Genomic DNA, 72,089 nt, shown 5'->3' with positions numbered 1-72,089 from the left:
AGGTAACTCAGTATACACTGGATCACTCCCAGAACATGGAAGGTCATTTATGCATTGTTAAATTCTTTTTGCATTTCTAGCAAAGATTTAGGGGAAAGAAAACAGGTTTTACCCTTAATCCAAAGCTTTAAAACTGAAGATTGTTTAGCCGGAAATCTATATCTTTTCTTTGTCCGGGGTTGTCCGGTAGATAATCATAAGCCTATTTAGAAATATGTTGTTAATGTCAGGCTCAAATGGGTATACGCTACGCTTGCTGTTTACCATAACTTTCAACTTCACGTTTCATATGGAGAGATATTCAATGCATTATTATTCTTGATAAAATATTACCCAGAATTTAGATTAAAGCGCTTCAAAAATCTACACGTGGTTTTGCCTTTTTAAGGGCTAGTCTCTTGGGGACTGTCCAAAGTTTCCAATAATATCGTTTCCGGGACAGTGTCCTGAATCTAATGAAACACCTCTGTGGAATGTAAAAAAACGAACGGAAAACAGGCTTTATCGGCTTAAATAGAAATAGTTCCCTAATTTAATTTTCAACTCTTAATTTGATCCTTCGTGACTCAGGACACAGGCACCTCATAATGAGACCTCTCCAAGGAATAGTTAAGTTAGACAGGTCGTTATGGAAGGACGATTCCCGGTTCAGGAACAGCAAGCAATAACATGGTACTTATCACATGCTGGTCAGCTGGCTTCATTGCCGAAACAGGAGCACTTGAAACCGCAGTGCATTTTTTCGAACGTGTCTCAGTTTGGCTTTGTTGCCGACAGAGTAGAATTACAGGAAAAATGACAACATAGGCAGAGAAACAGAATCGAACGATATGTAACTACTTGTCGGTTACCGGTTTATTAATAAGTACAACAACATTAAAGCACTGTTTTTGCATACGAACGTGTTCATTTTTGGTCACCAGAAAAATCACTGGTTTATAAAGAAACCAGGAGGCATTCAGCTTATCAAATTAATTTAGGAGTGCATTTAAGCTGCATGTGTGTCGTCTCACAGTTGCCAATCCTTCAAAGAAGTACCGCCTTTGTGGGAAAATATTCAGGTGCTTGATGTCTCCATGCCAGAATAGTGTTGTACTTCTGTTTTGAGCGAATTTGTGGAGAAGAACAAAATGCATCGCATGAGAGTTTGCTAAGGAGATGAATATTGTTGCACTTCACATATTCGTACGTTGTATATTGTGTTTTTATCCCCTCATCAAGAGAGTTAATAAAGTGGAGTTCGACATTTGATGAATTACGTTGACTGACAAACTGTTCTTTGCTCCTTCAAAACTGCGGCATACTGTGTGTAAGTCACGGAGGCTTTCCAAATTCTAATTGAGGTGGCCTACCACTGATCGCAATTATTTACTTCTCTGGGCTTGTTAAACAAGTTACCAGTATGATGCCCTATATTATTCTCAAAGGTCCGACTTCAGTTGAGGATTTGTAAACAAAACAAAGTGGATAATAACTCTGGACTCCGTAACTCATATCAGTTGTTCCGCCAGGAGCATCCGTTGAGGACTGGCGGACTTGACTTCACCGAATACAACACTACTGTCCACAAGAATGGCTTGTCGGGGAGGCATTACTGCAGCGCGATTGTTTAACGACATTCTCGGTCCCGGGAAATACAAAATGAGTAGACATATTACACTATTTTTAAAATGGCATGTTTACCCTATAACGATGGAAATACTCCGTGTAAATGGTCAGCACTTACTAATTAACTACCAATTTTTACTGGTGGAACTGATTTGCACCGTCGGTAACCTACCCGGCGACATCAGTTTGCCATTCTGTACTTTCGAAAATAGAGTCGAGAAAACACGCACAAGTCAGGCTGCAGTAAAAACAAAGTAGCTGAATGAAAGGATGCAGCAAAACTGAGTAACTTGTTGCGTCAAACCCAATCGTTTTTACTCTCATAGAAACTTATCATCATGATTATTTTATTTCTCTGCGACGGCTCCTTGGCATGAGTGACACTAGTGAGGGGCCATTACCGCCTGTCGGACTTATGCTTTTGCGATTGCGTCACTTGTGACGCCAGAAGGTCTCAAGTGTTGCAGATACCAAGGACGTTGTTTTCCATGCGGGCATGTGATCTAAGGCGTCGTTGGTCCCAGAAGCGTTGCTGGTATTCGATAACTTCTACGAGATAAGTGCCTGTTTGTGCCGCATGCGTACTGGCCGTGGAAGACCTCTATCAAGACCAACTCTAGTGGCTTGGCCATTTGTGGCGTAGCCGATTAGGACGAATGTTTTATTCCGCGCATCTTTCAGAATGGCACAGTCTGCATGGTTGACAATGTGCTGCTTGCCGGAAGGAAAGTAAAAAGTTAGATGCATTTGGTACACTCCAAATTCCCGGACGACATATCGATTGTGCTCTCTGTGCTTGACTAGAAACGGTAAAAGCAATAGTAGGTAACAAGTGTACATAATCCTCGTGTTATTGGTTTCTTTTTGGAATGTTCGATTGCGTTTTTCAAGGTGTGGGCAGCTGAGGATACTTGCTTTGGGCTAACACCAAGTCCGTCCTCCATTCATTAGTCTCTTTTTTCACTTCAAGGTTTGAAGTATACGTAAACAACCTTTACAGCTGTATATCCTTCGGATCAATGTTATTTTTGTTCTCTCCGATGGAGCTGATTATCCTCGTGCATCGTCCTGGAAAATTCCACACGAAATATTTCGCATCTTCTGCGGAGTGGGAGTTGATTACAACAAACCTGCCCAAAAAACAGAAAAATTTTCTAAAAACACTTCGAAAGCAACGGCAATTTAGAGCTACTATTAACTGTCCGTTCAGTGTTAGTAATTAGGTCCATACTCTTTGAATGTACTCCGTTGCTGCATCTGTTATCTAATGACCTGAAAACCCAGATCTTTTCTTTAAACAACCGTGTGAATGAGGGTCACCGAATGCTTCCAATCACACACTCCTCTGAAAGTGTGAACAAAACAATGGCGAACAACTTTCTACCCAAAAAAATCAGTCTTGTTGTTAGAAAAATGATCAGGCAGAACGGTATCAAATTGCATTCATCAGATTTACCAGAACTGATGATTGCATTCTCAGCTTGTGTTTGCAGTTCTTGTTCAAATAGAGGATCCATCTGTGTCTAGATGGAAAACAAGCTTTCGTTCAGTCGGTGCTGGGTTTACCAGAAGAATGTTTGATGTGATTATTCCGAATCACCAATGATTTAGGAAGAAGCAGATATCTACAACAAAGGCATCGATTGCAGTGAGAATAAGGTCCATAAAATCAACAAATAATCAAGCTCCCTTTTTTCGTACGCAATTTTATCCATCTATGTAGCATTTCTCTACGTTTCAGCACAGATGAGCTCCACTCACAAGATGATATCTTTATCGAAAGCCGGATTTTATCCACGTAATCCGTCGGAAGAAGGCACTGTCGTGCGACCGATATGCATTGCCTGACACGAGCTTGCGAATGAGCATATACAGAAACGGGTGGTAAAGTTTAACAGTTTGTTCTGAAGATGTCGGGGCTGAACACAAAGTGGTGGTTGTGTAGGTCAAGACAATGCTTTAGCTAGTGCTTGTTACCAGGCTTTTTCGTCTACTATTGATCAGTCTCCTTGTAAGTTGGGTATAGAGAATTACCTATTTATTTGGTTACCATGAAAACACCAGGACAAGGGTATCTACGAAGGTAACGGACTTGAGACCCTTTGGTGCATTGGAAGGCACTAAAATTCTATCCTAATCTGTTAGCAGTCAAACGAAAGCTGTTCATTACGTAGAGCATCACCTTGAGAAAAAACATTTTTCAATGTCCAAACAAAAGGCAGCTTGAAAATGCAGTTAATTTTTCAGGTAATTCTGGCTCAGAAAGGCCGCCCCCTGTGCATAAATGAGTTCTGTATGATGCGAAAGAGTCACAGTTACAGTGTACCACATACATAGTGTGGATGATGGGACACCCTCTATGATGTCCGGATGAGTGCCAACACACAAGCATATATGAGAATTGTGTGCTTTTTCACGTATTGTTTCTGGTTTGGAGGGTCAAGCTGTTAGTATTTTTTCATTGTTAACCCACATCTATTTAGTACACATTGCACCATATTGTGTTTCATTTTATTAGATTCTGCCGTATCCTACTGTGATTTATTTGTTTGTGTTCTGTTCTACAAAATCGAATTTATTTTTATACACTGTAGGCGTGTGTGTACAAACGACCCAGCTGAACGCACCTGAGTGTCATGCTTACAGCGGTGCTCGAGGCTTTTCTTTGTAGCTCTCGTTGTTCGGACTATATCGAATAGTGGTTAACCTCATACACTTATCTAGGATGTCTTCCGAGTGATGCAGTCTACCGGACGCATCGAACGTTCGGATGTACCCACTTGAGTGGTCAGCTACGGGTCAACATCGGGTATGTCAATGACTTTAGAACTTCACCGTCTTGCAAGCCCTCTGAGCTTATTTATTCCGGTTTATACGAGGTATGCGGAGTTCATTTGGCTGCATGTGTCACGCAGAGGAAACCACTTTTGGCACAGCCCATTGTCCCATTTGGGTTCGTTTGACGAGACATGGCAATCCATAGACCGATATCGGCACATCATATATGGTATCGATTCGCCCATGATCCGATTAGTTAAACAACGCCCAATCACTGGGCTGTCAGTTCATCTGAAGTTGTTAAGCTAGAACAATGAATGTAGATTTTATCCAGTTACCCTTGTTAAAAGGTGTTTCCTCAGCATCTTGATGTTTTGTTTCCTAGACCTCTCCGTCCACGCTACAGTGACATATAAGATTGAAGAATTCTTGGAACTTGTTAACTTGGTCTTAGAAGCAAGATAGTCCGTAGGTCAGAGTGGTTTAAATTTTAAGTTTCCAGCGTTGTAAAAAGTCCTTTGCGGTAGGGTACCTTCGAACTGGTATGATCTCACTGAATTCCAATTTCTGTGACCGGAACCTATTATAAAGAGATGTGCATTGCTCTGGTATTCGTTCTGACTAAGCAACAAATGTCCTATTGACTGTTTGTATGGAATTAGATAAATTCTGGTCTATCGACCAGTTAAACATTGGAATCGCCTACCCCCTGAATTATCACATGGTTGTGTTCACGTGTTAAAAAGATTCACGCGCATAAGTGTGAGCTGCTGGTCAACGCAGCCCCAGTTTCACAAATGAAAAGTTCTAGTGGATACCTTACACGTTCGAACAGCCCGATTCAACTGAGAGGCAAAACACCAAGTTTGATGTCAGCCGCACAATTAAATTTTTAACGGAAACACAATTGTGGCTAGCTTCCGAAGCCTATGGCGCGCGTCGGATTTCGCAATCAACACCAACAGTAAACATCCAAAAGGGTGACTTGTTTGATGAAAACACTTTACTATCCATTTTAATGAAACTTCTTGCGTTCTCGCCCATATATAATCAACTGAACACTTGTTAATATGTAGATACGATAACCTCAAAGGCAGCAGAGAACATAGCAATAACGTATGGTTGGAAGAAATGAATCCCGTCAGTCTTTCGACAGCGATGCCCAGCATCGAGAAAGTCATTGCACATTCAAAGCTTGATTGCATCTTGTCTGTTTCAACATAGGTCACGTCCCAAACTTTCGCTGAATGATATTTGAATGAATATGACAGGGAATCCTAGTTGACGAACTGCATGACTCGCGAGTCAATGCACACGAACAAATGGTACCTCGCAAGTGGAAGCACCCTTTCGATTAGCTGTGTTAGCTTGATGGAGACTGTTGCTCTCTGAAATTCTGCTGCCGATTACCAAACTTGACTGCGACTGTTTGATATTTTTTGCCCAAACGTCGACAAGCAAAGTGACAGATATACTTCAGGACAATATCAAAGTGCCCTCGCCGAGGGAACGTCCGTATATGCATATCTTTCAGTCATGTGAACCATATAAATTCCGGCCTATGTAGCTAGGGTTAAGTGGGTACTGAAGTAGCATTGCCATTTCACTTCATAGGACAGCTTTCAGCTAGATGGATAGGATCGAAGAGATGAAGTAGTGCGAGTTATTTTGCGCAGACAGCTCCAAATTTCATATATCTCAGGGTAGACACCGGAAAGGAAAAAAGTATAAAAAGTAAGGTCCAGTATAATATAAGTGGAGACGGCCACAAATAGTAAAACATCTTATTGTCTCAAGTCGAGTGCATTCAGCTCAACCAAGCATTTTTCAGCGTATAGCTTGAGGGATGTGGACGTGTGCCCTCGTTTAGAATAGTAAAATTTCGAGCGTTTGTCTACCGCAAGTTGCTCTGATCATCAGTTCAGGAGGATTCTGATGGTATTTCACACTTCAACAAATACATTTTTGTTAATAAATCGATTTCACTCACGATGAGCTCAGAACGAAGTAAATATGTATCAAATTATCTAAACCCACCGGTAATTGTGACTGCACATTTCATCATCCTATGCTTTAGGTTATTATAGAATCTGGAGTAGAGATGCTCTGCGTTCCCTACATTGTCATTTGACTGTAAGGATGGTTGACTTCAACCTGAGCTAAGGGTTTGACAAGCTTTCGACCCCGCGTCTCTATTGTTTTAATAATTCTGATCATCGCACTTCGGGTGAAAGCCATCTATGTTGAACAAACTGTAAGTCGATATAGCTTACAATGTAATGCTTGCAAGCATTCAGTCTTTGAATTTGGAGATCGGAATTCCGTCTACTTGGGGAGGGGTGAATTCAGTTTTACCGCAGTCGGAAACGCCACCCAACGAATAACTATGTTGTTATTGCGTTGAAAAGTGCTCCTGAGTACAGTAAGTAAACTTAGCAGCTACCTCGATTCTGAGTGTAAAAATCTTTCAAAAACTTGCCCCCGAGAAGCACTGCTGGATGACTTTTCATACGTGCATGCATTGTGCAAATTCTTGAAACCAGAATTTCGGCATTTATCATCGTTTTTACACCTCTCTAAGCTTTAGTTTTTGTTTGCTTGAAAGCATTAATTTACTGTCCATTTGAGAGCTATTCAATCTTGGCTCATTGAAATCTATCTCCATTTGTTTTGTCTGATCTGGATATGTGAAAGAGTAACTTAGGGACAGCGAACCCAGTCTGCTGCTTCATATCCATACACCAAATATTGTGTATCATGATCGCTATTTAAAATGGCTTCGACTAGATGGCTCTTTGGTCTGCTAGAATCTTAAGAGAAGAAACCGTAAGTATATGCTATAAGTTGCACAAGATTTGACGAATCTCTCAAAGAGCTTAAACATTTGGACACCATTTGTTTCCGCACCGTCCCCTCCAAAGTGCTCCCGATGGAGTCAGAAGACATTAAGCCCTGGGAGTTACTGATTTATAGTAAAAATGTTAGTGACCACATGGAAAATATGCCACACGAAACTACCCAACGTTTAGATCCATGCGGATGGGCTTTCTCGGGGAACACATGACGGATAGTAAAAACATTACCAAGGCAGTTAGCCGAAAGCAGACCATCCCCTGGACGAATAGGTCGCCATAGGTGAAGTCTAAACCGATAGGTTGTCCATAATATTGTCAAAGTGGCTTTTGAAGGAACAAAGTGAAGGGGGGATGCAGCTCCGTTCCAAGCCTATAGATATTTACTCAGCATTGTTTCCATCCATGTGCAAGAATGTTGAGTCCTCACTTTCATTCTTTTCTGTAGTAAAGTATGTACGAAGATGGACGCTACCAAAGCTGTCTAGCGACTAATCCAAGCCAACATTTTTGTGAACTGCATACATTACATCACCTAGGTAAAGCTAGTAGTTTTGCAAGCAACCGATACATCTTTGCAGTTTTTCTCTTCGTAGCGTTGGCTCGGACACACAAGAGATCAGGCGGAGAATCCACTACCGCACCGTCGGTTTGTCTACGTATCATCATCATCATCTTGATCATCATTATCCATCAACGTCATCATCATCATCGTCATCATTATCAATGACCTAACACCCGTGTTCAAAGCTGATGATCCGCCGCCGTACAAACACGATTTATTTGAAAGTCTTACTGTGAAGGAAAGAAGAAAAGTGGACAGGCAATGGAATTAATGCGGGCTTACTACAACCATTCCGAGGTATATACACCTCCAGACACCCCTACAGGTAATCTGGATAGAAACTGACAACAAGAACGCCATTGACGCCGATCAACAGCGATATCTTTCACCGAGGCGCAATGGGAACCACGCGTTCCCAATTCTAGAAAACGAGCAGCACAGACAGCACCCAAACGTCTCGTAATATCTTTTATAACACTCTGACAAGTAAAGGGATTGCCACCTCTGACCATCTTTCACTATAAACTAAGCGTGGAAAACAGTACTCTCCTTCAAAAAAGATGGTTTGGTACGTGCAAAATATGGCCCAATCAAAGCAGTTTCTGGTGTTGGGTACATTTTCCGATCGAAGAATTAATACTACCTCCAAGATAAGGAAAACGCTGCACAAGTTTGAGTACCTCTTCATGGATTGTAAGTGGGGTGTTCAGTAACTGCGCCTCTTCATGGATTGTAAGTGGAGTGTTCAGTAACTGCAGGTCCATGATCATGACCTTAGAATTTGTGGGTGGGAAGCGCTTGCCAGATGACGGTATGACTTTGATGAACTCACTTTAAAGCGCATTCATCTTCTTCTGGTCTTCGAAGGCAGGAATAACGTTTTCATATTCCAGATCGTCAACAGCTATTTGAACGTCATGGTTTTGTGACCTTCCAGCCTTCATCTCATTAGCTCGTCGCTCACAAAATTAAATAAGAATGGAGAGAGGTTGAGCGCCTTGACGGATATCATTTTATGTACGGAAGCCCTTGGAGAGCTCTCTGTATGCTCTCACATACCAGAGTGTGAGAATGCAAATAACTCATGATATTCGCAGACTTATAGGGCATTCATTGATAGGTAAGCCTGTTAAGGAGAACAAACAGGTCAAGTAGGTCGAACTGCCTTCTAGAGATACGTCTGTACTATAACACCTGACGGATTGTGAAGAGTTGGTGAACCCAACACCTAGCAGCCCAGATTTCCGCTTGATGCTTTCGAGGCACCATAAAGTGACGCCAAGAATCTCGTTACGTCCTGGTTCAAGCTAATTCTTCTGTGGTCATCCCAACCACAAGGAGCCTCTTTTTTGCAAATGGGCATTATCACCTATTCTCCCCAGTTGTCTAGGAGATTCAGTTCAGGTATCTCTGTTCTGGCGGGCACAATTGATGAGTGAACCGGACTGGAGCTCGCCTCATGTAGAAGAACCAACCAGTTCGTCAAGATATTGTACTATTTTGTATCTGCAGTCATCACACTCTAGTGGGTCGTTGTTTGTTTACGTTTTAGAGCAGGTGTGGAAGACAACTGCTTACGCATCTTTCACTATAAACTAAGCGTGGAAAACAGTACTCTCCTTCAAAAAAGATGGTTTGGTACGTGCAAAATATGGCCCAATCAAAGCAGTTTCTGGTGTTGGGTACATTTTCCGATCGAAGAATTAATACTACCTCCAAGATAAGGAAAACGCTGCACAAGTTTGAGTGCCTCTTCATGGATTGTAAGTGGAGTGTTCAGTAACTGCAGGTCCATGATCATGACCTTAGAATTTGTGGGTGGGAAGCGCTTGCCAGATGACGGTATGACTTTGATGAACTCACTTTAAAGCGCATTCATCTTCTTCTGGTCTTCGAAGGCAGGAATAACGTTTTCATATTCCAGATCGTCAACAGCTATTTGAACGTCATGGTTTTGTGACCTTCCAGCCTTCATCTCATTAGCTCGTCGCTCACAAAATTAAATAAGAATGGAGAGAGGTTGAGCGCCTTGACGGATATCATTTTATGTACGGAAGCCCTTGGAGAGCTCTCTGTATGCTCTCACATACCAGAGTGTGAGAATGCAAATAACTCATGATATTCGCAGACTTATAGGGCATTCATTGATAGGTAAGCCTGTTAAGGAGAACAAACAGGTCAAGTAGGTCGAACTGCCTTCTAGAGATACGTCTGTACTATAACACCTGACGGATTGTGAAGAGTTGGTGAACCCAACACCTAGCAGCCCAGATTTCCGCTTGATGCTTTCGAGGCACCATAAAGTGACGCCAAGAATCTCGTTACGTCCTGGTTCAAGCTAATTCTTCTGTGGTCATCCCAACCACAAGGAGCCTCTTTTTTGCAAATGGGCACTACCACCGATTCTCCCCAGTTGTCTAGGAGATTCAGTTCAGGTATCTCTGTTCTGGCGGGCACAATTGATGAGTGAACCGGACTGGAGCTCGCCTCATGTAGAAGAACCAACCAGTTCGTCAAGATATTGTACTATTTTGTATCTGCAGTCATCACACTCTAGTGGGTCGTTGTTTGTTTACGTTTTAGAGCAGGAATGGAAGACCACTGCTTACGCGAATGTGGTTTGAACAAATGTACACCTTATCACAGGATACCGACCAAGATTTGGATGGCAACTGAAAAGTGTAGACATATGGGTTCTGGAAAGTAAGTTATTGGTATTAAAACTTTCAAGGAAACATTTCAGTCAGATTTCCGGCCAGGTTTCACTTTAGAATAAGACTTTGATTATTTTCATAAAAGAAACTACTCACAAGGTTGCTGAAAACTCTTCGACAGCCCACAAACGGTTTCGCCCTTCTTGGGGCTCATCAGGTGATTAACTAGATGCTGCTCCCAGTCAACTGATGGGCAAAAAAAACACTTAAGATTCCACGATGGTAGCTGATCCACACATTATTTTGGATTGCACGTGAGACCAAACTGAATTTCAGCTAACAATCTCGCTTGTGATATTGTTCAATTAAATGTGCTGCACAAAGACCACCTCATTTTTCAGTTGGTATTACATGTGAGATATCAGAGCATATTCTCCTGAATGAATACTACTCATAAGACTGTTCAACAACCCATTACCCAATTTGCCCATGTTGGTGCTCATCAGGTAGGCACAGTCCGAGAGTTTCCGTCAACCTTATGATTTACTTAAATTTGGCCAACTTTTAGTTTTATTTCGAGGTATAGAAAGTTGGCAGTAAATGGAGTGTATCATACTTTTTTTCTTTTTTGTCGGCTTACTCTGATGCCTAATCCTTTCCAGTGTCATAAATATATATATATATATACATATATATACAAATCAAAATTTCCACATTTGCCTGGCATTTTCGTCGTAAGATTCGGCGGTTGAAATCGCAAACCAAACCTATGTAATGTACTACTCATAAGGTTGCTGAAAATCCATCGACAGCCCACGACCGGTTTCGCCCTTTTTGGGGCTCATTAGGTAGGCGCAGTCCCCCGGGTTTCCATCAACCTTATGTTCTACTCGAAACCTAATTGCACGAAATGAACGAATATACACTCTCGATTGTGATGTCGACGGATTTCCAGCAACCTTATGAGTAGTACGTTACAATACAAATATATACATGTATCGCGATATTTCAAATATCGTAGCGACTGAAACATGAGGCGGCCTGGTGCAGCACATTCACTTGCCTGAGAACATCATAATAAAAGAGAGATTCAGCTGGGTTCCAGGTGAGTCTCTCGAAAAACCAAATTCGTTAGTAGATGAGTGTAAATTCACCAAATCTATGTAACTTTTGAGCGATTGAAGATCTGCAGAAGATCACAGTGGAATTTTACTTGAGAAGGAGAACCCAAGATTTGAATAGCTTGCGCTTCTACAGACTTCTGGATTACACAATCAAACACTGCCATTCACGTAATTCTCATGTGCGTCAGACCAGAACCTTTCAAGTGACTTACAGGGAAACGTGAATGATCTCATCAGTGAATCACAATACTCAAGCACCAAATTACAATATTTTTTGAAGAAAAAAAACTGAAAAATGTAATAGGAATTGGGGAGGAGAATAATGGTATCATTTTCTGTGAGTCCGGGCTATGAATCTCGGTTCTGCCAACACAGTTGTCACTGATCTTCCTAGTTTATTCCTAGAGAAGAGGAACACTTGCGAATAGTTTAAGCTGCGGTGAACCAAATAGCTGAAGAGATCGTCTGTAGGATCCAAACTGAAGGGTTTGTCGCAGAGTCTGTAATGTGGATCTTACGTTAAATCGCTTTAGCAGATATCCCTGATGATTTATGGGTGGGTACTAGAAGGTACTTTGTCTTCTGTGAAAAGCCCGAGCCGAAACAACATTCAAACTAAAAAAACACTGTTTTTGATCGCGCCAATTTCATAATGAAAGAGGGAGGCCATAGCGAATTCGTACATTTTTGTCACTTAACTGCCAAATGCATGGGTCTATAGAAACGCGATGTGCATCGATTAGTTCTGGGCTACACTGGTGATCATCCAAACTGCCACAGAGGTTCACTGATACACTCCTCAAGCTAATTGAAGTAGTTTTCCACACACCAGAATCTCAGAAGCTGTTTGAATACCTGTGAGAGAATAGAGTCCTTATAAACTGGCAAACCAAAGACAAGTGAAAGGATTCCTGCGATTCTTGTAAGAGAGCTACGATTATATGATAAGTCAGTGGCCTAATGATATGCGAACGCACTTCAAAGGGCATAGTCAAAATCAAAGAGTAAAACCTAGGAAGAAAGAGAAGATTACTGTTATTCATAGATTTAAATTCAAGGATACTGACAATAACTACCCCGAAAAGACGGAGGAAACCTATCAGCAGGAGTCTCTGGAAATAGAATAGCCACTGGGATGCACTGCCAACTTTAGCCCGTCTGTATACATGAAAGCCGGGAAACTCAAAAAGCTAAACGAAACAATGTAAATTTATTTGATGAAGCAAGAAAAACGAAGGGACACAAAGTTATGGAGTAACTTATGAGTAAAACAATGAACAAGCGACCCTCTCTGTCAAGATATTCGATGGAACCAGCCCACTATTCATACAAGCAGTATACGAACAGACTAGTACAAAGGTTGAGACGTCTTAATTCAAGGTACGAGATAATTAAGCGAGAATGCACAACAGTTAACAAGTGAACGGAACAAAGATCGGCCGACGAAACAAGCTGAAAATGCGAACAAATTAGATAAGAGTTGTGCAAATCGACCAGCCAGGCGAAGTTAGACGAATAACATAGCAAAGGGTTACAATCCCACAAAGATTATTGAAAACCCAGTCAGAAGGGGGTAGGATGAACAAAACGGAAGTTATCTGATGTACCAGTTGAAAGCGAGACTAGCAGAACAAAACGGAATGTAGATAATGAACGGACCAATCAGTCTATGAATGGGATAGTCAAACACTTTACAGCTTAAATGTTTCTCAGAGAAATTATATAAGAGCTGGCGAGAACTGAGTAACTGCTCACCCGACAGCACACTGAAGAGTCCCTCCAAATGCTGTCGGAACATTTAAAAGCGAATTGCTGAGCTCAGGGAAAACGTCAAAAGCCGAAATATTCAACTAATACTCCCCCCACGTGACTGGTAAACCAACTTGCCGAAATTACCCCTTCTGCGTAATTGAAATGGTGATCTCCCTGGCCAACATTAATGTTACCATAGGTCTCTTTCTCCTCATATTCTCTTTGACAGAGTTTCTTAAGTATCCGTCGTTAATAACGGTTATGTCTCAGCTCAGGTCTCTGTCTGAACCTTCTAATCCGGCGTTCTCGTCAAAAAAATAAAACACAATTGAACACAAAAACCAGGTCAAAAACAGACTTGTAGCATGTCTTATATAAACTGTATGGGACAACAACATTCTGGAAATTCATACGCCTTCTGGACGCGACATTGGTAACTGGCATTCGGAAGATACAGCATTGATAGGCTGTTGGGTTCACCCCTCCAGCCAATCAAAGCTCACCTTGATGTTGGACCGGCAAGTCGCTTGCGGGATCGGATTCTTGGCCGTAGCAGTGACCAAGCGCGAGCAGTAAAGCGGTTTCGGTGCGATATTCCGCCTAACACCGCCATTCCGTGACAATCAATAAGACTGGTGTTCTCCGTGATCACTCAGTTCCGCTGTGCTGAGTTTTCCTTCTGCTCTCTAGAACAGACATGAAGCCCAGCACATTTCCGACCCGTGGAGGGGTTATCACAGTAGTCAAGTAATTGTTTCGTATGCATAAGTAAGTAGTAGTTAGGACATACGTTTCGGATGCTTTATTGTTTACATTTGTATTTATTTATTGATTACTTCTCATTCTTGTTAGTCCTGTGGACCCGTGAGTTCAAGAAAGGTCGTCTGCAGTGTTTCTTCATCCTAGGTGTAAAGTTGATGTTTATGAGCTTGGTTTCGACCTCTTTGCTCGTCTTTTCATTGAATTTTCTCTGAAAAAGATGGCTTTGTTATTCATCTATTGGATCGAAAGCCTTGAGTCCTAATGAAGTGCGCTGCATTTTCCGGTTTGCAGCTTCTACCATTGGTGATCCCTTTGATCTGTTGGTATATTCATCAACCAGACTCGAAGCATATGATCGTGAATATGTCCAAAAGTTTCCGTAGGCTTCCTGGTATCACGGTTCCTACTCTGTTGGGATTATTTTTCAGTAAAGTTACTCTAGATAGCTTGTGATTAATCGCAGTCCGCTAGATCCGATTCTCGTGGGCTTTTCTGGAAGTAAGTCAACGATAATGATGGCACTAATTTAACCTACCGAATGATCCACACTTTACTTCCTCTGCATGNATATATATATATATTCTCAAACACATTTTCCTTTAATTTCCACTTTATCTCGTGACCAAAACCCAATAGCTATCTAAATTTCTTTGATTTCAATAGATGGGTTTGAAGGACAGTGGAAATAGGCACAAAGTTTATCAAAAACACGGGGCCAAGCATCACCCTCACTTCACTTGTCTAAGCACATTAAAAGCGGCCCACAGAAGCAGGTTTAGGTGAAATGCATCAGAAGAGGAGTTACGAAAAATACACACTGAATGTGACACTTACGTTTACGCTTACACTAGTGGTCCCGAAAATAAAGACTTAGGCCACACTTCACTTTGGAAAACCTACAAACAACATGCTTATGTTAGAGGAAGATTTGTTTGATGCGGTAGTCACCAGTGGTCTTAAAAATATTCTGTATCTCATATGTACATTATTTTGTGCTTTTTTCAGTTCTATTTCTGTCAGTGAGTTCCAGCCTTTAGAAACATTATTCCCGGAGTGATAACTACAGTTTTGTTGGAATTAACTTGAGTAAAACTACTAGCTTGCTTCGAAGTAGATGCAGTTACATCAAAAGTTTCTGTTTTTTTTTGAAAACTCATCAGCCGTTCACACAGATTTGTCTCCAATGCACACGGATTGTCGCGCTAACGATAATGTTGAAAAGCGCAAGCTCTCCCACTAAGAAGCAAGTTTAACTTATTCGACATTGTAGATAATCTACGTAGATAGGCACTTGATATTGGTTAATTAGAAACCTCTCACAATTACAACTTTACTGTGTTCACAATGTCACTTCAAACCTGCCACGCCCCAACGTACCTGGCCCACACAGATTTGTCTCCAATGCACACGGATTGTCGCGCTAACGATAATGTTGAAAAGCGCAAGCTCTCCCACTAAGAAGCAAGTTTAACTTATTCGACATTGTAGATAATCTACGTAGATAGGCACTTGATATTGGTTAATTAGAAACCTCTCACAATTACAACTTTACTGTGTTCACAATGTCACTTCAAACCTGCCACGCCCCAACGTACCTGGCCACTGTTTCACCACAAACAAAGAACTAGGTTGAATTTAGTCCATGTATTTTCTGGTTGGTTCGGTCGGAGAGTGGGTAATTCAGAAAATAGTGGTTCTTTCGGTATTCGCACCACTGTAGGGGATACTGGATGTTATCAATGCCTAGAAGAACTCCCAAGCTTCACTGTTTACTACGCACCACGAGATTTTCGTTCACAGTATAGCTCACTCACATTAAACATTATATCTATCAGGGAGGTCAGATTCCTGAAAGTAACCTCAGAACGCCCGGAACCTACTGCTCCACCAAAAACTCAACAGGAAAGCCGGCAAGCATCCAGGCCAGTCAGTTATCCAATCAATTCAGCAAAACCTGATGAGTGTCCTTGCACGCCACAGAAGCACGACCGAATGTGATCAGCGTTCAGGCTTTTCATAGAGGCACGATCGATGTTGATAGGTGTTCATTAATGCCTATCGAACAGCCTGGATCAATGTCAGAAAGTCCCCTTTAAATAGCGTGGGACCGTTGTAACTTTTGCTCCCGCACTCGCACGATTTCACGCTCTCGCACTCGTTTGTTCGGAATATAGCGGTTCCCTTCTGTGATTCTTTTTCTCTGGCATTAGGCACTGGAGCGGGTCAGCAGCAGATACCACAGATTGATGAATCAGCAGATATCCCATGATGTTTTTGAGATGGCTTCATCTAACACCTTCGTTGCAAGACTGAATCGATCCGAAGAAAAAAATATGGACTTTATTTATCACTGTCAGGAATGGATCAATTTAGTCACCATTACGTTCCAGAGGAGACAGCAAACAGGTCCATTATTTAGTCACACCTTGTTACGTAATTAACATAGGTGACCTTGGTTCATTGACGTTATGTAACCAATCAATGGTTCTGTAACCATAGCAACCACGCAACAAACACTCAGCAAGATCTATATCAGTACGTCACTATGGATGATGTTCAGTCAACAGCGAAAATGGTGACATGTTTCAAACATTCATTTATTGTTCCCAAAACCATATGGGGGTCGGTTAGCAGGCCGAAACCGGGCAGACACCACGTGATGGCTTAACCGCTGATGTGACTGGATACGCGGCTGAATATTCGTTTGCGCAGGCCCATTTTCAAGGTGGCTTCATAGAGAACCATTCGCGTACACACTGGTAACCGTCAAATGCAGTGTCCGGTTAAGATTGCAGAAATGAATACGTTCAGCTCGTGAATCCCACAAACCAAGACGAGCTCACGGCAATACGGGTGAATTTTGCTTCGTTCAGTGTTCATCTTTCGTAAGTTAGGTTGGATTTGACCGTTGAAGACTGGCCTGTACGACTCTTTTTTGCTGTAATTAAGAATGGGCACAAAAATTGACCACACGAACAAGGGGTTTCTGACGATGAATAAGCCGCATTTAACTGAAACCAGAAGTGATGGCTGATAGCGCACGAGGGCCACTAACATAACACGACTGTAAGAACAGACAGTAAAAGCTCATAAATCTGTCCCAGTTGAAATGGAGATAAAAGTTATGTATGCCGCTGACACGTTCCCATGTGTTGAGGAAACGCCCTGGAGTACAGATTTACCCACCTGAGTTTGGGATGACAAAAGTTGACTTGTGGTGATTCATGGTTTCCGTTATAATTACACAACCGTACAAAAACACCATCACTAGTCACCCAACAAAACTGTAAGTGAGCCATCTAGCGGACTAAACTTATTCCTGTATTAGAAGAAAGTAGATTTACTGAATACAGCAGTGCTAGGTAATTTATCCCTTAAGCGCTCACGTAGGTTTAATCGACAGTCAGGTGGTTAGCGCCTCCGTTTAAATCCTAAAAAATCTAAATATAACACTGGTGGTGATTTCGTCAGCCGCGGTTCATGTGCTAAACCATCACTCCACACATTACTCGTTTTCTTCGGCGGGCGTTCTGGAATGTGGAATGTGAACACACGTACACAAAACCCAAACGGAAAGACAGCGGCATATCGTCAGCTGTACAAATGTTGTAAACATTTTGCACACTGGTTACAACTGTCACAGGTATGTTCGGTGATGATCTGGCAAAGTAGGGGTTGATAACTGTCTACTAAAAGCAGCAGATGATATCTTTGACGCGTGAATCTAAGAGGCAGTAGACTTTTCATCTGAACTGGGGATCGATCGAAGGCACTGAAAGCAGCACCTTGGGCGCGTGACCGGACTACATTTTTCGGTATTTCTAACTACTGATGTGTTTTGCTTCGGGGTCCTGATCCAGGAAGACATCATTGAAAGTCGAATTTGAGTTTTCAGGCAATACATCTACTTTGCTATCAAGACAATTTTTCACCTTCTCTCGCTTCATTCCACCCTCTGCATGAATGTGCGCATAGAGCACTCTGAGGGAATCGATCGACTGGTGCACGAAGTACGTGACCAAACCCGTGGTCAAAACTGAAATTTTTTAACGTCATGGCAGGCAGCACCAAGAATATCGACCAACACCACATACGGGGTGCGCCGCAGCATCGTGAACTTGATCCTTGACAGATGAACTTGTTACGTCCATACCATATGAGACATATCCTTGCCCGGATATCAACACTTGTTTCGTTAGACCGCCAGCCAAGTAGATAAATTTGTTCACCAGCTCAATCGCCTCATCCGCAAGCGAGTTTCGAGTTTGATCCCAACCAGATTGCAGCAGCATCTTAGATGCAGGAAGTGTGAATCGCATGGCAAACCATGAGACAAGATCAGATAGGCTGTTTAATATTCCTTTCGTTTCGATACGGTTGAATCCAAGAATAGTTATGTTGCTTGCGTACTCTACATGCGCGAGTAAACGCCCACGGGGCATTTCGACCCCGCAGAGATTGGAGGCTGGTAGTGAGTCTTCCATGACAACATTGGTGAGGAAGGAGGACAGTCCTGCATGGGAACACAGAATACAGTTAAGTTTGGTCCTGGCACGATCACGGAATTTGGCGTGAGTTATTTTAACTGGAAAAAATACGGCACTTATAGCTGAAAATAGTGTTCAGCTCTTATCCCTTGCCTTAGATCATATGGTTAACCATATTAACAAAAGTGTGGATTTTTTCTGCTCGAAACTCGAAACAATCAAGAGATTCATATTTTTCTTATGAGATAACTTGGGAAAATAAAATCCATGAATGAATGGCGCAAACAGCTAGAGGAAAACGCCCACCGTGGTCAGCTGTTGAAAGTAGCATGCTAGCTTACAGCCAAAAGATCACCAGGCACACGATGACCTTAGACGGCTTCAGTTGCGAAAACGGTTGACCAGATTCATGACGTGATTCTGGCAGATTGTCAGATAACCTGAAAAGATACTGATTTCCTAGTCGATGGACACCTGTCTACGCAACAGCTGTCGGTCAAATGGGTGCTCAAAGGTGGGAACGGTGACGAGAAACGACAGCCAGTGAACATATTTCAGATCGATTTTGTGGCATTTCCAGCTAGATACTGCCAATTTCTCAGGACTATCAAGTCATTTTGACGAAGTGCGCTTACACTACAACTGCCGATGTGATTGTGGTACTCAAGCTCTCCAAACAAGACTAGGTTTACGCTCTTCAAAACAACGCATCTGCTCACAAAACCCGTAGAACCAAGAAATATTTGATAGACTGGGGATGTCTGCGTAAACCATTCATCATGCTCATCTGACTTCACTTCATCTGCTTGAAACAATATAAACTTTTAGTAATACACAGCTGTTTGTGTCGGCGGAGCAGTATCTAGACAAAACATCGGAATTTTTTCGAAGAAGTACCGAAACTACGAGCGATATTTATTAAGTGTGTTGAACCGCGTGATGAGTATGTGGAATAACCTATAAGTTTCATCATTCTGGCTTATCTCCTTCCAGGAGATGGAAGTATAGTGTAGTATGGTGTTAAAGAAAGGCCAGGAATTTATGAGAGGATACCACATAAACTACCATTGTGTCCGAAAATCAACAGCGCCAGAGGAGGCCTTCAAGTCATGGGATTTCAACTCGCTGGTTGCGCTGTTTTGGAAGTTGACAGAGTAACTGGTTGTTTTATGTATCTTCCCACAATGCAACATCCACTATGTCTTCTGTCAACCCCCTGAAGACCACTGAGTATGTTATATGCTACAGCTTCCTGAAATATGTCGCAATGGCTTCTACACAGTTCGCGCGTATCAAGTGTGAGAATAGTGATGGTAGTTTTTTTCATAAAGGAAACTACTCACAAGGTTGCTGAAAACTCTTCGACCTGTGTGCAGCACATTTAGCTGGAGGACATCATAAACGAGAGATTCAATTGAGTCTCCCGTGAAAACCAAATTGATTTGGAAATGCGTGTATTTATAGAAACGTGATGGTAGTTGTCATCATAAACATTCAATTGAGTCTCCCGTGAAAACCAAATTGATTTGGAAATGCGTGTATTTATAGAAACGTGATGGTAGTTGTTTTCCTTTACTCCACTTAGCACTAGCAGGTTTTGTTAGGTGGGCTCTCAGAGCTTTACCGCCTTTCCTAAAGGGAAATCCAAACCTGATACCCTTCGTGCTTCAAGAGAGATTTTAGCACTGCATTTTCTCTGAAGGGCAATTAAGGCCAGTATTCCATTCAATTTTGTGCACTGTGTCTAACAACTATGTTGAACAAAGCCACCAAAACTGGTTATTCAGTGATCCAATAGATGGTTTCGTGAATATCGTTTCACCGACTGTTGCCCTCCATCACCAGCCAGGGGAATTCAGCCACACATTGCATGGCTATTTCTCCATCTCCAAACCATTGGCGATGCTCTGGAGCTCTTGGTCTTTCATTACCTGTCGACTTGCTAGTCGGCAGACAGTGACTCGGAGATAATTGTTTTACGTAAATGTGGAGTGCTGTGTGAGGGATGAATTCCACCCATTTCTAGTTTGATGGGAGAAAACAAGTCATTATAGGTTCGCCCATATCGCTCACAGAATACAGTGGAGGTCTGTGTGGGTGAGATATCTAAAACCAGCTGAGTGCTGCTTCATAGCTGCCCACATACAAATAAACAAACGAGGTTATATCAAAAGTACGAAGTTTTTTCACCATGTCAGACATCTCTACACATCCCATTCTACTTGAAAGCTACGGGCATTTGTTTGGTGCTCCGTTTGGTATCCCAGCAATCCTGTGGTTATTCACTATCAAATCACTGCAAGGTACGATAAACGCTGGGAGCGCTATCTGGTTTTGTTGATTGCCCCCATCATACAAAATACGCTTGTGCTTAAAAATAGTCACTGAAAGCACCTGGTCATTAAGTTGCAGTCATTTTTGATATAGTATGCAAAGTCTTCTAAAGCGCTTTGTCACTTGCCATAGGGCTTGCCATACTATTCCGATTGCTCCACTATGCTCATTGGTGGCTACGCATAAGGCTCACCTGACGGGATAACTCCGATGTATCAGACAGCTGAAGTTATTTGGTTATGAGTACAAGGTTTCTGATTGTGGCTGGACTTCATAGATGAGAACTTAACCTGAAGTGAGCAAAACTTTATTGTGTTTGAGTCAGTCAACTGATAGCACATGAACTCCTGTTGACCGTGATGTACAGGGAGAAATATTTTACGCCAAAATGAGCATTTTGATGGGGTCTGTTTGACGGAAAATATCAGTCAACGGTTTCCTGGTGAATCATTCCTGGTAAACTAGCAGCGCAGCGCATCACAGAGGCCAATGCGAAGCGGAATCACTGTAGTTTTTAGAACCAAATAAGAAGTACCACAAACTTGAAGGATTTTTGTTTTGAGGAGCGGGCGCGTCCGGCAAGTTCTGTGAATTTCCCTACTCACTACAGAGACTAGGGGTCAATGGAGCGTATCTTAGCGAACTATGAATGGAAGAAATTAGTGCTTCAGGATAAAACGTACGACTCATGATTTCTAGATGATCGGGTCAGCCACTCCCAATGTTTCCCTTTTTTAATGTTCTGCTGTGTAGTCCTCCACTTCTGTTGCTTACATTCGCACCTTTACAGTCATGTTGTCAAAAATAAACGACAACTAATTTGTCCAGTCCAACAAAAGTTGACGCACTGGTGCATTCAGTGCCCACAAAATTTCAAGTACCCGCATTCAACCACAGATGGCAGGGGTAGTGTTCGCAGGTTGAATCCAAACACTGCTTTATTCCATTGGAGCAAAAATTGAACCAAACGCGGATGAAAGCGCAACTCAGAATTGATTAGTGAACTACAGTAACCACACTGACGCTTTATCTCATAAAGAAATATCATCCATGAGGAAACTGGGCAGACCGTAGCGTCTCCGCAGATCACATGTTTTAGGGATCTATCAACCAGCCAGAAAAGTGGATTCCCTTAAACTAAGCTGTAATTTGTATCTGTGAGGAGAGGAAAGCTCTTTAATGGATTTTCAACCAGTCTTAATGATTTAACAACGGGTTACTTGCTTGCTTACTTCTCTGTGACTTCTTTCCAGAGGAGAATAACTTGGCTCCACGAATATTCCACGTTCCTGTTGCTGTTGAGGCGTGATCGGCAGCAAGGTCCAAACACAGCGCCTCTCACTTTTAGTTCCATTGCTTGATACTCACAGAAAACTGACTTCGTGGTAAGATAATGAGGTATTTAGTTCGTGCAGCTGAATCCTCAGCTGAATGTAATGGTAGGCGTCAAACTTGTTCTCACCGAGAATTAAGTGACAATGATAACCGTTTTGGGACGTAGTTTCAAATGGACGATTTTGCACGAGTGGTGAGGTCTAGACGAATATTTCGAAACGAACGCATACGGGGTAAAATGCCAGACACTATTTGTGCAAACAAACCGAAGTCAATCATGAATACCTGACCATTCTAGTGCTAATTTGCAAGCTGATTTAAGGCGACTGTGGAAAACATTTTTTGATCGTTCGTTGTCGGTCGGACTTTGGTGCGGTCTACCGCGTCACGTGACTGTGTGCACTTCATTGTGATGGATGATCACGCGTGTGAGTGTCATTAGTATGTGCTTGTGCAGGAGCACCAATGATAGAAGAGCGAGCAGTTTTGTGCGCGTGTCTCCATTGTGCAATCAAAAATACGGAATGACGTAAAGGCTGTGGCCACGTGAAGTGGAGGCATGTTGAAATGTTGTAATCAGCCATATGATACGTGGACTGTGACGCACAACAGAGAGTGGTTGGGGATTGACGTCTTGTGTGTAAAATGACAAACACGTATGCACGTAGATTTTACGTGAAGATAAAACATTTAAACTAGTCAAGCAAGCCGCACTTTCGATAGTCTCGTGATAAAAAATGTGGGAAGTTTTTGTACTTAATCACGTTTATTTTGTACGATACTAATGACATTGGTGGTTGACCAAATGGTCGTTGATCTGTTCACCAAGTTCCAATACCTCGACACATTGACAATAGTACTGACAGTTGTCTGTTTCATTCAACTGTAGTGTGTTTGGCTGCTGGAGTGCTCCTACAACTGGTCTGTTCTATTACAGAGAGGAAACGACTTTGTTTGAGCCTGTCTTTCTTAAGAGACACTGCTGGTGGGCTAATAAATACCCAAAGGACAAGAATACTACCGGACCAGGGTCACACGTCAGGGATGCGGAAGATGACTGCTGATGGGTACAATTTGCTGGGCTCATCAGACTGTAACAAACTTCCCTTCAATTTAGTACCGGTCACAGAAATGGTACTTAGAAGGTAAAATTCTAGGCCCAAGGGCCAGTCAGGAGAATAGCAATTAAGTCCGACGGATGTGATAATACCTACTATTATCGATCCGCGGCAGCACATCGTCCGCGATCGGAACTACTTTGCAAAAACTTGCACATCGTAATCATCAGAGTGTTACTGAACTAAACAAACCAACAAATAAAAAGGATTCACGATAGTCCTTTTCATTCAGCCTTGGGAAATTTTCCATCCAAGAGTGGGCACCAATATGGACTACTTGTTCTCAATAAACCAATGTGTTCTACTCTCAGACCAAGATAAACTTCTCTTTAACTACATCCACATTTTATAACACAGAAAGAGCATGTGTGTCAGGTAATTGTTCAGATGGGCACACGATACTGAAATTGTGGTGGTTTGAATTGGAAACTGAAGGGGAAACATTCACCTTCGACTGCCTTTCCACCAAGAATCTAGATCAGCCGCGACAAAACTAGGGTGGATAGTATAACTTATTTAGTGATCATAGGGCTAATGTGATCTGCTGAACACACGGAAAGGCTAACACACCTCGTGACCACACAGTTACTTCCTGTTCATTGAATATCGGCCTGCCAAAATCGTTATTCCTCGCTGCTACGACTACACGTATCGCATCATGGAACGTGCTTTGGATGGTCACGTGCTATCCCGCAAACCTAGATTCAGGACAGAAACCGAAGGCCATGGAACAAGCGGACTCAGGTGACTGGTAAAATCAGTGAATCACCAAATTCTAGGCATGGTAAATATCAACCACACACTGTCAATGAGCCGACTGACGCTTAGTTACCTGCAGAAGATGGAAGGAGTAACGAAAATTAGGGTAGGGAAGGTTTGCGCTCCTTGCGCATCCCATTATAAACGATCCGGTTTTCCGAAGAAAAAAATCGCAATTTCGACTTCAGAACTCTGCTAATTTGTAGACAACTGAATAACGCATCATTATGACTCACTCTAGCTCCTTCAAACTTTCAAAAAGAGGCAGTGTATGGAAAAATGAAAGGAATTCATCAAAGATCAGAGCAATTCATTTTTTCGAAAAATGATGTCGGATAAGTACGTATTCAAGACAGTTTTGCAAATACATGTAAAACACTATCCAACTGAAACATGAGGCGATTTGGTGTAGTATATCCAGTTGAAGAACATCATAAACGAGAGATTTAGCTGAGTCTGGCTATGGGAGGTCTGTCGGATGACAACGGAATACATTCTCAGTCGGAGTGAACCTGAGTTGCGATAGAAAATCGGCTGGTGGATACGATACAAAAGTTAAACTGAAGGTCATATCAGGGGAAAACAAACAGCAGAATTGAGCAGTCATCAGACAGTGGCCAGATAAGTCCTGTTTGAGACCATCTGGTTCATTTGAGCGTACGTTTTTGTTTACATAAATCTGGGTTCGGAACTGCAAGTACAGTAACTTTATCTGTTGAAATAAAGACAATTAAGATGTCTTCTAGAGTAATAATTGCACAAAGATATGGTGGAAATGTGACCGAGCGGTCTACTTGTTGTCATGTGAGCTACTGACGTGGTTCACTGTGTCTATGCAGCAAAATGCGAACGTGTTTCGAAATCCCTTTGGAAAACGACAAGCGCCCTGACTCACAATTTCACACAACCTTATAGGACAGAAGATTTAGGCTAAACTGATGGCACTGAACTATCGGAAGACGGATTTCCGTCGATGCTTACAGATTAGCAGCCAGGGGTGTTGGGCTGATAGGCTCTGAGTTTGAAACTCGAAGTGTAGAATGCCCTTAGATGAAAAGTAACTTGTTTGATGTCCCTGTGCTTAGGGCTAAAACTGCGTCACCAGCGTAACTTTTTACATCATCCCGGTCGACAACTAAGTGTAAATGACTGTCCCCACACTGACTTTGTTTTTATGGAACCTAACTAGACTGAGAATACAAGAGTTCAAAATTTTTAGAGAATGTGTCTCTCAACCACTACCTTGTATAAGCACACATTCCTAATTGAGTCTTAGCTTCACGTCATTTATTCATGATAAATAACAAATAACGATTAAAGCTTGTTTTCTGTGAATGGTCACACACATCACGACTTTATATGGCCGTCTTACTTCTCCTGCAAGTGATTTGGCCTAGTGTAATCATACCATCGGTAGTGGTAAGAATACACCGCGAGCTAAAGCCTGGGTACTCTGAACCAAGCAAAAGTCGGCTGGATTGGATGAAGCGTAATAATCGTTCGTGCCATCTTCGTCCTTTTAAGGCGAAACACTCCACTGACGTATCACACTATTCGTCTTGTGATCTGCGTTTCAGGTGACGCTGACAGGACAGCGAAATCAGACCACATAGAGATAAGACAATCACATGACGCGTTCGACGATGGTGTTAAACAATTCCGGTTACTAAATGGGTGAGACTTACATTCACTAAGTAAGTCCTAGTGCACCATAAGACCCTAAAATAGCAATCCTTGGCCTACCAAGAACCAAAGTTTAGACACCAGGAATCACGGGTGCAGTCCAAGGGATGGAAGAGGTCACAGTTGTGTTTGGAGAAATCGGTCTCAAGGATACAATGGATTGGTATCACTAAATGACAAGCACCAGTTCGTTTGCTTTATTAACAACAAGAAAAGTAAAAGAACAGGTCCCAAAATGTGTTTGACTCTCACTTCACGGGAAGTATACAAAGGAAGACTATGAGCATGTGGCAATGAGAAAAACTGTTTCACTATCAGTGTTTTGGATTCCTTACTGTTTGTTTCCCAACATTTTGTCGTCACCAGCGGTGCTCTTACACAAAACGGGATCCATGTCCAGGATACTAAGATTCAAGTAGAAGTATGTGCAATAGTCGTGAATTGTATGTTAGAAACACTTGAAAAAGAGCAGCAAAACGGATGGATAAGTTAGCATACTAGCACACAGGCCAGTGAAATATTTACAACCAGGAAAGGTTATCAGGCCCCAGACCACGTCGAATAAAAGTACTATAACCGTGGTCATTAGTCGATGCTGGCCCTACCAAAATAGCCACAAAGTTCATTTGTTTACACACGCTTCGTCAAAGCGTGATAGGCAGTTTTGTTTCTAGTAGTGGTTTATGACTTTGAATGACTCTCTTCTTTGGTTGTGCCAATCGCTACTAAACAAGTGGCAACCGATTACACAGGACGAAAGTTTCAAACTGGTAACTGCAGATGTTTTGGGGTGTGCCCGGGAATCCATTTTAATAAATGACTCGCGTTTCTCCCGAAGTAACTGCCACCGCAATTCTGTTGAGAGTCTAGTTTTCCCAGGTTAGCATTCGTTGTTTTTTAGAGCACTACGAAATTCGCAGTGTCGGGTGCTTTTGTGAGATTTTGACGCAATGAATGTCTTACTGGCTCATCATTTCCGGGTCCCCTTTTAATCAGTGATGTGACGAAAACTGGTATGCTGCGGAGAAAACACGTTCCCCCGTCCGGACTTCCACCTAGGAACTCTCACAAACGATAAGTCTCCCTTTTAGCTTGCTCCATTTTATACATGATGCAACTCGCCACTTTAAACTATTGTCGACCATAGTAAAAACTCTTATTAGTCCATATACCATCTGAGTTGTATTATGGCTATCATGGCCTGTGTTGATGTGACGAAACTGGTATGCTGCGGAGAAAACACGTTCCCCCGTCCGGACTTCCACCTAGGAACTCTCACAAACGATAAGTCTCCCTTTTAGCTTGCTCCATTTTATACATGATGCAACTCGCCACTTTAAACTATTGTCGACCATAGTAAAAACTCTTATTAGTCCATATACCATCTGAGTTGTATTATGGCTATCATGGCCTGTGTACTAATAGGTCACAGTCGAATGTACCAAGAATAATTCACTCGACGACAGTTTAGCTGTTCTCAAGTCAAAAAATCACTACCCATATGCGTTCCAGCTCGTGTTTTGTAGCTATTTGTGTCAACAAACAAACCACCTAGTGTGTTGTTGATAACCACTGACTTCTTCCTTGGGTTCTTCAGGATACAAAGGCCAAACAGTGGGGTATGTGCCTGCAAGATCTTGTCACATTTATCAGGAAAGACCAGAGACAATGGTGATAAAGTTTACAATAAGTACTAACAAAGATTCCCTAGGTAATTTCATCCAACATGGTTTCATCTGGAAGCGACAATTTAGTCCACCTAATGTAAAAAATCATACGAATTGGCATGTGTTGGACCCTTCACAACAGTGAATAGAAGTGCTTCGATCCACGAGTTCACATTCCCTGATATGTCTAATCATTCATTACAGTGGGTAAAGTGACCGTACTTATCTTTGTGGTATGATAAAACGAAAAGTCCGTTAGTGCAAGTAATACGCACTAGAGGCCGCCGAAAACCAAGCCTGTTGTACGGACATCCTAATTCACCTTAACTCAACACTCGTCATAATTTGGAGGTGGCTTCTTTGTTTCACAGTTTCGAAAAGGAACTGTGTTTGTTAGAGAGTAAGAGTCGCAAGAGCCGATATTTTCTTGCCCGTGTTAGCGCATGTTCGCTTGTCACACCAATAATAAATATTATTTGACCGGGACGAAGTGCTTGTCCATATTCAGGACGAGAATTAATGCGAGCTAAAAAACACCGAAATGTTTACGAAAATACACTAATTTGCAAACTAATTTGGTTTGGTCGAGAGACTCACCTGGATCCCAGCTGAATCTCTCGTTTGTGAGGTTCTCAGGCAACTGAATGTGTTGCACCAGGTCGCCTCATGTTTCAGTAGCTACGATATTCGAGATATCGCGATACATGTACATCTTAGTAATGTACTACTCATAAGGTTGCTGTCGACGGATTTCCAGCAACCTTATGAGTAGTACATTACCGAAATGTTTACTTCAAACTAATGTATAGTCTCAATAGATCAGCGGTTTTTAACAACATCAACGAATCAACTGTATGGGACAACGACATCAATGGCTCAGGAGTAAAACCTGGTCTTACTCTCCCTATCCTTCTCTCCGTGCGTGGTGCACGCATGGCCAAGCACAAACCACCTTTGGCGTTATCCTTGCTGCGTGATGGTCCTCCAGTGAAATTCTATGCGATGGGCAAATCCGCAAACGGACTCCGGTCTACTAAGGGATACGGACTGCCAAAATAATCCCCTAAAATATAGAGGAAGTGGCTATGCGGGGAACGGACACCGAATTTTCCCGGGTGAATTTTATTCTTTGAGATGGAATCAATGAGTTTATGTGTTGTTACCAGGTATTCCGATGACCACTGGCTCCCACAACTTAGAGACAACCAATCTAGCGCCAGAATAGGTTGGTCGAAGTTTCCTAGTATGCTCAGCGACAGTCCTTGAGCTTCTAGTTCTGATAGCAACTGAAAGGACTGTGGGTCTTAGCTCCATAGCACCCTCTTTAGCAGCACTCGCGAACTATGTGCATTTGAAAATGAGGTGGCTCCTGGCTACCATGTTGCCATTGTATTGTTTATGCGATCCGTTTAGTTGAAGCTACAATACAGTCGTTCTTGCAACAAGCAGCAGTTGCAGTGAACTGAGGGGTGGAAATTTCTCCTCGAAGTGAATGTCTAAGCACACAGAGGATGGAATTCTCATAGGTTCAGTAATAACTCTCCCAAATGGTGATGGGTGCGGAGTCCACAGTGCCTACTGAAGTTAAAAACATCCTATCCCAAGTAAGGGCGTTTTGATTGAAACCTTTCGACCACTGCTTTCCGTTGTCTTCAGACATTCGATGCTATGTAGTATTGATTTCATCTCTAACCGACTGAGCCAAAGGGTTTTGAGTAATTTAACCTAGCTTCAAACACCTATGGATACGGCTGCATAGAAACAATGCAACCAAATTTAATGGGCAAATCGGACACAACAATGATCAAGCGCTTCGAAGTAGCACAAAAATGAGACACATCACCCACGTTAGAGTTGGTTGGGCGAGGCCTTCAGTCATTTGTCTGAATGCAGTATTTCTCCAACGGGAAAACATTGACAGTTGCATATTCTAGAGGTGGCACCCCAGAAACCTGTAGAATGACGCCAAGTTACCAGGTAGCGTAGGTGGATGGAGAGAATCAGTGGGGGGAAGTACGCTGCAAGAAGTGAACCAAGTGAATCAAGAAACGAGGTCAAGACATTAATGGGTCAGTTATTTTGCGAACTAGTTCTGGTAGCAGAACACGCAAAACAATGTTTAGATGCAACACTGATAAGCCACATGTATGTAAGTCCCTATAATATCAACTGATTAGTGCTCCAGGTAGGTGAGAGGAGCAAGGCATCGTTAATTAATCAGTGGACTAGACACACCATCTCGGAGATCGCAGTGTACATATTGATCAGGTCAGATCGTGCGTGTTCCTATTCACATGCCTGGTTGATGCATGTAGATGGAAATAGAAACGCAGATGAATTTTCAAGAAGGAATGGAAATGCGAGTTTGTCTGTGGTAAAATATTGCGGCAAAGTGGCACTGTATCAGGAAGGTCAGCTTCCTGAAAACAACCCCTGAATGCCCGAAATCTACCGAGTCTCTTAGCTCCGCTAGATGTTGACCAGACGGACAAAATTCCGTCAACACGCAGAGCCTCACAGCCTTGTTTCAAACCCAGACAGCCCGAGTCAGCGCTGATCAAGGTCAGACAACGCCCCCCCCAGTATGCAGCACGTCGCAGCCAGACCGTGTGCGTCAGTATTGGACCAAGTTCAGTGTCCTTCCAATAAATAGCTTGAGACCGTTGTACCATTCGCACTCGCACGCAATCACGCTCCCGCACTCGCTCGTTCGGAATATAGCTGTTGTGTTCCCTTCTGTGAGCCTTTTTTCTCCGGCACTAGACACTGGAGCGGGTCAGCAGCAGATACCACAGATTGACGAATCAGCAGATATAACATACTGAATGCCACTGAGTTAAAAAAAAACGTGGTCCGGAGATTCGCGAAGCAGGCAAATGTACCCATCGTAATGGAGCACAATGAGTAACACTGTCCCCCTGGTCCTACAGTGATCTCCATAACGCAGCTGAACTGTCTTATTTGGCGACTGGAATCGGCCCAGGTTGAAGGAAATGCGATGGACTGAGTTCACAATTTGATTTACAGTTAGATTCGAAGCATATTTCCCAAAATAATGCAATGCGATTTGTGTCAGAATGAAGAGTGAACTGTAGACCTCCAGCTCAGTTCAGAAACTGACAGTTCAGGATGCTGAGTACACTACATGACGATATTCAACGGTGAGCACTAGAGTATCGTAATTCTTTCCAACGCCAATATGACTATGTGAGTAATATTCCTCATATAGCTGTTCTTTGGTAAGCAACTGGTGAAAGCCAGCTGCAGTCTCCGAGTTCTCATGAACCTAATATTTCACGTGAACTCAAATTGTACGAAATACGCAAAATACACTCATTTGCGCACTAGTTTGGTTTTAACCGGCCGAGTCGCACGTTAAAACCAAATTAATGTATACATCAGCTTATCTCCTCACTTTTCACTGCGACATACCAGTCAACAAGGAATACATTCACCATCAAACGATCATTTTTAAAGCGACGCGCTGCGGCGTCGAGACCAACGTCTACTAACAGACTATAGGTTGCAGCCACAAAACACACTTGGTTTTGCGGGCTGCTGAATGAGGTCCTTAATATAAGACGGTTTACTGGTCATCTGCTTTGAACGAATTTGAAAGGTGCCATCGTCCGAAAACCTTTCGACAGATTCTTACTTGGCTCACCCCTCTTTCAATGAATTTATTTAAAGAGTAAGTGCACTGATTTTGAACAACCAAAGGATAACGAGCTATTCATTGTATGATCTATCGATTTTTATGGGGCGAGACGTCTCAGGGAGCAGACAGAAAGAAATAGTCCAACTGTAACACTTGCGGTGCATGGCTGTAATGCTACCTGAAGGGACCACGAAGGCTGAGATACTGGCAGATTGCCCAAGCCTGGGCTGGAGCAGTCGAGATGCAGAGGTTGGGTTTGGCCCACGAACCCTCGGGTCAGTAACTTCGCCACCTAACCACTGAGCTATCTCGAACTCGGGCAGCAGATAGAGTCCTGGATCGGTGCAACCAACATATACAAGGGGGCGGGGGTCGCACCGGGTCTCACCCTGTGACGATGACCGGCTGATGATCACCGTTTGTGAGCAGCAACAATACAGAACAACGTTGAAGGCAACACATCACAGGAAATAGTGGCCGCAGTGAACAACGGGATTCTGCTTTAGAAAACAATCAGAAGAGTTATCTGAAAGGTAGCCTCTCACTTTCATTAGGTCAGTTTCTTTTCAGCCGAGTGGAACATAAGGGTCGTGGGAAACTGGCAAATGCTGTTAGGGGAAAATCGAAAAACATGGATGACACCGCGGACTGTTCATCAGCCCATCCTACGGAGCGTAAGGTCTTGGCAAGCATAACCTGTTTGCCAATCTGACATAGGGTACGGATGTTGAAAGCTTCTACCTAGAAAGAATCCCATGGATTCGGCATTGCTGTTTTGTTTATTGTTCACGGGAAGCGGAGTGTGTTGGACATGACTGGCGATCAAGTGAAACAACAAAGCTTGTACGGTGAGATGAGGTTGGAGAGGGACATCAATGAACAAAGAACCGTGGGGGCGATTGATTATTCCAGATTTCCCGGGCTCATGAAGATAGTTTAGGTGATGTACACTCTTGAGACTGAATCAGAATTTTGGTCTGCAAGGCAGTAGGAGGATGTGGACCCTGCCCTTGACTCGCAAGAGTGGTTTTCTGGGTTGTGCCTGGAGGCGATGACTCAGCAGGCAACCCATGGGTTGCATGGGGCTGGCCTAACCAGAGAACGCTAGGAAGAAGGCACAGGTATCTCAGTCCTGCTACAAATCGAGTTCGCAGATGCGTGTGGAGCCATATCGAGCCCACGACAAAGTTTAGATGTATCCGACCGTACTTGATAACTCCCCGACGGCCACGCTTCACCGTTGGGCGATCCGCGTGTGCGATTTTTAGAGGTGACTTCTCTAACCCGTTATTCCTCGGGATAAGACAGCATCGGTGCTTCCACGAACTTGAACATGCTGGTCACCCGAGGGGAGACATCTTACTGCCTCCATACTCCGATCAAGAATCCGAGACCGTATAACCAATTACCACCCGCAGTTAAACACCAGAGAATGCTACTGCCGAAAATACTGAACACTCACTCAACTGGACAAAGCTTGAACTTAACAGGCTTCTGGAATACGTATCGTCTACCCTAAAATACATGTTATAACTAAAATAACGAGTTCCAAGCTCTTGGAGTGGATACTGACAAGTTAATGGTAGTTCCAAAAATCCCTGTGGCCTCAAGGCTCTCCAGTAGTGGCAAAAATCACATAAGAAAGATTATTGTGTTTCGTGTGAGGACTCAAACCAAGCATACTAGCTAAGTTGAATTCAAAAAAATACAAGACAGCGCGTTTGTAGTGAAATAAGAAAATGATAGGAATACAGAATACATTGGGGAAAAGACTAAGCACTGCAACGTGGCGGGAACGGCATGTGCGTGATAATAAGGTAGACGTGGGAAAGGTAAACATGTGGAGGAACAATGAACCATCAAGAGTAGGGTCCAATGCACAGAAGCGCGTGTATACAGTTAAAAAAAGTGTAGCAGAAGAAAGACAAGATAGAGTAGCCAAACCCGGTGATGAAATGAAATAATCGCAGGGAAAGCAGTTGTAGATACGCTCTCTGGCCACCACGTGGTCGCCATCGGCAATGACTGATGTTTAGGTAACAAGGGAAAACACAGCCGATCAAAGCACTGTAATCGAGTATTTCGTTGAAACGGGGAAAAACATGACAAAACCAAAGCTGTGTACAAAATAGCCAGTACTCTGGTTCTGCTCCGTGAATTCACTGTGCTTGAAGTTAACCACGAGTTGAACCATGAGCTGCTGGAGATAGTAGTAAGTCGGTAAACACCTCAATGAGTGATAAAATCAGCAGAACTGCCGAGCGAGGCAACCGACAGACCAGAGCTCAAGGGAGAAAATCACTGAGAATGTTGATTTGGAACAAATCAAACAGCAATCAGAAAGACACAAGCATGTGACTCAGTTTTCACAGTTTAGGCACTCTCGCAACTAGACAGAGATTGTCGCGCGTTGCGAACGCCACTACTGAATGATTAGATCACCGCATCAGTTGGACAGCTCTTACGCTTGGATCGGCATTCATAAAGAACGGCAGTTTACTCACAGCTCAAAATATATGAGTGGAATACAGTAGCATAAGTTGGAAAATTGTCCATTAAGTAATCCTTGGTTCACGCTATATGCAGGGAAATCGCTAGACGCGTTTGTTGGAGCCAATATTGACCAAATGACTGGAACGGGGAAAGGTAGACACAACAGACTTATGCAGCGATTCAACGTCCGACGCATACTTATCATCTACAGCGGTACGACTAAACAGCCATCATCATGGACTGGGCATTTTAAATCTTGGGTAGTTTAGGGCATATAATTTGCGGATTGGTTCGTCGAATATCTTCTTGTCCAGCTTTCCGGTAGTCGAACGAGCAATTGTGTGCGTCTGAGTAACGATGCAAACTGCAGAAGAGTCCTTCACATCGGCATGTGTAACCTGAAAGAAACGAAGACAGTCAAGTTAAGTTGGAAATGTGCTCGAAATCGAAGTGAGGTTGTTTACATTTATGGAACCACTGCTATGCCCCCTTGCTCGTGCTGTCCGGAACCGTGAGAAATTCAAAGCAGAAAGTCTGAGCTACTAGTTCACTAACGCTCACGGTCAACCATGATAAGCGGACATCTGGCAACATGGCGCACTACATTGGGCCTCAATACGGCCAGTGGGGAAAGGTACGCTGTGGAAAGGTGCCTTAAAATTCAGATGGAACAGATTATTGAACAATCGGGGTATCTACACTATCACTATTTACGCCACCGTTTAAACTCTTGCTGGAAGCGGTAGCCAAATGCTGAATACGGACTGAATCCACAAACGGAATACATTGTTTGCGTAAAAGTCTTAATGTCCATCTTAAGTGTGTCCGTGTCACCAGTGATCAAAACATGTAACTCACCACTGGCCAGACCGACTGGTTTGCGACACACCTCACAACGCCGCGGCTTCTTGGGAGCTGAAAGTAAGGAAGGAGTGTAGCAACATTCAAATCAATCACTCCGGATAGTGACAAACTTCAGTGTATGTATTTGTAAAGCAAAAACAAGAAGTTGATCATGACGATCTTGTGGATCGGCTATGATTTACACTGTCCAGTCTCGTATGATGCAGCCATTGCTTTATCTAACACACTAAGGAAAATTACGCATTCCGTGACAATGCATGCAGTGGTTTTATCGGTGACAGCACGATCAACGTCCACGCGTTTGCAAGTCGAAAGAGTAATAATAGTTTAGCTGTACCACTGATTACCATGCTCCTACATCAGGTCTTAGGAACACAATCGTCTTGGGATGGAGTCGCTCGCTAAATAAGCCAAAACGGGTAGTAGTAAACAAAGTTAACAAAGGTCAGCGAAGATACCACCCGCTTCCACAGCAAATGTCAAGGTGTTTGGACGAGACTGCACGATGAGCATATAGGTTAACTCGCTGACATAGAACCTAGAGCTAAGTACTTAACAATGCTAAATCATCCCCAACTAATCGCGCGTTGATTGTTAGCACAAGGAAGGCAGTAGAAAAATATCTACTCGAATCAGAATAATGCGGGTCCGAAACTGGATCATTTAGCCAAAGTGTACATGAAAGTTTTATTCGTCTTATCAGCGTGATTAACAACACCAGGAAATTTCCGCGCTGATGCTCTGTGGTAGAACTACAGCAGCCGTACAGAAGTTAAATGTGTTTGGTTTTTCGATGGAGTGGAGGAGAAGTGTGGGTTAATGTGTGATACATCAAGATCGTGACAGTAACTGCGAAGGAAATCAACATAGTGAGCTGTACTCTTGTCGAGGCCATTTACAGTGCAATATGCTCATTGGAGAATGTAAAGATAAATACCTGGAAAGCTGGTAACATCTGATTTATCACCGACTGAACATGCTGAAAGGCTGGCCTCTGTGTCTTCCTCGTCAAGATGTGGTGACGATTTAGGATCACTAATTGTTGACGAAGAACCGTCAGAACCGACTACTGTAGTGGCAGAAGACGATGTGTCGGACGAGTGGCGACTTTTCACCGGTGAATCCTTTTCGGGGGTAAGGGCGGGTGAATCCTGTTTCAGGATAGCTTCCACTGAAAAAAGGTTTAAAAGATAGTGTTAGCAACCAGAAAACCGGAAACTCGTTAAGCGCAGTTGATGGCCCACTTACTCAGCTCATAGAGGATGAAGACATTTAGGGTACATTACTAAATCATTCAGCTGAGGAGCATTTTTTGGTTGAATTACCCAAATCTGAGCAGAAGTGATCGGGATTTGAGGGATAAATACGATTCATGGGACTTCCGAAATCCTGAGCTCAACCGTTAGGAGAACTACAAGCAGCGGTAATTGCGGGAAAGGTACGATTGCATTTCAATCTGCAAACTACGGATACTTCAGAGGTATAGCTCATTAGGTCTACCTGCGAGCACAGCACATCACATGGTGATAAGATCGACTAATCGCGATGGAATCCGACATCGGATCGCTCATCACCGATCTACTATTTATCACAAAAATTGAGATAGTCCTATTTGCTGATGACGTGAAAATATGGTCACCGACTAGGAGGTTGAACACGTACTTGCTGTCGACTGAGAAAATGACCACTAACAACCGCTTAAAGTCAACAAACGATTGCGTAGCCACTTTAATCGGTACTTAGGGACTGGGAAATGGGTTATAGACGTGTTCCGGAAGGTATCATTGGATTCTTAGCGCAACAAAACTCGTCTTATTATTCTAACCCAACAGGAGCTGTTGAACTTACGCGATGACAACTTGAGCTTCTGCTGTGCTTACCTGTGTCTCCTAAAGATACACACCAAACCAAAATGAATTAGCTATTTAGGCTTGAAGTCAATATCTGAAGCAGGATCCAAGACTCTTTAAAGACTTTCAGAGAAAAACTTATACGTCTTCGCATCAACTTGATGACACCCCTAGAAATAATATATCAGATCCATCTCCAATTAGACGTTACTGACTTTTCATCTTTCAAATTTCGAATAACAGCCATACCGACTATTATTTATTTTCCCGTCTTACAGAGCAGATAGAGACGTGTGCTGGTAGTCAAAAAGTATTCAGTAAACTAGCTGAAAGATCTCTCAGTAGCAGCAATGCACGAATGACCGGCTTGAAAATGACCTTGAAACAACGTGAAAGATTGAAAAGCAAACGAACATCAATTGAGGGTTACGCGGACTAGACTAGTATGTGGACTAATCATTTTCGCATTATTGAAATACAGCTCACCAATCTGGAGCGCGAGAAGTGAACTCGTAAGGAATTAAACTTATAAAGGTCAACAACCCCAACAGAAGATGGCTAATTACCGTTCGTCTGACGTAGCCAGTTGGTCATTCGCGTTATCGACTGTTTTTGCATGCTTTGAACATTTCTCGATCTGAGGCACCCAGGGGAGAGGTGTCCGGAACGGCACTATAACGAAGAACACGAGTAAGGGCCCAAGTAGACTGACCTAACACTGCTGAGGCTCAATTAATTACGTTGGGCTGAAATCGAGAAGCACGAATGATGTGTTTGTTGTGACTGACTGCGAACCCCGGATAAACAGCCCTGGTGGCGGTACTAAAACGCACTTCTGACTTGGAAACAAGGGTGTCCGGTGGGTGTTGGAAGATTGGTTGGCATTTTTTCTAGGATATGCCTGATTCAAGCACCGTCGGTCGTTGTCGATTTCTGTTTGAGCGACCAATTGATAACTTGCTTGTTTTGGAAACTCGATGGCCTACCTGAAGCGGTTCCTAGTGAGTCTCCCACATTCTTGAGTTGTTTTCAAGAGTCTGGACAGCCTACAGCAGTTAATATCAGACCACGGACTGTTTATGCTTTGTAGTAAGTTTCGAACCCATTAGGTATCTGAACAAGCACGACCAACGACTGTACGCAACTTGAGAACGAGAGGGCAATTCTCCAGCTATGCCGGGAGCCCGATCACTCCTAGCGCGGAGAGAAGACCGGACCTTCGGAGGAGAGCGTTTACTGCCTCAAACAAAGCCGAAGTACAGCGGGAGCATAGTCGAATATATACATATTTTGAAGGACCTTGGGGAATTATAAATTCATTAGCACACGCAGAGTTCAATTGGCCAATCGGAAGGAAGTGCGGTCCTTTTGGAATAATGTGTAGCAAACTGTGAAAAGCGCGAGTACTCAAAATCCAAATTTTCTGAAAACACGTTTGGCAATCAACTCGACAAGTAAGCGGTTTTGGGGGTACTGATATCCCCAACAAAACATCCCAAGCAGCTTGGCCGCTTGATGCCCCCCGCATGCAAACCCGCACAAATAGACGTAACCAACAGCGACAGGTAGCTCGGGGCAATTATTGATTGTCACTCGTTCTGGGATGCCTGTGTGGATCCAAATCAAGCTCTTGTTCGCTGCCGCGTTTTCCTGCGCTTTTCAGGGGCTCGAGAGATGCAAACGCCTCACCTAGACATTGAGAAGTCCTCGGACCCTGATGCGGAGCAAATGAAAAATCACCTACTTAAGTCCCTTCCAGGCAATCTGCCTTCTGATCTCGACTCTTGCTGGAAAGCGCTGTGGGCAACCCTTCAAGGAGCTCGATGCTCCGCTTGTGGAACGACGCTCTGGATTACGAGCGAACACTAAAACTGCTCGAAACTCAAACATGTATTTCTGCTGGTTGAGGCACTCCCTTTGGGAGGAGTAAAATTCTTTCTCCAAAACCCTCAGTGCCTCTTGAATTGAGTATGTTACTTGAATTGCAAGTAACATACTCAGAGACTACGTTCTGAACCATGACTTTGCTCTCTGAAAGTGCAAGGTGAATGCAGAAAAGGATGGTATGATGGTTGTTGGTTTTTTCTGGGGGGAGAGACTGTCCGTCGCCTTCGTCCTCAGAGATGAGAACGATGTCATCTGCGTACTACAGATTGACAGGGTTCCCACCAGTAAAGATGTGAACACTGGAGTCTCCAAGACCTTCCAGCGTTCCCCTCGTTGTCCTATTAACGAAGCTCAGCAGAAATGGAGGGCAGACATCCGTGCTTGATTGACAGGGCTCCCACCAGTAAAGACGTGAACACTGGAGTCTCCAAGACCTTCCAGCGTTCCCCTCGTTGTCCTATTAACGAAGCTCAGCAGAAATGGAGGGCAGACATCCGTGCTTGACACCACTTTTTATCCAAAAGCTTTTAGAGAGCTTGCGATACACTCTCATACATTCAGAATATGTGAATATAGGGACCGGACTAGGTTCAAAAACTTTTGGGACGAGTTTAACTAAAGGTACTGACCAATCGACAGAATCGAGCACACCCTTAAAGCCAAAGAACACCAACATTGTATTCTATACGTATGACGTTGTACAAAGATGTGGTTTACGTGGGCTGTACCCGTCGAAATCCCGCCTAGTGCATACGGATCAAGGTATCTCGTGACGAGGAATGAGTGACGCCAGGAGCATTGTTATAACAGACTGATACCACTTTAGTTGCTATGTGCACTGTGAGTACCTTTTTGAAAATGGGCATTATTATCCACTCACCCCAGTTCCTGGAGAAGTCTCTTTCTTCCAGATGGACACAAATGAGCTAGACGGACACTCGGTGAGGAATTCGCCGCATCCTTAGATACAACAGCTGAAAGATCGCCGGGATAGGGAGCACGATAACGCTTGAGTTTAGATATACACTCGGATACTTCTGAGGTTGAGGGAGGCTCCATATTAATAAAGCAACTTCATGTTGAAGGCTAACATTCCTGATTGGAGGCAGGAAGTGGTCAACTGAATTGTTGTTCGAGATATTGTACCAGCGGACCAAGCGTCCTCCTTTGTTGGATATCAGGGGGCTATCCTGGTCCCTCATGAATTCGCTGAAAAGAAGCTTGCGGACGAATTAGCCTGAGAACTTTTTTGCCACTTTGCTTCTCATTTCTTCGGTCTTTGAGGTTCACCAAACTCCCAGGTCTGCACGGACACTCAGATTCACTTGGCGGGCGAGCCCCATATACATAGCCCACGTCTCTGTTAAAGTCGGACAGCCCGGATCGAAGTTGGTAGGTCAACTTAATTGTTAGAGGTATTTCACGGCCCAAACATTCTCCTCTGTTGGATATCTAATAGGTGCTCGGATTCAAGCTTAAAAGTGCGCGATGACCCTTGTAATTTTTGCACCCGCTTGTACGCAATTGCGTTCCTTGTTAGCGAGTCTTTTTTCAGACGCCTAGGCACTGGAGACGGGGTTGAAGTTAGTCACTCTGGTCCCAGATGCTTTCGATGACCGGAGGCTACCGGGGACCAATCAAACGAATCCAGTGGAATAACCTATGGATGTTTCCAGCACCTTTCGCGCCTTCCGTTACTTTAACTCCCTTGATCTGTGAAGTCGTCCGGTCCGCGTAGACACTAAGTTTGACCTGGCATCGGATGATGCGTCGGATTGAGTTGTGGTTGCAACCAGGAGGAATCTGCCGCCAGCCTCCCAGTAAAGCCACGGTGCTTGGATGAGGTAGGGTGGGTTTCGTCGTTCTGATGTAACAACCTTTCGGTGCCTACCTGCCATGCCACCCGAAAGAAGCACGAAGGCTCGGATACTGCTAAGTTGCCTAGGCTTACTCTCGTGCATCAACCACTGACGGAGCTTAATCACTCGTGCAGATCTCTCCAACCCACTGACAGTGCTGGATTTATGCACCATTTTACCAGCTCGCGCGTGCAATGCGCAGCTACCCCCCAATCATCGGTGAACGAAACTGCGGCAGCTACAACCAGTGTACGACGAGTACGCGGTTCTTACAGCTGACAATGATGATGATGAGATCCATCTTGATCCCACAGACAATACTCACCTAGGAGGATACTAACTGGAACACTCATAGACCCTCTCGACTCGATTCTACATATATTGTGTAAAGCTTCTAAATATTAGTCTTTCAATATTTAACAACAAATTGATCCACAGAATGAAAGGAAAGATGACAATGGCCTGGCTTGGTTACTGCCACGATCATGCAGGCTACACTGGCTGCTCCACAAGGTACCAACATGCCAGGAAGGCCAAAGGGGAGCGATTAGACCAGGAGCAGTGTGACCCCATACTACGAGGCGGTCTGGGGGTGAATTCGTACTTTCCTCTGCAATAGGAGTGTGAGGGCATTAAGGTGTTTTCCCCAAGCGACCAGTATTTCCATATTTATGGAAGCAGTGATGCTACCTTCCTCCGAGAAAAGACGGGTTAGAAATTATCCAATTATTCATTCACCGACCAGAGGTCGGTGCTGCTCAAAAGGCACCTCCTGTGTGCAGCCATGTCAAGGGGCTAGATGGCAATTCCTTACTGCCAGCGGCGTCGTTTAGACCAACCCCCTGCAGATGAGCAGGTCACACTTTTGAGTTGTGGCTTCGTGCAGGATCCCCAAAGAAAACCCTGCTTTCCACTACCTCGTGGGTCATACTTTTGAGTAAGAGGCTAGAGGCAGGGTCCCCGAAAAAACCACCATCCTTCCACTGCCTTGTGGGTCAGCCATTCAAGTCAAAGGCTGAAGGACGGGTACCAGAATAAAACCCCTCTTCGTCGGCCAAAGAGTAGTTTTGCAACACAGAACTTCAACGACGAACTCAGATCTTTCACATTCCTCGCTCCGTGTGTCCGGTGATCCAGAAGTAATATATGGTGTGGGAATTGCACTCAGCCCCAGAGCTGAATGCACTTTGCTGCATTGGATACCAATGAACGGTCGTCTTTGCGCCGTCCGGTTATCCAGCTCAATCAAACTCAACGCCTCTCGGCATTTATGCCGATTTATGCCCCAGGCTCATTCGTCAAGCAAGCAGCGCTGACATTGCGATACTTTCTGGCGATACGAATATCCAAGCTCCTTGGAATCACATCTGGACGGTCAATTCGGAGTCTATGCTCGTCGCACGGACAACGGTGGGCGACATCTCTATTGTGTGCTGAACATCAGCAGTTTCTGGCCAGTACGAACTTTCAGCATAAACGTTCGCAAAGCGTAACCTGGCGCCACCAACTGTGACTCAGTTGGATCACGTGGCGGTCAGCCACCTGTGGACAAATACGATTCGAGCACACAACTTGATTCAGATCACGCCGTGGTGCGTGCACGCCCAACAGTTCGCTTCCCCTCAGGCCTTCGCGGGTCAGCAAGAAGCAAGCCAATCCATCTACGAAATACCATCATAGCTCAACATTATCTATCTGAGCTAGCCCAACAACTTTCCACAGTAAAGCAATACTGTGGTGGCCATGAGCATGTGGATGAGGCGTGGCAAAATGTAAAAAGAGCGTTCAGTGCTGTCTGTCCGACTTCTCCAATTCGACCACAAGACCACCGGATGTTCGAGAGAGCCATCCATGATTGATACCAGGAAAGCCATACTAGCAGGCAACGAATACGCCGGCGCGCGCAAACCTCTCACACGCCAAATAGAGAAGAGCCTAAGGAAAGACTGTTGAGGATATCAATATCCCCAAAAATTATTTACTTCCTGAGTTATTGCCAATTTTAGTTTCGGAAAGTCTAAACATTTAAATTTCACGCCCTTTCCGCCTGCACGAATGACCGCGCTTCTTTCCTGTTGGTCCGTTGGACTGTGTGCGCTAACGAATTTGTTTCCAAAATATTTATTCTACCGCAGAACCCACACGACAGGTCTTTTGATGACAAAGTGCAGACTCCGATGCATACATTTGGGGAACGATATTCTGTTTAATACGCTGTTTGAAGTTGGTTATGAACGAGTCAGACGACTTTTTGAAGCGTTAATATTGTTAACCGTGAATGCGAACGTTTCAAACTGAAGTCGCCCACAACAATCGGGATTTTCATACACAGCCTCCAGTCTCCCAAACTCGCAGAAGTAGTGATACGTCAGCCCAACCGTCTTGAGCGTGACCTTTTGCTGACACCCAACACCATTGCTGAGGAGCACAGACGGTTGACCAACCAATCAGGGAGTCAAGGTAGTTCCAAAGTTCATGCGGTCCACCAGGCCACCAAGCCCTTTGGTTCTCCAATCCCTGACCTGTCGCGATCTGGAAATACCCACTCCAGTCAGCAGTATGTCCAAAACAAGAGGTCCTCATTCCCGTGCTGGCAAAGAGGGGCTTTTTGTCAGACTGTATCGGAAATACCCCCCCAGTCAGCAGTATGTCCAAAACAAGAGGTCCTCATTCCCGTGCTGGCAAAGAGGGGCTTTTTGTCAGACTGTATCCTTACAAACAGCATCGGTGTCGACGATTCAAGACTGTGGGTCGGAAAGATGGATAGTGTCGGGTACATCCGTATGTACCGGTACCCACCCATTGAGCGAATCGGCTGCTACGTTGGGCGCTCACCCTGCTCGACTACGACTTCGACATCCAGTACCGGCAAAGAAAATTTCAGCCCAGCGGATGCACTCTCATGACTGACAGGCAATCATATTGCCCCAGAAGAGGACTTTGTCATCGCTACCCTGTCCATCGATGACCACTTCAGCTAGCAACTGCTTCAAACAGTCCGTGCCTTAATGATGACTGTGCGTGAGACTTTGACTGGTCCGACTCCGCAACAGGCAATCTATTTCCTCAAGACACGTTGACCGACAAAATCCCTGGACAAAGATCTCCAGCCTCTCTCCTATCGTCTGGATTCCTTGCTATCGTTGGCGACTGGCTCGTGTTTGAAGAACGTGTGTTGGTGCCACGCCCCTTACGCCTTCGGGTCCTGAAGCGATTTCATTCGGGGCAACCTGGGACAAACCTGGTAAAAGCAATCGTTCATAGTTACGTTCCCTGGAGTAAATGGATCGCGACAGCTCAGACTACGTCAGAGACTGGTCGAAATGTTCACGAACGGCAAGAAACCCTTCACGCCTTCCACCTGGCCTCGATCCGAACGACCCTGGCTCCGGGTGTATATCGACTACGCTGGCCCTACTGATGGCGTAACAAACCTCATCTTGGTCGACGCTTTCTTCAAGTACCCAGAAGTTGTGTCCGTTGTCCAGACAACGACAACCAACACTCTACGACTTTTGTCTCAGCTCTTCAGCTAGCATGACCAGCCGGAGACTTTAGTGTTGGATTATGGATCACAGTTCAGCTCTAGCAGCTTCCAAGAGTTACACTGGAGAAATGCCATCACGCATGTCCACTCACATCTGCACCACCCGCAGTCAAAAGGTCAGGCAGAACGTTCTGTCGCTGCTCCAATCCCGATGGGATGGGGCACCGTCGAAGTTCTCCGGAGGTTTCTTCTGGACAACTTCAAAGGACTCTGGAAGATCGAAAATTACCTGCTGAAGCACTCATGGGTCGAAAATTGCGGACTTTTAATTCAGCTATATCTTCGACAGTGACAGCTCATTCCGGGGCCACAGTGAACACAAAGATGGCTCAATGTGACGTGGATGCAAGTGTTTGCACGAGACTATCGACCAAGGCACGAATCCTGAATCCAAGACCAAGTCTTACGAAAAGCCGGGAGCGTAATGTACGACGTTCACGCCGGCGCGCCACAACAACCTACCTCTCAACGTTATACTCAACACTTGAACTTAAGGCGATCATCCATGATGCGACGCAGCCGGAGGTGACAACGCGTCAGCCAGGGAACCGAATCCTCTCCCAAGAAGTTGGACGGATCGCCGCTGGCGTCAAACGGCTCCTTTCCAAATTGACCCCAAAAAGGCTCGTCATTGACTACGACACCAACTGGAGGTGCTGAGAATATCAGTATCCCCCAAAACCGTTTACTTCCCGAGTTATTGTCGAATTTAATTTCTGAATCTAAATTTCACGCCCTCCCTGCCATATTGTACGAAGAACCGCGCTTCTTTTCTACTGGCCAGTTGGGCTTTGTGTGTGTCAAGGAATTTATGGTTGCCCAAAATATAGATTTGCTAGGAGGACTACCCCCAAACGATAAGTCCATTCTGCTAACGATTTGTCTTGTATACTGAAACCTTGTTTCGACATTTCAGCCTCGCATTGACATCCTATTGGACTGTTAGCACTTTCAATATTCTGGTTCAGTTGGATTCCATGTCACGGAACGACCTACTTGCTTTCAGTATAACTTCCTCGAAGTCATCTTCTCCATTCCTATGAATTAACAAGTGACTGATACATTACCCAAGAGTATATAACACTGGTGACGAGAACCCAACGCGAACACAAACATGTCAATTTCAGATAAGCATTTGAAAGCAACAACAACAAGTGCAGTTCGAACAATCGCGACTGCGAATTATTCACTCTCTTACTCAAGTTATCAGTCTTCAGACATCAGTTCCATCTCAAAGTGGCTTTCATTATCCTTCGCCGATTCTATCACACAAACTTTCACCGAATTTTCTACGGACCGGCATCTGGCTTATATTTGATTCATGGTACAATAGCTAGGAAGACACCTTCCCCTTTCTTGGTCCGGAAACTTGGAACCCTCGAGCACGATCGATTCACAAACTTCATTCCTCGCATGAGGATCTTAACTTTGCATAAACAGTGGAGCAAATCCGTGAAGTTTTCGGTGAGCAACATTCACTTTTTAATTTTCGGCACAATTCGCCAAGCGCGATGCCGACGATTACGTCACTTTTACCGGTGTCGTCAACCGTGCGGAAATTTTCAGTTGCAGTCACTTACAGAGGATCAGTTCACGTGTCCAATTTTCGTTGCTGGTCTTCACTCGCCGCAGGAATCAGATGTTCGCACTCGGTTGCTTTTCAAGCTTGAGCACTAGAAGCATATTACCGTGAAAGTACTCATCACCGAATGCCAACGTTTGCGTAATCTGAAACATGATACCGCAATGGTACAACAGACGTCACGACTTACTAACCCCAGTGATGACATGGCATTGAGATGAACCAGTTACACGTAAGAAAAAATGGCCAACATTGTGTTGGTCCTGTGGCGAGTGTCATTATGTACCACTCTGTCCATTCAAGTGGCATCAGTGCCAGATGGGTCATCGGTAAGGCCGCACAGGGTTTTGCCGTAGCCAGAATCCAAGAGAGCTTCTCCAGTCAGTAACAGTCAAAACGCAGTCGTACAGGAAACGTCCGCAGTCCAGATCTGTGTTTGCAGTTTTCGGAGTTGAATTTGAATCCCGAAGGAAATACCTCACAGTTTTCACCAACAAAACTCCAATCCGCCTGCAGGTCGACACAGTTTCAGATATTACGTTGACCTCACGTTCCAGTTAGGAGTCGACAGAAAAATCTGTTGTCATTCACGAACCATTGGGATCAAAGTGCCTCTTGCAATACCCTGTTAAAAGCTATCAGCTGTAACACCCTTCCGGTGTCTAGCTGCCATGCTACCCGAGGGCTGGGATACTGGCAGGTTGTTTAAGCCTAGAACAGGCGAGGTCGAGAGGCAGAGGTCGGGTTCGAACTACGGACCTTCGGTTCAGTAAAGTCGCGCTCAAACCATTTGGTCGTACGGCAGTGAAGCATCAGTGCCGACACTGATGTTGCTGTCTTTGATGATATAATGATGATGATGCCGTAACCACTTTAGCCATCTCGTTCAATACCCTACTACTGACATTCATTCAACAACCTGCATTTCTCAGGAACCTGCTATCTCACTGACAGGCCTAATTTGAATATCCCTGGACTTGATTGGACTGAGAAACTTTATCTTTTCAACGTGGCTTTATCATCCGTGTGCAATGCTCTAGAATTATCATCCTCCTGAGACATTGCAGAACACTTCACTAACACACTGAAGACGAAATTCAAAGACGTTTTCCAAGGTGGCCTTGGATACTGTACCAAAACCAAGGCAAGCCTCAAACTCCAACCAGATTTCGGACCAATTTTCAGACCAGAGGGTCCCGTACCATTAACCACTCTCGGAACTGTGGAGGATGAACATGTTCGTCTCCAGCAATCCAGACTTATCCACCCAGTAAACTGTTTATCATGAGCAATATTGTTTGCGTCTACCTGTGGAAAAATGTGCATTTTTTTCTCACATCCATCAGATGTCTTGGATTTATTTTTGACGAAAATGGTCGTCATCCATTTCCAGAAAATATTTCTGCCATACAACAAATGTCAGCACCGACGGATTTAGCAACCTTGTGCTCATTTCCTGGTTAGGTAAGCCATTACAATTCATTTTCGTCAGACACGCATTATTTTCGTGAACCACTAAATTATCTTTTAAAGGGGATATGCCTTCGAACTGGTCACATGAGTATCAGTCCGCCTTCGACAAGGTCCCGTCGCAGCTCTGATCTGCTACTCACACATTACAATCCAGCCCTGGACATTACTGTTGTTTCAGACGCATCCAGCTATGGTATTGAAGCTGTCATCTCCCACGTTTTCCCTGACAAAAACGAAAAAGCAATTGCTCACACAGCTAGACCCCTAACAATTACTGAGCGCCGTTATGGCCAGATCGAAAAAAGCTTTAGAAATAATTTTCACCATTAAGAAGCTATATACAATGCTCTATGGACGTCATTTTGCACTGGCCATAAGCTACTTCGGATCGAAGAAAGGCATCCCTGTTTACACAGCCAACCGCTTGCAAAGTTACGCTACAATGCCTTTGGGCTACGACATTTCCATCAAATACCAGTCCACCGATGCTGTTCGCCAAGCTGATGCATTATCAAAGCTCACGGACTCTCAACGTGGACAACCCGAGAATGCTATTGTAGCTGCAATAACGGCGGGACTAGAAGTTAACGCAGTGATTGCTACCACAATCCATTCCAGAAACTCCATGGTCATGACTTCAAGGCTAACAGTATCTGATCCTAAGAGATGCCTATAGCAAATGACCAGAAAGGTTTAGCGTGAACCATGTTACTGCTTGTACTAATATTTCAAAACTACGTGTTTAGCTACTTTGGAGTTCCAAACATCACTGCCCCTGACAACAACGGTGCATTCACGTCCGCTGAATCCACCGCTTTGTCTAGAAAATAGCACAAAACATGTGCGATCACAACCATTCCAGCCACGATCAAATGGTCAAGTGGAAAGATTTGTGGACACCTTGAAACGCGCACTACTAAAACTCGGATAGGGGACCACACTGGGAATCCTCGAGACAAGTTCTGCTGAGTTACAGGGCGACACCAAATGTCAACGCTCCACACGGTAAGTCCCCGGCGGATGTACTTAAGAACGGAAGATCCGTCTACCCGTTAACCTCATCTGTCCAACACCACATTTGGCAGCCGGTAGAAACTTAAATATGGAAGTCCAGTTAAACCGACATCACGGCATATCTGTGCTAGAGAAGACTACCGTGTTGATGCGGAAAAGTGAACACAAGGTAAAATCGTGCGCTGTGCTAGAAAAGTTGTCTATGAGATAAACGTAGGCTACTCTATCCGGGTCCGTCATGCCAATCAGCTACACTCTTCATAGCTACCAGGGACAGTTACACTCGATCCTGTTTTTTTCACTGGAGATTCTTCTAGACACATTTGAATTAGCTCAAAAGTCAAAATCTCCAGAGCCGCTGGATGGACCAGTAATTTCCAAAAGTTGCGCACCTGGAAGATGGACTGATCGAATACGAAGGCCCGTCAAACCAATGCGACCTAAACCTCAGAACAGTCCTACGATCGGGCATTTCAAAGGGTAGGTGTTAGGAGGACTAGCTCCAAACGAACAAATTATCATCATCAACACCCACAGCATGACATCATCGTTCCATACCGATGCCTCAGAGCAGTACAACCATGATCTATTTGAAAGCCTTATTGTGAAAAAAAGAATAAAGGAGGACGGGGAATGGAGTTAGTGCTAGCTTACTACAGTCATTCCAAGGTGCCTACACCTCGTTACGGACTCGCCGACACCAACCCACTCGAGCTATGGTTTCGAGACGACTGTCGAACACCTGAAGACGTGTTCCGCTGCTCGAACAGGCCAAGTCTCACAGCCATACAACAAAACAGCCCGCACTGTAGCTCGATACACACGTCCCTTGACGCCATAGGTGTCTCAAATTAGCAAACGTGACCCGGGCCTTGCAGATTCGTGCATTGACCTCATGTCACTGCAATTAGAACTAACACAACTTCCAAGATACGTAAAACGCTCCACAACTTTCAATGCCTTTCCCTGGATTGTAAGTGACGTTTTCAGTGACTACATGTCCTTAAACCTTGTGGGTGCAAAGTGCTTTGGTCAGTTCATCCAAAAAGGCTTGCGCATCCTCCTCCTCTTTGAAAATGAGAACAATGTCGTCTGCATATTCCAGGTCGACAAGGCTCTCGTTACAGGGTTGGGTCTGATCCCACTCTCCCTTGTGGCAGTATTTTACATCCTACAGGTGCGAAGCGTATACTGAGATGTGCAACACAACTATTAAGGCCATCCAAAAGTTTGCATTCTTACAGGGGCTCCGAAAAAAGCAATATATTAGGTGAATTCAATGTCCGTAAGTGAACGCCGCTTGAGTATTTCAGTACCTGATCCCTGGGGTGCTGGAGGCAGGTAAAGAAGACCGGGCGAAACATCGATTACGGAGTTAAGGGGAACAGGATAGTGGGATCCCTGCCTGATCTCACTGAATGTGACGAACTGAGGAGAGGAATTTACCGCAGGCACATGGGTGCACGGGAAAAAACTTAGAGCCTTTATGAGACGACGATTTGGGAGGGACATCATCGCCTGTTCTTGTCGAAGTTTCTTGCGATCAACAAATTCAAAAGTAGACCTTAAGTCGAGAAAGACCATCACCGTTGGTCTTCTTAAGGAGTGGCGCAATTTAAGCACGTACTGTCAACTGAAGATATGATAAATAAAGCCCCGGCCAAGACGAAACCCTGCTTGATTCATACGAACCTGACTCTGAATGCTGTATCAACCTTCGCACGATAGTACCAAAGAGCATCTTGGAAGTTGTGACCACAAGACTAATACCCTAAGGTTATTCATACTATACTCATCCACACATTTTTAAAGTAGGAATCACCATCGCTGTGGTCCATTTTGTCACTATTCTCTCCTCAATCCAGATACTTCGGAGTAAAGTTGTTAGGATAGCTGAGAGGGACTTTCCACTTTCGTTGAAGGGTGCGGAATGTGTCATATAGACAAGGTGCTTTGCTACTCTGAAGCAGGGAGATTGCACTATGGACTTCTGTTGATTGCGGACAGCTGCCGACGCTGCAGTGGGGTTCATTTGGTCTTTCCAAAGTGTGAGTTGATCAGGACAAGCAGAACTGCTCTTCGCATTATTCAGTTTATTGTTGAAACCAGCATACCTGCGAATGAACTGAGATCTTCTTCGGAGATCGTTTCACTCGCATCCATGCTCGGACCAGTTGATCGGAGCAGATGAATCACGATGCAATCGCTTCGTCATAGAAGCTTTCTCCGTTTACAAGCTTTTGCGATCAACCACCGATTTTTGCCATTCCTTAGACTGTCCATTTTCCAACGTTTTATGGGTCTGCGCGCAATCACACCCGTTTGGTATAGTCTCCCTGGCTTCAATAAGAAGTGCTGTGAAAAGATCCACTCTTCATCGAGCGAGCTCGTGCAGACAGCATTAAACGCTGAGTACTGTTTCTTCCAAGCTTCTCCAATTATCACCCAAATCAAAATAGTACCCATCGAATTCTCGAAACTTCTCAGCCATGTTAACTCGATATGCTTGAGCTATAGAGACACTTTTTATCAGTCGAAGAGTTTGGGGAGGAAGCGAATAAATACGCCACAATGCACACGGATCAAGTTCCAAAAAATTTTACACAGAAGTATGAAGCTTTATATCTTCCTGGCGTTGTTTATGCGAGCGTCTAGCTCTGGGACGACTGTGAAGCCTATGGTGTCGACTTAGTTTATGGGCTCTCGGTGGACGCTGAGTGAGACCGTACACCTATAATTCAGGTAGGGAATTCCGTCTTTTCAAGATTCATCTTCAGTCAACACAGCAGAGGAGGGTACCAGATACAATGAAGGTTTTCATACCAATATTGTTGTATCTAAGAGACGCTGTCACCACACGCGGGTTTCATCTGCCAAAAGGCTACTTCGCAAGAAACGATAGTGGAACGCCGAAAGTCGATAAAGAGCCTTAATCCAAAGACTAGCACTTACTTCCTCGAAGACAATGTGAAAAAAATCCCTTTAGGAAAAGACAAATGTCACAGCATCTTCGAAAATTCTGAACACGCATTCGGACTTAAGTCAACAAGGGCTTTAATCCAAAGACTAGCACTTACTTCCTCGAAGACAATGTGAAAAAAATCCCTTTAGGAAAAGACAAATGTCACAGCATCTTCGAAAATTCTGAACACGCATTCGGACTTTACGATTTGAGCAGCGAATCCGGCTCCAAAAAAACAAGTGAAGTTACCGACAACCTTGACAGTCTTCACACGATGAAAAGAAAGATTGGAAACCTGAACAGTCCAGAGCAACATCTTCGCCGTTCAACGAGAAAGGGTAGTCCTGTTTTCGTTGAAAGGCCGTTCTGTGGTCCGCGCAGTGTAATCTTTATGCTCGTCGAACGTATGTAGTTTGCCTATTTGTTTCCGGATGAAGTACCACAACATTGTTCGTGACGTGGAAAGCTGTTGCCAGGGCACTGTCGATAAGTGAAATATGGGCAGGGGCGTTAGGCTTCTTCAGCTTCTGGTTCGCATTATGCGTTCCAAACTACCCTACAATACACGTTCTTTCCATTCCTCCGGTAACCTCCGTCGAGTTTGTATATTTGGGCTCAACCCTCTGAGTTGTCTCTATGGAGACATAGAGAATGGATAAATGGACGCAAACCAGTCTATTCCCGCCTCCAAAATCCCAACCGGTTGAAGAGCGGCGACACTGAGGTCATCAGCTCATACGAGGTCGTAGGAGCTTGAGGCAGCACGGTAATCTTAGAACGACCGCGTCTTTGTCAAAACGCTCTTGTGGCCACTCTCACAGAACTCTCGGAATATTTAACAAAGGTCTTAAAAGGGATCCAAATATTGTCATTATTATCCTCTAACTCACTCCAACCTCAGTGTATGATTAAAAATTAGATAAGTGAATAAAACCACTTTACTGACCTGGAGGTTCCGGCGATTTTCGGAGATCCGCTACGGATAACCGAGATTCTCGGGCGTTCTGCTGAACTTGTGCACAACGATGGCACTTTGAACACAGGCCATCGTAGTTAGGGCTACCGTAGAAGCCACATCCTTTACGACAAAGGAGGGGAATGTTCGGTTTCTGGTTTTCTTCCATAATCCCGGGATTGAACTGAGGCTAAGTAACGAAACGTGAAGTTTTTGAAATAATCCAAACGGCGGATGGCGCACAAAGCTGTATATTCCTGTGGGGGAATGCCAAATCCCCCGTGGCGCTGACTCAGGAAAAATTTTGGAACAGGCGCTACCTCCGATAGAATTATTCAAACAAGGGTTTGTGGCGGTAATGACTCACGGGGAGATAGGGGGCAGTTGAGAGTAGCAAAATCTTACTTGTAACGTTTCTCACATGGCCGTCATCCGTCGTTGATCGTCTTCTGGAGAAGATGGTCGCAGGAACGAATTTGAGACCTGTGACAACTCGGGTGCGAAATCCACAGCGCTTCGAAACGAACCACGGGTTTCGTTGGTAACAACTTTTCCTGGGTGGGTCGTTGCAGCCGTTGAGAAGATATTTCCACGATTTATACACATCCCACCTGTGGCCGCCTACCGAACCTTCAACAACCTATATAAAGAGTCTACGATGTCAAGCTTTACTCTAATACTACTCGCATAAGTCGAGTCGCCCCGTTGACAGAAGTGGTATAGACAAAACGGTGGCTAAGTACGCCTGGCTTCGGCTTCCTTTGAATTAAGTTACCTGCATGTACCTGCGTCTAACGTGCATTTCGACTGCGATTTGAACACTACATTCGTCTGGCTGGCTGTCTGATAGCAGTTCGTTCCGTGCTCCGTACCCACCTTCCAATATTTATCGGTTATACATCTAATCGCACCACTGTCATAGGTTACTTCCATAACATTCAGTACTGTGCGATCGCACTCTAAGCCAAGACCCATTAGACTGTAATGCTGAGTTGCCCTTGGCACGCCATAACAAGTTGGGCACGAAAACAGTAGCTCTTAGTGCCACATGCATCAACAAATTGGCGGACCCAGGGATTCTTATTTTCTCTCCAGCTTGCTTATGGGGGGTCCCTTGAGTGCAAAATCCGGGAATCTTAGGTGTTTTTTCTAACCCTTTATAATTGCGATATATCCTTGTAAAGTACACCGAAACGTTCAGGAAACACAGGAATGCATCCGACAAAATGTTTCCCAATCCATGATTTGAGGGATAAATGTTCCACACATCTCCATCCTGGTTTTCTTCTTATCTGCAAAAAAGCTTGTTTCCGGCAATTGTGTTTCGCGTTTACACCACGCAACGATACGAGCGATCTGAACAGCCATTTTCTTGTTGTATCCTGGACGTCCCCTCATGTGTTGGCCGCATACGGTAGGGAGTATGTCCCAGATTCCGACATTCCATACGGAGGGCTATGGGAATGTATTGTTGCAAAGTTTTCGAACCTGCATTATATACCACAAAAATGGGCTGAACAATTGGTTTGCCGTATTTCCTTGCAGTCCGTGCATGAGCTACAGCGGATTAACGGAGGTAAACTCCTCGATTGCGCAAATGTTCGTGATGTTTGAATGAAGGTTTTGCCTGCAGCAAAATGCCGCCACATTAACTCCTTCTCCGACAAATTCCAACAAAATGAACGGGCCGGGACGTAAATGCTAATGGTCATCCAGGTCGTCTGCCCCACGTCACAAGTTACACCTCGCCAACTTTGATGTCAAGGTGGATGGAATTTTTCCCTGGGTTGACAAAATAATCAGCCGATAAACTTCGGGTCTGTTAGCAGGTGACCATTCCTAGCTATATGCACGGTCAATACCTGCTTTCCACGAACCTTCTGATTTGAAATTCAGTGCGGTAAAGGCAACTCCTCGCAGACGTCCTGATACATATTGTATTACTCTGTCACTTCTGCAACGTCTGTATCGGTTCCAACCCCTACCAGTTCTCTATTTTGAAGAGCTCTTTCACTTTTTTATGCTGCACACCCAACGGAATTTGCTTTAGCTTTGTACTCCTGCCTCAAACACATTGTCTTCCATCGATCCCTTCGTCTCAAACCTCCACATGAAAATAGCGTTAAAGTGCTCCGATTTGGTCTACCATCTCGAAAATGTAAACTTATCATGGACTTGTAACCTACACTCTCTCTCCCAAGCCCGGTGTTTGCTGCACCCTTTGACAGCATTGTCTATTCTGAGCTGACCTCTCCAGCCTTAATCTCCAACTAACGCATGCATTATCCAACGGTTTGTAAACGTGGGTTTCCCCACGAATTTATAGCACTGTAGGCATTCTGTGGCTGGGTACACTTTTGGCGTGGCCGTGCCTGGCGTGTACTTTCTGGACGTTCCTCCGCTCCTTAAGCTCAAAATGACACGGAACTTGTACCGTTACACCGTGCTTTTTTCAACCAGTGACTCGAATGAGCATGCTAGAAGATGACTTCGCAATGCTCAAATCACTCTACACCGGACTTCCCAGACGCCTTATTTGCCAACCGCACCGGCTGGTTCAACAAAGGTGATCACGATTTCGCGCCAAGAAAACTGTGAACCCGACCGACGACGAATGCTGTTGTGACAGTCGTCAAAGACGCAACCTTAAAGTAACCACCATAACAGTACAATAACCGTGTACTGTTTCTGGACGTGCGCCAACTGGCTCACTCCCACTGTTTTTCAGACTGTGGTTGGCATCTAGCTTATATGCATTCACTTTGGATGCCTAATAACATGACCAACATAATTCTGGCTCTATCAGATATTCTTCTATTCTGCTATGAAACTCGGCAGGCAGACTAGTCCCCGCAGTAGGTAGAATGTGCGTTCGACACTGGAGCTATATTTAACCTCCTCATCAGGTGTCATTGCTTTGCCGTCGAGGCTACCGTATGCGCAATTTAGTAGCTGGCGCGCCTCAACGGGGAATGGTTGTGAACAATTTTCAAGTGCTCTGGTAACTCCTTCGCATTTTCAGCTGGTAGTTAGCAGGAAATTGTGTTAAGTCATTCGGAAAGGCGTCACACGTCATTAACTCCTTTAACTGTCTATCTTATCTCAGATATACTCACAAGGCCAAAGGCGAAAACGGGTCCTGATTCCGCAGCTGATTTGTTGCCGACCGGATTTTAAGCACTGGTCGCTGTGTTATTAGAGAATATTTGCGTTTCCGCTTGGTAAGATTATTTTACGTCGAATAAGTAATCCGCCCATAGGGACCATGCCAATTTACTTTCACGATCATGATGCATAATTACCTTCCTACCGAAAGCATACGAATGGAACCTTTTTGGAACGAAAGCCTTCGGATAAGAGCGTATTTCCTGTCTGTTCATGGTTCGTCCCTAACTGAGTCAAAATACTACTCACGCACTAAGACTCACCCAGTTGCGTATAATAATATCTAATCCAAGCTGGTTGATGGCAAACTGTCAGGCATGATCATAACTGTGCAGTCAGGGTCCTCGGAATTGTGCTAAAATGTGGCATTCACGCAGATAGTGGGCATCATCGGACGCGAACGTGTTCACAACTTTGTTGGCAAGATCAGAATGCGGTGGATACAGATGGTAGAAAAACACGGTTATTCGGTTTTGCTTTCTTTTGAAGAACATGTTCAGCCTACGAAAGATCAGCTTCTTAAATTCTGAACACAGCCGTCAGCAACATAACGGAGGAAAGCATAGCTCGTTAGGAAAAACCTGAAAATTGCGGAAAACCGGAAACTTTGAAAACGGATTTTGTGGATCAGCAGCGTTGGAGCGCTCTGGCCAGTCAAAATTTAAAACAGCCGTTGAGACTGCGTGCCCTGAGAGGGTTGGGTTTCATGGCCGTATTCGCAAACAGCGTTGGCGGGAAAGATCGAATGAAGGCCTGAGCAATACGGACAAGCGGTAGCCTTAACATAAAAATCATGGTATGCAATGGAAGTTTACGGATTCACTGGCGTCACTGTTTGCGCGGATTTGGGTGCGGAAACCGCCTAAAAGAGTACATTTTTGTTAATGTACAGAAGAGAATGTGACCTGTACGGAAAATTATCAGGTTTGACGCAGAAATCTGAATGTTCTCCGAGATGGGTAGGTCCAAACATATGGTTCAGCTGACCAAATCGATCTCGTCCCAGGGGCGGCTAGGGGCAGATCAAGAATATTTTAAGTGTTTCAAGCAAAAAAACGAGTGTGTCAGAGAGCACAGCCAAGAGTAGGGGGACATCCTCGAGTGTGCCATCAGTCTTGATACGATAGTGCCGTGCAGCCAGTTCACCGGCATACTTCGGTTTCTGAACAAGTCCACTAACGGATGTCATGTTTGGTGTGACCGAGCTGGAGATGTGCAGTACCGTGATAAGCAGAACTTCGGGTTGACCAGCGAGATCCTAAGCCGACGTAGAATCCTAAGCAACTTCGGTTTGGTTGGAGGTTCCCTTGAATGCGAAGCTCACATCAGATGAGGTGGACATCCGTCATGCGTAGTGCTCGAAGCTTGGGAAGGGGAGGGAACGGCTGGAGATCGTTAAGGCTTGGTGAGTTTGAACAGGTCTCAAACAGGATGGAATCCCTTGATAGAAAAGAGCAAGTCAAAGCAGATTACAGTTGGGACAACACGTGCCTAAATGGGAAAGGATAAGAATGGAATTGTGCTCCGTAGCCTAGCAATCAAGGACTGGCTAGGCTTGCCAATACGACGCTAGTGTAGTATGAATGAGGGGGGAAAGCCAGCATAACTATGTGACAAGCGATAGAAAGTGCATAAACAAAGATAGGGATAGAACCTCCAAAAATGATGGGCTAGCGGACACTGAAATCCGCTCCGTGATCTGGACAATGCTATAATTTGGGAGGAATGGCGTGTGAGACAGGGGCCGTCATTTCCAGGAACAGTACCACTAGGCTCATTCAACAAGTGGTGCACAACGCAAGATGCAAATGGGCACTAGTTTTGAATGCTGGTAGTAAGGGGTTAGGAATTGTATTATATTACTTTCTTTCTTGTATGTGACCACTCCTGAGGGCAGTGGAGAGGGGGTGCTTGTTACGTTCGTTTAATGAAATGGGTTTTTGTGCGATGCAAGCACAATTAAAATTAAGGTGGTTACAGCTTTGCACGTCAATGTAGGCCATGAATTCCCAGACTGTCCTCTGAAGCCAGATTGACCGCGGTCAAACAGAACAACGACAGGCAATTTTTTATCGTGCAGGCAATTACAGAGATTTCGCCTGCTGTGGCAAATCTCTCCGAAGCAAGCACTTGTCTTGTATGTGCCGCTCCTGAGGGCAGTGGAGAGGGGGTGCTTGTTACGTTCGTTTAATGAAATGGGTTTTTGTGCGATGCAAGCACAATTACAACGAAGGTGGTTACAGCTTTGCACGTCAATGTAGGCCATGAATTCCCAGACTGTCCTCTGAAGCCAGATTGACCGCGGTCAAACAGAACAACGACAGGCAATTTTTTATCGTGCAGGCAATTACAGAGATTTCGCCTGCTGTGGCAAATCTCTCCGAAGCAAGCACTTGTTGCTAAATTCATTTATGTGAAACCAGTTATCCGCTTAATGCGACTGTCCAGCTGTAGTTGGAAACGGCCCAAATGTCTATCTTGCGCCGTGAGTTATGAGCTTGTTTGAGGAAACTTACGTGTTAATGAAAACCAATACACCAATACTCCACTAGATCCCGGTCACTTCCACTGGCATTTCAAAGACACATTTCAAGGACTCCACGCCGCTTAATCGCTACAAACATTCAGCCCAATTTCAAACGACGTTTAAGAAATAATCACACGAACACGCTAAAATAAACCCAGCGAAACGCGTTCTGGAATCAAACCTCCAATAAAAGGTTTCGCTGCTCAGCATTCTTTGAAGTGTTCCGAAGGGAGAATCATTTATGATCCCTGATGACTGAAGCTTGCTGGTTGTGATCGGATAAGATGGCAGCTACTGCAGAAAAGCATAATTGGGAGTTAACCTGCCAACGGGCCAATGTCTATCACCACGTTTTGCGCCCTATGGAGCCTTCCCAGTTTGAGTACAATGCAACGTCAGCAAGTCTATCAAACAGGATGGAATCCCTTGATAGAAAAGAGCAAGTCAAAGCAGATTACAGTTGGGACAACACGTGCCTAAATGGGAAAGGATAAGAATGGAATTGTGCTCCGTAGCCTAGCAATCAAGGACTGGCTAGGTTTGCCAATACGACGCTAGTGTAGTATGAATGAGGGGGGAAAGCCAGCATAACTATGTGACAAGCGATAGAAAGTGCATAAACAAAGATAGGGATAGAACCTCCAAAAATGATGGGCTAGCGGACACTGAAATCCGCTCCGTGATCTGGACAATGCTATAATTTGGGAGGAATGGCGTGTGAGACAGGGGCCGTCATTTCCAGGAACAGTACCACTAGGCTCATTCAACAAGTGGTGCACAACGCAAGATGCAAATGGGCACTAGTTTTGAATGCTGGTAGTAAGGGGTTAGGAATTGTATTATATTACTTTCTTTCTTGTATGTGACCACTCCTGAGGGCAGTGGAGAGGAGAGTGCTTGTTACGTTTGTTTAATGAAATGGGTTTTTGTGCGATGCAAGCACAATTACAACGAAGGTGGTTACAGCTTTGCACGTCAATGTAGGCCATGAATTCCCAGACTGTCCTCTGAAGCCAGATTGACCGCGGTCAAACAGAACAACGACAGGCAATTTTTTATCGTGCAGGCAATTACAGAGATTTCGCCTGCTGTGGCAAATCTCTCCGAAGCAAGCACTTGTTGCTAAATTCATTTATGTGAAACCAGTTATCCGCTTAATGCGACTGTCCAGCTGTAGTTGGAAACGGCCCAAATGTCTATCTTGCGCCGTGAGTTATGAGCTTGTTTGAGGAAACTTACGTGTTAATGAAAACCAATACACCAATACTCCACTAGATCCCGGTCAATTCGACTGGCATTTCAAAGACACATTTCAAGGACTCCACGCCGCTTAATCGCTAAAAACATTCAGCCCAATTCCAAACGATTTTTAAGAAATAATCACACGAACACGCTAAAATAAACCCAGCGAAACGCGTTCTGGAATCAAACCTCCAATAAAAGGTTTCGCTGCTCAGCATTCTTTGAAGTGTTCCGAAGGGAGAATCATTTATGATCCCTGATGACTGAAGCTTGCTGGTCGTGATCGGATAAGATGGTAGCTACTGCAGAAAAGCATAATTGGGAGTTAACCTGCCAACGGGCCAATGTCTATCACCACGTTTTGCGCCCTATGGAGCCTTCCCAGTTTGAGTACAATGCAACGTCAGCAAGTCTAGCTTTGGACTTTATATTTTGGAATCCAACGCTTCCTGCACTCACAGTAATCATCCGCGATCTTTTGTGTTCTTTATGCTGGCGGAAACAGCTATTGACAGCCGACTAAATTGTGTATTCTCTTCAGGACACATAGACCCGCAATTCGGGGCAAATCTCTCGGTCCATCTATTTTCCACGTCTCCAACCTCTGTCCTCGATCTTTGGGAAAGAGATCGCCGAGATCGCCATTTGCATAAGAAGCCATTCAGGGAGCCTTTCATAATTCACCTCCATTCAAGAAGCAGGATTTCACTGTAATTCCCTAATTTTCTTTCCGAGGCGCCGAAACCAGAGGGGTTTATTTTTTTATAGAACCGCAACGAACAGTAGTCAGGAATTTCTTATTATGTGGCAATCGTGTGACCGGATATTGCTTCTCGGGTTACGGAAGATTCTCTATAAATAAACACTTGTCTAGTAACGGNTCCCCTGCCATTTATATTAATGCACGCTTCTACCTGCGGTAATACGTGCTATGTACGTCCTAATCGGCTGTTGTCCACTCTAACTGGTCTGTTCATTACACTTGAAGGGATCCCCGACCGGACAAAAACAACTACCACCTGCGATAGTAATTTAATTTTTCTCTAACTGAGGAACCCTCTAGCAAATTCACAACATCCGGATGCTCAAAAAACTGCATTTTCGGCCCAACTACCTTCACCATGACGTCCATCACGGTCTGTCCAGAAACTGAAATATCTCGGGCACGGTATTGCCATAACCAATTTAATAACATAGCCGCAACTGCTCACTTCCAACTTTGATGGAGCTCTCTCGCTCTTACCTAGTTAGCACCGGTGGAGAAATATCTGCAGCATACCTGGACCCGGCACGGAACTTTCCACCCAGTGTCCACACGGTGGAGATTCTGTACGAAAATGAAGCAAGTTTCTGCACCCAGTTCACACCCGAGTGCTGAAAATCCGTACTCAGTACCGGAATTTCGGCACCCAGTCCACAATTAGCTAAAGTCGTTGGGCGCGGGAATTCAGCTAATGCTGTGCATTTATTTCTTTCCGTAGTACAATTCACCAACTTTCGCAGTACTATGCTCTCATGTCATGATAACCAATCTACCCTCACACCTTTCTCTAGCATAATACCTCCCTGGATGCTAGTGTTTTCAAGTACAACTTTCCATATGGACCAATTAGAAAATTGCGACGAGAATAATTTGTCATTCTTAGTGGTTCTCTGGGGGCATTGCTGAACTTTCTGCCGTTTGTTTTTCAGCCAGCGATAGACGATTCTCCTGATTTGCCGTAGATTGGTGTTTGCAAACTTCTCAGTTGTTGCGCCGGTAATGAAAATTTAGTTATTGAATNTATCACGAGTCAATTACGTGCTACGGCTAGTCTTGTTGCCAACGTCCGCGTATGTTAGACAAGTACAGCTGTACGTCGCCAGTCTCCTGCAGGAGCCACCTTCCCACCTTTGTGAAATGAATAATCGTGACCACGACAAATACTTACCAGCTCTGCATTACGCGAAACATCGCTCATGTATTCTTCATACATTCGGAGCCCAACTATAGGTAAAAGGGTAAAGAGGCTCACTGAGCACCTGAGAACCGCTTGTTGGTACTAGGGCGTCCAGTTTCGTATGCAGCCTCTGGTGCAACGAGCAAATGCGCTCCGAATTCTTTATAAGGTAGATAAAATAAAACATGCTAATTTACCCACTGAGAATGAGGGTGATCAAGTTTTGAGAAATAACACTGGCCTTTGAATTTGTGGAATTTGTAGTGTCTGTAATCCGTTGTCACATTTACCATTCTGCCTGAACTTGAACCACACTTTGTAACTGTCGTTCACATTGTATCATGACGTTTGTTTTAATGTTACGAATACACAATTTTCCGGCGCGACCTGCTGACTTCTTGCTGAACGACAGTATTTACGCCCGTTGAACTGTTTGTTGACTGTTGAACCAGTGGGACTAAATCTCTGTGTTTGTGTCAACTGTTAAACGTCACAATAAATCCCTGTGACACTTTTTAGCCGTGAATAATTTTCCTACCGTGGAATATTTCACTCACACGGAGCCATCTGCAGGAAATCTCGACGAGTGAATATTTTCCTCTCACAGCCAGTTACTGCATTCAGATCGGTGTAGTGGACTACTGAACCTACGCACTCGTGAGTCCCCATTTGACTACTCATTCCTTTCCCCATTGTGATTTTTGTGATTTTGCATTGGTTACTTTTGCTTGTTAATTTATCCGAACACGCTGGTTAGGTCCTAGTCCGCTACAAGTTCGTTCTAGAAACTAAAGTACACACTCATGGCCAGCAATGGTTTTCATTTTTGTTCGTGCCACCTGGCTGTCTTTGAACTAGTTGGACCTCATGCCCATTGTTCCCAACAAGTTGGGAAAGAAACCTTTTATTACTATACCATCGGATATTCCCCACCGTTTATGACATTGTCCTTTTTTTGTGCAATCCGCACCCCCACAAACACCCCGTCCTGCTCCATTCTGACTGGAAAACTGTGATCATGCCAGACGGTATGCCATCCACAAGTTGGGAATAAACATTATTAATATTATTATTATAAACAATATGGACTAAATGATTCGGTCCAAAAAGAGCAGCAAATTTTTAGACAGTAAGCTCAAAACGCCAGTTAAAAAAATCAGCATATTTTTGTGAAAAAAGCAAATAGCCTATAAAAGCGGTTACAGAAAAATTCATGAGGCGTTCATGAACGTCAGGACGTTGAATAAAACAATGGATTCTATGTACAGAAGAAACATTTGCAGCTTAAAAGCCCTCCACCGATCCAGGTCTACCACGCCTCGGCATTTTCGGAGAAAATCTGCACCTAGAACCACACCATGTTGTCAGTGGCATCATTCACTAGGTGTCAGCGGCTTGTTCGCTGAGCTGGGCAATTTGATTGCAAACGTTGCATCAATAATCCAGGCGACATCACCAGTGCGTTATTGGGGCGTGGTGCGTAGCGGTATGTTAGCGGTTGTGCGTTGAGTAGTGTTACGTGTGTATTAATGCACCTGCTGATGGCCGGGGATGACCTTTGATCACGATCAGTTGTTTGGCCAGGCGGTTCCATTGGTTGCTCCGTTATCATGTCTCCTCATTCGCCGATGCCCACATGATCTTTGAGCTTGGCATCCTCTGCCGTCGTAATCTGGTCGATGCTCGAGTGACCTTAGTCCTCTTCAGCCCGGCTTGTGACCTTTATTGGTTTGACCATAGGGAGTCCCTTGTTCCTTTATTTGTGTGACCAATATTCGGCCCTTTTTTGGTGTTCCGGTTGAGATGTTGGTCTTTTGCTCGTGGAGGGTCCAGTTCGATATGCGCGTTGATCTCATCTGCCGTGGAGTACCATGATCCCGGAAATTCTCTTCCGTGTCTCGTTTCTCCATGTGCCGAAAATTTCGCGTTTTCCGGATTGAATTTGTGGGCTACCTGGTCCTCGTGTATTTACATCATGTCATGTCTCCTGATGGCCGCGTTGTGTTCCTTTATTCGTATGCATAACGTCCTCCAAGTTTGTCTGACGTAGACTTTGTTGCAGTTGTTGCAGTTGATTTGGTATATCACATGTCCATGCGAGTAATACGGGAGAAGGTGTGTCGATTCGTCCGTAGAACGGTAAATGTCTTATTGGCCGATTTCTCATGGTGCAGTGAGAGGGACATTTTTGTAGAGGTTGTCTGAAGGAGTTTGTCTTGTGCACAATTTGATGAAGGTCCTGCTCCGTAGAGTGCAATTTGGTTGGAGGCCGAGTGTAGCTACGGTTTGACAAATTTGGGTGAGATGGATTTGCTTGGATAGAAACAGACCTGCAAAATGCTCTCTGTAGATTTCGAATACCACAACGGTGTCACTCGTGAGTTGCGACTTCCACGCCCTCAAGGAGAACGCGGTAGCTCAGGTGGCGTCGGTGGTTGGTTAGCTGAGCTGGGTAGTTTGCAAGTGTTTCATCACCAATCGAGATGACATCATCAGTGCTTTATTAGAGAGCGTAGTGATGAGTGATGCACAACCATTAACTCACCACCACGGACCACTATGCCCCCCAATAACGCACCTGTGATGTCATCTCGATTGGTGATGAAACGTTTGCAATCAAATTGCCCGGCTCAACGAACAAGCGATCGAACAGTTTGCTGCTTTTTCGGGACAAACTGAAGCTGATCCCAGTTTGAATTGATCAGAAAAGGTGGCGTTCCTGAGAAATCTGCACAGCAGAAGTTTCCAATTCACGTTTGAGGGAATTTCCAGCCTAGCAACGGACAAAATCATAAGTCAGCACATGGTGGTCACCATGTTCTAGTAAAGCGCCAATTAATATCTGATATCTTTTGCCGCTTACCGAATCCGGGAGGGATGGTATTTTTTCTGCGTGGTATCCGGCGGATGAGACGACATGTTGCGTTCAAGTGTTCTGTAGAACTTCTGGTCTGCGCCGTCGCACGTTGTCCACTAAACTCGACGAGCTATAGATCCATCCCGGAGGCTTTGATGGCGTTCAAATAAACAGAACTCAAGAGATGCGTAAGGCGTTTTCTGGAGATGAATTGCTCAAGGGTTTGTATCAAGAATCGGTCATCATCTGGAAGACATAAGGGGCAATTGTAGGCCATGTCGAGAAGACCGGTCGCGGACAGTGAGATCTTACTCCACAGTGCTTTGCAAAAAGGTAAGGGAGGGGCATCAAAGGAGAACTCTGGGATGGGTATAACCGCATGTCGACCGACGACTATGTAGGCCCCTGTTGATGGAGTTGAGCTGGAGAATGACAGTTTCATATTCTATGTTGCTGGGAGTTTTTGGAAGCATTATCCCACGTCCCACTCAACGCTTGTAATTAAGTTCCCCGCAGACCTCACCGCAATGTCTCCGCATATCTGACACAACCCAGCCCAGATGGTGTCGAGTTCACCGCTGCGCCTTTGGTATTCAAGGAACTGTGCAGTGGTTGAGTAGATCCTGCGATTTGAAGTCGCGGACGGTTGCATCGACGTGCTTCTAAGAGCACAAGGGGCCATAACTACCACCGTTTCGGCTATACGTTTGAAGTTGATTTAATTGGCGCTGAGCGGAAGGCTGTTTTGCGCTCCTGTTCTAGGACTGCTCTGGTCCAGCTTTTGCTCGCTAGAGGGCAGTCCCAGGATATAAGATTGATCTTCGTGAGACTTTTGATTAGGGATAGCCCACTTCAGGGATTTCCGTCCGGCAGAGAAATGGGTGACTATAAGCCAAAACGTTCGCTTGCTTCCTTTTTCGCGTGGAGCAATTCGTGTTCAGGCTCTGTTAGGATACCGTTAGCGAGCAACTATGCAAGTTTCGTGATTTTTCGGGAGAAGGACCAGTCTGCTATATGTTATGCGCCTGTCTACTATAGGTGCCGACGCGGTATTGATTGCCAATCCAACAGCTGGCTGAACTTCATCGCGTCTAACCGACCAGGGGTGGATGGCGCTAGGTTCTGGGTGCACCACAGAAGCTGAGTGCAAACTGGCAGTTTTTCACTGTTGAGGTGAAAACTCAACAAAATGACATGTATTGACTCTGTAGATAGATTAATCAAGATACTCGTTCCACAAATTGGTACAAGCGAAAAACAAAACCGTTTCCGAACGTAACGGCTCTGAAAGAGCGCCTTAAGGAACCGGTTCTGGTTCCAGCAAGAATGGGGATTGATTTGTGCTATTTCTAATTGGGAATGTTCAGGGTAAATCGAATGTCGTGATACGATACGCGCTGCCACTGAAACACCACCTGCTTTGAGCGCGAGGAGCAGCTGGGTGTGGAGAATTCCATCGAGGGTCCTAATAACACCGTCAAGAATGACATACCAGACGGATCTGCCATCTGGTGGTTTGTGCTGATTGTTTGTAAAAATGGGCACGTTTGCGGTGCCCATTAGTCGCACAATGCTCTCAGCTGCAAAACCTTTACAGATGAAGTAAAACTTTTCACTCTAAAATATTTCGTTTTGTTGCGTATGTGCTTAAACCAAAAATCCTCTTAATCTACTTACATATTTCTGCGTCCCACCAAACTCCATTGTTTGCTGGAGTAACCATGATTCTGGTTGGAAAGTCCTGTGGGACAAATTCCCAGCATCTATGAGACCCCGGGATCCCTAGATGGGGCTTAAATGTTTGGACTGGTATTCTCAGCTCAATTGCAAGATTGCTTTAGCCATTAGGGACACGTCATCACTTACAAAAATTCAGTTCCATTGTGCAAATACTGAGCGCCGCACGTCTGTGGTGCAAAAATAGTTTGGTTTGGATCTTTCTGTGGAGATATAGGTTTACTGATGTTAGAGTGGTTCAAGATATTCTGCTCCAGCTGCTCTTCCTGGTGTGCGGGTGCGGTTGGCTGGCCTATGCGTAGCAGATTGCATGCAATATAATTAAATATGGACGACATCAGTCCGCTACCAGGTCAGCGGGATAAAACCAGGGTTGAATAATTATCTAAAACACTTAAAGAACCCATTTGTAGCTGACGTCCACTTCAGTATTTTGATGTCATTTGATCTTGAGATTTTGAACGGCTCCCGGCCCAGGTTTTGGGTACGAAAGATAACTCTTTGGGAAAGGATCAGAACAGCATATGAAACTACCGGAAGCTGCTCAAACAGAGTTGGTAACAGTGCAAAAATTATCAAGTAAGTATTAGCTATTAATGAAAGATAGGGTCTAACCAGCTTTTATACTCTTGTTCTCATTAATCTTTTCTCAAATCTGCCACCTTTTTGGCCGAATTTTCCTTTGTCTTTTTTCTTTTTTGTACAACGAGAAGGACAAGGGGAAGAACAATAGTATAAGCTAATACAAGCTGAGTTCTCTTAGTGACGGTGTATCGGACTTGAGAGAGAGAGGTTGGTCCTCGACATTGGACTGGTATGCAGCTGGGCATAAAATTTACCCCAACCATATCTGTGGATGACGGTAATTTTAGCGAACCATACTCAAGCCGAAAGCAAGTCACAAACCGGCATAGGTTCTTCTGCAATTGTTTTTTGTGCATGGCAACGAAGTACGCAAATCAGCCGTAAATCTGTTGGAAATTTCTCTGAGGGGATTTATTTCTGTTATAAAGTTCAACACGGAACTGTTGAATTTTCTCACAACTCACTATTGAGTTATTCGAATCTTGTTGAATCAAAAGTTTGAAAACGTTTGTTTTTTTATGTCACTACTTTTCTGGTTACATTATAATGTGGGTCAAATCGAAAGGCTGTTTTCGCGGTTTAGCTGCGATAGAGGTTTCATGAGTGAAGCATTTCAAGAAAAGATGGGCAGACATGCAGTCTCCATTTTTTCAAGATATCCAGTAGACACACACCGCCTACATGTACTTAGGTCCTATCCGCCACACGCGCCTTTCCGTTGTAAGAGGTTTCAGGCGTAGTTTACAAATATGTTTACTAATATCCGAAGACCAGAAGTACCGAACGCAGGTACAGAATTCGATCACGACGAAGCATTTGGACGGCATTTATGGACGACAATACGTTAGTGTCTATGATATTAGTTGTGAAACCGTTTTACTTTGCAAGAACTCTGGAGGTCTTATTTGTTCTTCGAAAGCGTTTGCTGGAATTCGGCACCTATGTAAGATATCCACGATGACGTTAGTCCGAGTCAAAGTAATCTGAGTGTCGAAGGAATCCTTATGTGGAGCTCTCTACCATTTTTCTGCAAACATGTACAAAAATTTTGGCATATATTTCCTTTCGAGATTTCGGACAGTCTAGTAGTATGTAATCGTGGATGGAACGATTATGAATGAAACATGATCTGAGAGAGACCCAACAATCGACAGCAAACGTTTTCTTGGCGACCAAAATATTCCAGTAGTTACCTTAACGGCACTTTATACCGGTGGTTGTCTTTAAGTCGCACAAAGGATGTAACCAAATATTTATCTTCTGATGCAGTACACCGCCGAAGGCTGTAGATCCCCATCAGTGCCATGCGAAAATTGCCTTTTTATTTATTACTTTTAGTTTTTGCTTCTTATTCCTTGATCAGTTCACGGTCATCCCTCACACCTCTCCCAGACACAAAAATAGCATTAAATCTGCGGTTTCGTCTACATACATCTCTAACCATTGTTGTCTCGACACCACCAGCCGGTTTCACACAGCTTGTGCGCAAAATGCTGTAACTTTATACTGCCCTAGGGCCTCACAGTTATGTCTACGAAGTAAGGCATTTGTTCACACTTATGGTATCTTACGTAGTAGCAATGCAACCTCGAAAAAGCCTGGTTAATTCCAGAGAAATTCATCCAAAGTGGCATGAAGTTAAATTTAAATTCTGATCTTCACTAATATCAACCAGGGAGAGCTTAAATTACCAAAATTTTGAAGAAACAAAAACGATCGTCGTGCAAATGTTTCTGGTAAAAATGAATATCCCGAGGCCTGACTGAATAGAGTAAACGACGGCGACTCTCAGTTATACAGATAACAGTTCAAAACGTGTCCGCAGTTAGGTTAGGAGGGGCAGCCATTTGGTGAAACCACTTGCGTGCTGTTGTGATCTACTAGGTATCATTTTGCTGCAATCACAGGAAAACAACCGGACGGCCAAAACAACGGCTGGTTTTTTGTTTTGAAATGCCGCCCCGGCCAGTAAGCCAGGAACGCACAAAACCGGAGGATCAATAACACCGTGTTTACCTTAGGCGCTGTAAGTCTCCTAGCTACCAAACTGTGAGTTTTTATCTACACACTATGCCTCATTCAGGGGACATAAAGTTTGTAGAGCACTTGCCTTCCTAATAGAAAATCTGTAACAATTATTTTCGTTGAGTGATCAGTGTGGTGCTTGCAGGCGGTACTGGTGAGGGAGTGTTGTTAGGAGAACTTTAAATTTTGGGACCGAGTGCTCGTTTCCTTGCGTAGGTGAAAAAGCTATTCTCTAGTGACGCGGACAGCATATGCTTGCGTCTTTTTCATGGCAAAAAAATTACACGAATGCCAGAAACAACGAGAAATGCAGCCTTGGGCTGAGACCAAATCCTCACACTTTGTCAGTCATATAGGCAGCGTGGTGCATAACGCACCAAACCCATTCCAACATTGAAAATGGTGCAGTTTCATCTGAAGAACTCAAAAGTCATCGATTTCCCCGTAGTATAGCAGGTGGTAACAAGATACAAATTAACACCCCAAATCCTCACCAGTTAGCCTTCATCTGTCCGACAGCTGCTTACTTGGGTACAAGAATGTATGAATAGACGTTGCATAACTATCTGCAGCGTGTCATTTGTCGACCACTGGCTGCAGCTGCTTACTTGGGTACAAGAATGCATGAACAGACGTTGCTGCAGCGTGTCATTTGTCGACCACTGGCTATACATGAGCGGGCTGTACAGGGAAGCTAGCTGGATTGTGTGAGAGTGAACGATGAATCGCGTATTAGAAGATCTTGGGGATAAGCCAAAATCTGGGAGACACTCGTGTTCGTTTCTGCAGAACTAGCACATCCGAGCACATGCAGCGGGGAAACAGGCTAATCGCGCATCAGAAGATTTTGGGGATAAGCCAAAATCTGGGAAACACTCGTGTTCATTTCTGCAGAACTCGCGCATCCGAGCACATGCAGCGGGGAAACAGGCTTGGGTATACGCCATACAATCATCTGTGGCAAGCAGTGTGCCTTAGTCATTGGGTGACTAGAGCTGATGCGCCATTTGCCACCGTGACGGATCGGCATGCCTTGTGCGTTGAAACAAACTGAACTTTTCGAGAAATACGCTCATTTGCAAACCGATTTGGTTTTCACGAGTAGAACATAAGGTTGACGGAAACTCGGGGACTGCACCTACCTGATGAGCCTCAAGAAGGGTGAAACCGGTCGTGCGCTGTCGAAGATTTTTCAGCAATCTTGTGAGTAGTCTCCTTTATGAAAACTGAAATTTTTCATTTGTGTTATCATTTAATTGCTTCCGTAAAAGTATTTTCAGAAATAGACTCTCGTCAAAGTCATTGATATCCTTTTTCCCAGCCTTAAAATTTCAACAAGTATACTTTGTATGCATTTGAAGTTGTTGAATAAATGACTGTATTTCGTAAGCGGATTAATTGGCTTAATTTAGTTAGAAATTATTTCCGGAACCGCCTAGTAGGAGTTAATGACAGAGGGCATCTGAAGAAAAATGAATCTAGCACAGAAGATACAAATACTTGAATTTTTCTAGTAATTTCTCCTGTGCATTGACTTCATGCTTTCTGAAGCACACACAGACGACCTACTGAGGGAGTAAAAATTTCTAGACTTTAGAAAATAGATGACCTTGGAGGTTACCACAGCCATATAAACGAAACAGATCATCGATACAACAATGGTATATCAATGGAAATGTACGTCTTTTCTACTAAAAAGTTGTAGAAATGTGACAATCGGATGCGGAAACAATACCGGTCTTGATGAAATTTCAACCACCATAGAGCCGAATGGTTTAAATCAACAGGATGGCACTCATGTGAGATTGTCCCCCGGATTAGGACGTATCTGCAGGGGCTACGGGTTTGATGCGATCTTGTCAGTGAATGTAGGATCTTTAGTAAAGCTGAGATGTGCAGGATTGTAGGGGCAAATTTGTCTGGGGTTTATTAGCTGGGCTCTTATGGAACCTATCGGTTTTAACTTGCACGGATTCAGAGAATGAGGTGACATTTTTGAAAAGTGACTGACCAGTCCAAATGCTGTTTTTTAGTAGTGGTCTGACATTTTCTGAGTAAATTAGTTGAAGAATAATCGGACTCGACTTAGGTTCTCCTTGGAAGTCTTGAACCCACGAACGCCATCTGAACATTTACTCTACTGCGGTCATCAGTGGCGAACGTGTCAAGTCATACTCACCGTTGAGTTATGCTGATGGGTTACCACCAAAGTGGCAGTTGTGTGCTCGTCAGTGTGGTATGTAAGCTATCTAACAGTTTGAACGTTGAAATTGAGCTTGTTTTATGTCCTTGCCTGTGGGAAATTTGGGTAGGGTACGTGCTATCATTACGGCTATTGATACAGGTGACCAGGTACAAGGTTCTACTGTTGCCAGCTCAGAGTAATAGGGGTGAGCATGTTTAATGGTGGGCTTTGGTGATGCAGAAATAAATTTGTTTGAGACAAACCAGTGATCTTCGGAGCGCCGAAATCAGTCTTTGGTGTGGGGTCGGTAGCATTTTGCCTTCACTGACTGTTTGTTTGATTCGTAAAATAACAGCGACATTCATCAATATCGAAGTAACTACGAGGTCCATGTGCTCATCCATCAAATTTAACTTACTCGTCAAGTAGTATGGTCCCTTTCTAAGACCGTGCTGACTGTTGCTTCAGTAGTTAGTTGTGGCTAAGAGCACATCTGGTGACTCAGCAACTAGGTTTATTAGTATTTTGGAAGGCATCGGGGATGTGATATGACACCCTTTTATCACGTTCAGGTTGTTTTTCAGTTACACTAAATAGTTCTGGATATTATCTCAGCTTTACACTGTATCGGTCACTCCAATGTATCTGCCATGAGTGTTATATCGGACGAGCAGACAGAAATTTTGACGTTGGTTCTCCAGACAAACTCTGCCTTTGATCTCTGAATGGATCCACCAGATGGACAACTGAGTGAACTATGCCACAATGAGCTGATAGATGTACGGTAAAAAATGGCTTACAGAATTCCTTGTATGCACACCTTAATAGGCCTCCTTCTACCTTGGTTCCGTTATTCTGGTTTGATTATACTAGAGAAGAGACAAGTATGCTCCGTAAGTGCTCCATCATTATCAGGTCAGAAGAGGCACGAACATCCACATGCACTAGCGTTGTTTCGTTCAACGCTTGAAATGACCTAGTTGCCATCCTCATTTTGTCAATAAGTTTTGGTGGTCAAAATTAGTCGAAGCGGTTAAGAGCTAGCATAACATCTTTTGATTGGAGACTTGACGGGTGAGTAATCAGCAGGAGAGGCCATAACAGGCACTGGGTCGTTGCTCGAGAGAATCACAATTGGTCTAGCGTAAACACTTTTGACTGTACGTGATAAATGAAGACTTGACGAGTGGGTAATCTGCAGGAGAGGTCATGACCGGCACTGGGTCATTGTTCGAGCTCTGAGGCGAATCACATTAATTGGTCGAGCGTAAACACTTTTGACTGTACGTGATAATGACGTTTTGTCGATTGGTGCGAGCGAATTTGTGAGACACCTAACGTGAACGTCACATAACCAGGGCTCAAGTCCCAAAGAAGCCGGGAACGTGTACTGCTGATTAGCCTTAAGGTAGACAGAGAATGAGTATAGCGCTTGGCGCATGCGGGTTTAAACTAATAGACTAACCGCGGAAGGGCAGGAACAAGGCTGTCTGAATGTTTAGTGTCACCATTAGTCCTAGAAAGTCCAACTTTAATCAATGGACTTTGATTGGTTGGTCATATATGTTACTGCATAGCGTAACTCTTAATAAGTAAGATACGACAAAGGAAAGTGGCTCCATTGTAGGTGGTTGCTGAATTTCTAAAAATACATTTTCATAACTCTAGTGCGTGAGCAGTCCTCATCCTGCCCTGCAGGAGGAGTTCACCTTAAAAAGGGGGAACATTGAAGTTGGGCTCCACAATTATTAGACCGCCTCAGCGCTGCATATTTTATCGGTGTTGGAATTAAAATCTCCGATATGTGACGTACAAGGCAAGCACGCTGTCCCTACCCTTCTATTGCAGTCAATCAGAAAAAGTTTCAAGCGTCCCTGTAGGCACGTGACAGGCGTCCCCGACAGACTGGTCATTAAGGAAACCGATTACCGCGTCGTCGTTTGAGGCCTTAGGTAAACCGATTTAATCGCTCGTATCAACGCGTTCACCTGTTCTGCAGTTCCAACTCAGCCGTTTTGAGCGTGCGCTGCTGAAGTTGTGGTACCTCGCCGGAATTTGAAGCCTTATAAAGCAGACTGTGCGCACTGCTGATGTGCTATAATGGAAGTGATATTCAAGTTCAGTGCTTCCTATATTTGGTGTGGAACCATCAAACTGACCGGTTCGGGGCGAAAATACCAAATTAGATTTACTGTCTGGGTATT

At 44.2% G+C, this 72,089-nt stretch overlaps 1 protein-coding gene across 1 annotated transcript; it reads right to left on the bottom strand.

Moving 5' to 3' along the window:
• Positions 1 to 32,760: 32,760 nt before the first annotated feature.
• On the bottom strand, positions 32,761 to 51,967 carry T265_01505 (hypothetical protein; the record flags this gene model as incomplete). Its single annotated transcript, XM_009165546.1, has 4 exons — positions 32,761 to 34,027; positions 34,488 to 34,544; positions 35,431 to 35,664; positions 51,614 to 51,967. The coding sequence occupies 4 exons, from the start codon at positions 51,789 to 51,791 to the stop codon at positions 33,879 to 33,881; spliced, it is 618 nt and encodes a 205-aa protein (XP_009163810.1).
• Positions 51,968 to 72,089: the final 20,122 nt, after the last annotated feature.

The sequence above is a fragment of the Opisthorchis viverrini genome (assembly GCF_000715545.1).
Source record: "Opisthorchis viverrini unplaced genomic scaffold opera_v5_16, whole genome shotgun sequence".
Classification (NCBI taxonomy): Eukaryota; Metazoa; Platyhelminthes; class Trematoda; order Opisthorchiida; family Opisthorchiidae; genus Opisthorchis; species Opisthorchis viverrini.
The sequence above is the reverse complement of the archived record's forward strand: the minus strand, read 5'-3'. Positions and strand labels throughout refer to the sequence as shown.